At 44.1% G+C, this 72,089-nt stretch overlaps 1 protein-coding gene across 2 annotated transcripts; it reads right to left on the bottom strand.

Moving 5' to 3' along the window:
* Window positions 1–40,458: 40,458 nt before the first annotated feature.
* On the bottom strand, window positions 40,459–69,943 carry BNIP3L (BCL2 interacting protein 3 like). 2 transcript variants are annotated; one of them, XM_004619140.3, is made up of 6 exons: window positions 69,757–69,943; window positions 60,160–60,343; window positions 54,290–54,362; window positions 46,168–46,271; window positions 45,887–46,036; window positions 40,459–43,353 (listed from the first exon to the last, which is right to left on the bottom strand). In XM_004619140.3, exons 1-6 carry the CDS (start codon window positions 69,854–69,856, stop codon window positions 43,305–43,307), a joined length of 660 nt encoding a protein of 219 aa, XP_004619197.2. In that variant the 5' UTR covers window positions 69,857–69,943; the 3' UTR covers window positions 40,459–43,304. The 2 variants fall into 2 exon arrangements, with proteins under 2 accessions (XP_004619197.2, XP_004619198.2); XM_004619141.2 differs by lacking the exon at window positions 69,757–69,943 and adding an exon at window positions 61,536–61,656.
* Between the last annotated feature and the right edge of the window lie 2,146 nt (window positions 69,944–72,089).

Here is a 72,089-nt window from a genome sequence, read left to right as displayed (position 1 = left end):
AATAGTTAGGGCTAGAGAGATAGTACAGCAGATAGAGTGCTTGCCTTGCTTGTGGCTGATCCGGGTTTGATCCCCGGCAACCCATATGGTCCCCTGAGCACCACAAAGGTGCTAAGAGTGATCACTGAGCACAAAACCAGGAGTAAGCCCTGAGCACCACAAGGGAAGGAAGGAAGGAAGGAAGGAAGGAAGAAGGAAGGAAGGAAGGAAGGAAGGAAGGAAGGAAGGAAGGAAGGAAGGAAGGAAGGAAGGAAAGAAGGGAGGGAGGAATAAAGGGAGGGAGGGAGGGAGGGAGGGAGGGAGGGAGGGAGGGAAGGAGGGAGGGAGGGAGGGAATTGCCTGGATTCTATCCGCAGCAATGCTGGAGGTGTGATCCCTGAGCAAAGCAGCATGCGAAGCCTCTGAGCATCACTGGGTCTGGCTCCCAAATCAAATTTAAGACTTAATAAAATCAATTAAACATAAATAAATATAAAAGATCATTGGCACAGATAACTCTCAAGCTTCTAAATGGTAGACGGTATTGGTGTTCATTTCCTGGTCTGGATGGATATGTTCTGCATATGCAGAAGGCCCTAACTCATGTTTAAGCACTGGGCATGATATAACATGAAGCCAACAACTTCCTCTCAAAAGACTGGAGAGTGAGCAGAAGGCTCGTTTTATTTGCAACTTTGCTATCAGTTTTAAATGTATTTTTTTCTCTCAAGTTAGCTGAAGTAACACCAGAGCTCAGCTAATACACTAGACATAAGATTCAAACCCAGATGTAGAAATCAAGCTCTCTCTCTCTCTCTGTGCTCTGCATTGCTCACTTTGCAGTTAGACAGTTCCCGCTGGCACGGGGAGGCAAGCGCAGGGTGAAGACCTCTAAAACTGCCTTCTCTGTCTTTGAAATGTCACTATCCATCCTTGAGCACTTCCATTTTATTAGAAGAGACCATTCTAGACCCCCTTGTCTCTCCTAACCCCAACCACTTGCCCTGGGAGCACGGTGGCCTTTTCAGTCAACAGAGTACAATAGAAATGACAGACTGACTCCTTAGCCTGGGCAATCAAAGGCCTGGCAGCAAGAGGCTTTGCCCTCTCTGGACCCAGCTGTCACACTCAGCATCACTCTGGGTGCTGCAGGAATACAAAAATATATGGGGACGCATCTCTGCCACCAGGAAACCCACACTCAAGATGAGCTATTGGTCATGCACGTGACATAGAGGCTCGCCGTCATCCTCATTAAGCATGTGAAGTCATTGCAAAAGCTATCTGAGCTCCCAGCACAGGGGTGGCCTGGCAGGGAAGGGCTGGGACAGAGGTGGAGCCAGCTCTAGACCTGCAGTATGAGAAGGACCGACTCAAGTGGCAGGGGACATTCCCGGTGTGTATATGGGGGGAGGGGCGGGGCCGACTAGCCTGACTAGGTAAAGAGAAACAGAGCTTTCCCAGGAGGGCACAGGCAATGCTGAGGACTGGGGGACAGGAAAACAGCCTCGTCTGGATGAAGAGGGGGTTCACTCATTCGCTGATGCCTCTGGAGCTCATCAGGACATTTTAAGCACCAAAAGCCTGAAGTGCATCCCATTGTGTAAAAACTCTGCAAAAGGATCCGGTCCTCCAAAAAATGAGCTGGTCAGCAAAGCTGAGGGACACAGGCTGGGGGATTGCCCAGGGGAAGGAGGAGTGCTTGGCTGACCAGCTGGCATGCAAGGAAAGAAGGTGCATTACGGTCACACTTCGAGGTTCAGTCCTGGCTGTTCCATCTCTGACGCTACTCCAGGACTCACAACCTAGTGCTGGGCACAAAAGAAGCTTCATGTATCATCGTGGCCACATCTGGGCTGCTCAGAGACACAGGGCCCTGGGGCCATCCTGGTGTCCCCACTTCTCTCTGCCAAGCCTGACACATCTCTCCAGTCTTCTTCCTCTGCCTGCGTCTGGGTGGGAGCCTGCCTGGACCACCTCTCAGGATGCAGTCCCAGGGGCTCTGCGTTGCCATGGAGGAGCTATTTAAGGCTGAACCTGTCCCCTCAGGAGCTCCTGAGCCAGGATCCAGATCTTAGAGGTGCGGACACTGAGTCATGGAAGTGACTTCACGACCCAGGGAGGTAAATTCTCCTAACACCGAACCCTCAAACCCTGGGACTCACTCTATTCTGTTCAGTGTCACTTGGCGTCAAGCCCGCCTGCTGCGGCAAAACTGCCTAGGCCTCTGCTGATCTCTTCTAGGCCGTTAGAAGAATGTTTTCTCTCACCCATTAACACCACAATCCAGAGACCAACCAATGACATGGTACTGGGCTAACCCATATGGTCCCCTGAGCCTGGAATCATAATCCCTGAACATTGTAGGGTGTGGCCATAAAACAGACACACTACACACACACACACACACACACACACCTAGAATTTCACAAACAACACGAATCAAGCAATTTGGCAGACAGTGGTGTCCTTGGTTCTATTTAGCAGGAGAGAACAAACATCCAGGGAGTGTCTCTGCCATGTCTGCCCTTTCTAAAGGAGTCAGTAATCCTTCCGCTGTGAAATGCAGGGGGGTGGGGGGGTGGGAGTAGGGGTGCGCTGGTCCACAGACGCCACCCGCAAGGATGAGCATCCGAAACCGGCAGCTAGCAGCGGAGCCCGCAGCTGTCTCTTGGACACGTAGACGTCGTCTAGGTTTGATGTTCGCTAAGTGCCTAACAACGCTGAAGCTCCTCGGTGAACATCCTTCTTCCAGGAATGAACAAGAGTCTGCTCGGCAACGCACCCGACTTCCCTGCACCGTGAATCCTCCCGGGTGAGACGGTCCCATCTCCGCGGGATTCCCTCGGCGGCCCGACACGGGCTGCCAAGTGGAAGGCGCCTCCCTGGTGCCCGGAAGGATCAGCCGCACTCCGGGACTGCCAGGGGCCCCATCTCACCCTCCCATGCAGCAGTCCTTGACCTTGTCAGCCGGCGGCACCCCCACACCCCAATCTCTGCCAGTGGCATCCACTTTTCCACCCAACCCGCTCTCAGAAACACGACAGGTCCCTCTCCTGACCCCTCGTACTCCACTACCCATCACCCGGGCACCGCGGGCGCTGCTACTAGGACTCGGCGCGCCCCACCCGCCTCCCCGCCGGTGTCCGCGCCCGGGCCTGGGGTCTAGCCCCGAGCGAGCGCTCGGCTCCAGCCACCCCCGGGAGGAAAGGGCGGCGCCCGGCAGAACCGCGGGCTGGACTCGAACGCCCCCAAACGTGCAAGGAGCGGAAACGTCCTGGGCGCGGCAACGGCGGCGGGCCAAGGTCGGGGTGGGCTGCCTGGGAGGGGGAGAGGGGCTGTCAACCCTCCAGGGCTCGCCTCCCCGAATCCCCTTCCTCCCCGCAGGTTCCCCACCGAGGGAGCAGCAAGGATTCGTTAGGGTCTCGGTGCTCCGGGAAGGCGCTCCCTCCCCCCCGCCCCCCCCCCTCTTTGCGCCCCACCCTCCTCCCAGCCCCCCCGCGCCCCTCCCCTCCTTCCCCTTTGTATCCTTTGGCGCCCTTCCCGCCCCGCCCCTGCCGCGGCGCCAGCACCCCACGCTCCCGCAGCGTCACCGCTCGGTCCACCTCCCGGCCAGCCAATGGGCGCGCGGCCCCGCACCCCGCCTTTCCTCCCGGGGGAGCGCGTGGCGGGAGATGCGGGGCCGGGCGGTGCCCGGAGGCCGGAGCAGCCAGGCCAACCCAGTGGCCCGAGTGGCCAGCACTGTGTGACGGAAGGGTTTCCGTGAGGACGTCCCTCCGGACAACCCAGCGACAGCAGGTCTGGGTGCTCCTTGGAACGGAGCGGGACCTTGAAAGCGCTGGCGACGCGAAGTCGTTCCCACGGTCCCGCGCCCCGGGGCGGAGCCCGGCTGCAGCTCGCGGACACCGGGGCTCGACTCCACCGCGTGTTTCTCAGGATCCCGGCCCGGGGGAGGCTTGGCGGACGCTCCCAGTCGGTCGGAGATGCACCTGCTTGCACTGCGGGCCAGTGGGGCTGGAGCGGGCAGCGAAACAGGGCGAGCGGTGCGGTGCACGCCAGTTGGCCCTCGGGGTGTGATCCTGGGAGGATGAGCGGTGGGGGGAGAGTGGGTTGGAGTGGATTTGTAGGAAAGGAAAAAGAGGAAAAGAGAGGTAGAGAGGTCCACCTCCCGGCCAACTACCGGCCTCTCTGCCTGCAGAAGGCTGTTTGCATTACGATTTTCCTAAGAAAGGTGCGAGGGGGAGAGGTGGAGCAGAGAGGAGATCTAGGAGAAAGAAAAGCTCTGGTCCGCCCGGCTCGAATCCCAGGCCCGTGCAGCTTTTTCCCAGCGAGCTCCCCCAAAACGCGCATCTGCAGTGCCCGCCCCAGTGACTGCGTCAGAAATGGTGCTGCAAGGACACACCCGAATCGAAGGACAAAATGAAAAAACCAATTGAGCCCGAGTCCTCGGGAACGTTCGTCCTTCACCCGGCTGCACTGCGCCAGCGTTTCTTCCGGCGCTGTGCTGAGCTCCGGCCTCGACTCAAACAGGGCGGGTCCCTCCAGCCTCCCCGAACCCCTTCAGCCCTTCGTGGCTACTTTTTCTTAACTGATGCCCCTGTGATTGCTGTTCCCAGTCTCCCTCTTCTTAGCCCTATCAGAATCTAAGCAGCGGGACAAAACCTAAGGCCCCTGCGAATCATATGGGCTTCTTGCTGTTATACTGGGACACGCTCTATGTTGGCCCAGGGGAATTTCCGAATTTCTATGAAATCCTGCTGTCCTTTTGCCTGGAAATCTGTGGAAGAAAAATTTAACTAGGAAAAAGATTTCAAGTAGTTGCAGTTGAGGCTCTAGAGAGGTCTTAACAGTGCAGTGGGTAAGGCTCTTGCCTCTCACGTGGCTGACCCAGGTTTGATCCCGGGCACCCGTGAGCCTTGCCAGGAGTGATCCCTGAGCACAGAGCCAGGAGTAAACTCTGAGCAGCTCCAGGTGGGGTCCATAAACCAAAAGAAAACAAAACTGTTGCAATATATCGACAGGTATATATGGGGTTGAGCTACATCCTGCAGTTCTCAAGGCATACTCCTGGCTCTGAGCTCAGGAGACTGTATGTGGTGCCAGGGATCAAATGAGGGTCTGTCACATGCAAGGTCATCGCCTTAACCCCTGGGCTTTTTTCTCCAGCCCCTAGTGTTTATATTTACTTCACTTCACTTGATTTCTCCGTAAACTAGAATTTAAGTTCCAGGAGGGTCAAGATTTGGTCTCATGGATTTCCTATTACATCCTCAGCACCTAAAATATATCTGGCACAAAAAAAGGGGGGGTAATAATAGTACAGCAGGGAGGGCACTTGCCTTGCTTGTGGCCAACCTGGGTTCAATCTCCAGCATCCCATATAGGTCCCCTGAGCATCACCAGGAGTGATTCCTGACACAGAGACAGAAGTAACCCCTGAGCATTGCGGATTTGGTCAAAAACAAGCAAAAACCCGGGGCTGGAGCGATAGCACAGCGGGTAGGGCGTTTGCCTTGCACGCGGCCGACCCGGGTTCTAATCCCAGCATCCCATATGGTCCCCTGAGCACCGCCAGGGGTAATTCCTGAGTGAAGAACCAGGAGTAACCCCTGTGCATCGCCGGGTGTGACCCAAAAAAAAGATAAATAAATAAAGTACTTAAAATACAAAGTTTAAAAAAAAAAAAAAACAAGCAAAAACCAAAAAAACAAAGGAGGGACACATGCTTTTATAGTGAATGAGCACACACAAAAAGCAGAAGAAATGAATCTACAACGTACTATTCAAGGTGGAAACTGCAAATAAAAGATTGTTGGTTTTTTTTTTCTGCAGGAAAGCAAAGAAAATACTAATCATGCTAACACCTTATTGAGGCATTGCCGCCCCATCCCAGCTCAGGCTGCTGCCAGTTCTCTTCATTATGGTTCTCCTTCTCTTTTTTCTTTTTCTTCCTCTCTTTTTCCCCTCTGCCTCCCTCTGTCCCTTCGTCCTTATTTCCCATCCCCTCCATATTTTTGTTCACTAACAAATACGATAATAAATTTAAAAGTCTTAGAGTCCAGATGATGACTCCATAATTAAAGCATCTGCCTTGAAAACATGCAGTCAAGAAGTAATCCGTGGTCCCGTTGAGCGGGATCCTTGCCGCTCTGCCTTCTGTGATGCCCCATGGCAAAAGCAGTTTCTGGTCACGCTGCAGTCAGGTGTGTGCAGTCAAGCATCAAAGAAAAAAAAAGTGCAAGCCCCAGCAAGCACTGCACCCAGAAATATGCTCAAGCCCCATGGGTAAGAGCACTGAGTCGGGAAGGGGTGGGGTGGAGAACGTAAGTAGGCACCACAGCTGAAGAGCGGGAGCCCGGCTAGCAACTAAAGGAGAGTGACTCCCTGGGGGCTGAGACTGAGGCACAGCCAAGGTGTGAGCCCAATGAGTCAACTGGATCTGCAGGTGAATGTGAGGGTCCAAGGATGCACTGCTGCTCAGACCCTGGGACACCTACCCCGGTGATATTTTGGGATCTATATAGTGCCAGGGATGAAACTGGGATAGGATGTATATGAGTCATGTACCCTAATCTCTGTTTATTTTTTCCCAACCCCAAATATCCCATCTTTTTTAGAAACTTGAACTCCCTCTTGCTTACAGTTCATAGACAAAAGTGATGTAGAAAATTTGTAGAGGGGCTGGAATGATAGCACAGAAGGTAGGGTGTTTGCCTTGCATGTGGCTGACCCAGGTTTGATTCCCGGCATCCCATATGGTCCCCAAGCAAAGCCAGGAGTAATTCCTGAGTGCAGAGCCAGGAGTAACCCCTGAGCATCGCCAGGTTATAACCAAAAAAGCAAGAAAGCAAGGTAGCAAGAAAGCAAAAAAAGCAAGAAAAAAAAACTTGTAGAAAGAAGTGACTTGGGTCCAAGAGATAGAACAGTGAGAAAGGCATGTGGAAAAGACACTTGCCTTGCAAGGATGAGGAAGAGGAACAGGAAGAGGAGGTGGAGGAGAAGGAGAGGAGGAGGAGGAGGAGGAGGAGGAGAAGGAGGAGGAAGAGGAAATCACTCCTGGATGTACCCAGGGGATTATATTTGGTGCCAGGGATTGAACTGGGGTTTACCATGTGTATGAGAAGCACATTTACCTCTGAAATCTCTCTCTCTCTCTCTCTGGCTCTGTATTTACATTTTTACTCTATTAGTTATACATACCATAAACTCTGGGACACTGTTGGTGGAAATATAAATTGGCACAGCCTCTATAAAAAATAGCATGGGAGTTAGAGAGATAGTACGATAATAGGGCACTTGCCTTGCATGCAGCCAACCCATATTCAATTCCTGGCATCCCATATGGTTCCTGAGCCCTGCAAAAATGATCCCTGAGCACAAAGGTAGGAGTAAACCCTGAGCATTTCCTGGGGTTTGAAAAAGAAAACAGTATGGAGATACTGCTAAAAATTAAAAATGAGGGGCTGGAGCGATAGTACAGCGGGTAGAGCGTTTGCTTTGCACATGTCCGACCTGGGTTCAATTCCCAGCATCCAATATGGTCCCCTGAGTACCACCAGGAATAATTCCTGAGTGCAAAGCCAGGAGTGACCCCTGTGCATCGCTGGATGTGACCCGAAAGCCCCACCCAAAATAATTAAAAAGGAAATTCCATATGATTCCACAACACCACTCCTAAGCATTTCTGTGAAGGGTTTGAAAACACTAATTCAAAACAATATTTATCGGGGCTGGTGTGATAGCACAGCGGATAGGGCATTTGCCTTGCATGCAGCCGACTCAGGTTCGATTCCCAGCATCCCATATGGTTCCCTGAGCACTGCCAGGGGTAAATTCCTGAGTGCAGAGCCAGGAGTGACCCCTGAGCATCACTAGGTGTGACCCAAAAAGCAAAAAACAAAACAAAACAATATTTACCATTCTTTATCTCTACCAACATTATTCACAATAACCAAAACATATCATTAACTTAAATGCCCATCAACTTGACTACATAAAGAAGTTGTGGTATGTATACTCAATGGAGCTCTACTCTACCATTAAAATAGATGAACTCATGCCTTTTGGAGCTAAATTGATAGAACCTGAGATGATGATGATGTAAAGTGAAATAGTAAGAAAGTGAAAGACAATTATAGGATGGGCTACCTATAATGTAAAATATGGGGTTGGGGGGGCTGTAAGATGAGCTGGCTGGCAGGGGTTGTGGGGGGAGTGTAATATGAGCTGGCAGAAAACAACAAAATTATCTCCTATACTCAGTGAAAACTCTGGTGCTTACTAGAAGGGAAGGAGAGAGAGGGTGGTGGGAGAGATGATTAGACGTTGCTTTGGTGGTGGTGTGGTATTGAAAATTTTGTAGTGGGGAGAGTGACAAGAATTCTACACATATAGAGGCAGGAAATCCAGTCCCTGGAAATTCACAATGTTGTAAACCAATGATAAATCAATGACAATTTTTTTTCAAATTTTTTAAAGTGTGTTTGATCTGAGGGTGGAGCCCGAATAGCTGAGCAGGGAGACTCCTTGTGTGCATCTCCCTAGGATCACAGTCAAATCCACAGGACACAGAAACTACCTGAGCCCTGACAATCAAAGCTTTTGCAACAAGGGGAGTGCTCAGCTATAAGGATGAGGTGCCCCCAAGAAGACCCCAACTACAGAGCAGCAAGATACAATTTCAGGAGCTTTCTAAATTGTGGGACTTTAGTCCTGGAAACAGGAGATGGGAGAGTGGTGGGCAGTTACACCAAACACTAGCACCTTAACCCTATAATCCGATACTTGCAAACGAGAATAGGAGGCAAGGAACATCAGTGGCAAACAGGGGTCAGAGTCACCATCGCCATCTTAGTGACGTCAGGCAACCTGGCTGGCAGATGTATTTCTTATTTGCTTAGGTTTTGTTTTGGAGCCACAAGGCTGTGCTCAAGGCTATTCCTGGCTCTGCATTTAAGAGTCATTTCAGATGGGTCTGGGGGAACCACATGAGGCTCTGGGGTGGAAGCATGCAAGGAAAGCGCCCGACCCACTCTGACCCCAGCTGGTGGAGATAACGTTGGTTCTCGGTTGCTGCAGTCATAGACACTAGCAGGCTCATTGTGAGTAACTTTGCACATTACTAGCGGTGGACACCATTTTGGATCTCACTTCCAGGGTAACTGCTAGTCACTGGGAAAATTCCTGAGGTGAGCTCCACTGACTCCACCTGCTCCAAGCTAACAGCTAAGCTGAGAGCAGAAAGTCACCACCATGATTGCTTAAGTCTGGTGAACAGACTTAGCCTCTCCCACTCCATAGCTGACTGCTAGCAAGCAAGCATCAACCCCACAATCAGAATGAGCTCTGTGCATAGAAGGACTGCACTCATTTGTGGGATGTAAAATAACATACTATGAGACTGACACCCAAGGACAGTAGAAACATGGGCCAGGAAGATTGGTCCACAGTTGGAAGCCTGCCTCACGAGCTAGGGGAGAAGGCAGCTGGGATAAAGAAGGGATCACTAAGTCAAGGATGGCTGAAGGGATCGTTTGGGATGGGAGATGTGTGCTGAGAGTAGATAAAGGATCAAACATGATGGCCTCTCAGTATCTTTGTTGAAAACCATAATGCCCAAAAGGAGAGAGAGAGTAAGAAAGAATTTGTCTGCCATAGAGGCAGGGGGTAGGGTGGAGTGGGGGTGGCGGGAGGAATACTGCATACTGTAGTGGAAAATGTACACTGGGATGGGTGTTCTATCACTGTATGACTGAAACTCGATCATGAAAGCTTTGTAACTATACCTCATGGTGATTTATTTTTAAAAAATTTAAAGTAAGTGGCGAACCGATCTCCAGCACCACAGTGTTTTATCTTCTGGCCCAGGTGTGTGACATCCTCCAACCCTCCCTTCCCGTGTCCCAGACAGCCTCTCGGACTCAGCTATAGTGCTGCAAGGGGTGTGGACTAATCCCCAGTGGGCGTGGCCGCTTTGGGGGCCCTTGGCTGCTCAAGGTTATTTTCTTGACACCCAGCAATCTGTGTGTCATCTCAGCCTTCATTACCTATGTCCATGAGTAACATCCTAGCTATCCAAAAACCAGTAGGACACTATCCTAATTTCAACCAAATGCCAATGAATACAAGAACCTGTGCAAAAAAATTTTCAAGTAATAATAACAAAGAATGACAAAGAACAAGCTCTGTGGGCCTTCTAATGCATAGCTAGTGGCCAAGAGAGTGCCCACTGCCTGCTATGTTCTCAGCCAATTCTGCACTGCATGCTCTGTGACCCAGGCCTTAAGGTCCTTTAGATCCCACCCTCTCTACCCATTCCCAACCATGCCCAAGTTTTTATGACCATGGCAGCCTGGGGACTTCTAAGCTAGTGTCCTTGAATCCCTGGTTTCGATGACCCTTTCAATCATTGTGTACTGGTGCCTCCAGCCACTCGTGATTTTGAGCACCAGGTCACCATCCACACCTATCTGAATTTGCTACAGAGCCACTAAAGCACTTGTGACTGCATACCTCTGGGTGCCATTTGGACCTGCTCAAACCTGGTGCCACGGGCATTGCCAAATACTTGCCACCTCGCCTCACTTGCTCACATATCCCCAGTGTTGAGTCTAAGGTTGCTGCCAGGTGCTCATAATTGCAAACCCTCAAACAGCCGTGCAGGTCTGTTTGGAGCTACAGCTATCCCTGGGCACTTGAACATTAGTAGCTCCTCATCTTTGGCCTCCTTGAATTTGACCCCTTAGCTACTGGACACATGTAACTGTGAACCAGAAGTCATCATCCAGGCCATTCATCCTCAGTACTGTAGCTGTATGGGGCATTCATCGCCACGAACTCCCCCAGCCCATACAAACTCAAAGACACAAGCATTACCTGTGACTATTTGTGACCAGGATCCTAGGTGACCTGATTACCATGTGGCCTGCTGAACATAGATCCTCTCTCCTTGACCCCAGGAAGCATCATCTGTAATGAATAAAGGAATTTTGCTGAATTGATTGATGAAGACAAAAGCCAAGAAAGACCCAAGTACAATAGAACTTCTGCTCAAGCTCCCTGATGAAAACTAAAGCAATAATTTAATGATTCTCACTGAAGTGAGGAAATCTGTGGGAAAAGGTCTTTAATAAAGAAAACAATATAAGAAGAGTCCAAACAAACCACTGAGCTAGAAAATACAGTAGCTGAAGTAAAATATAAGTAACATCATCATCATCATCATCATCATCATCATCATCATCATCATCATCATCCCATTGATCATCAATTTTCTCAAGTAGTCTCAGTAATGTCTCCATTCATCCTAGCCCTGAGATTTTAGAAGCCTCTCTTTACTCATCCTTTCCAATGGTGCTGCATTGGAGGCTCTTTCAGGGTCAGGGGAATGAGATCCGTCATTGTTACTGGTTTTGGCATATGAATACAACATGGGGAGTTTGTGAGGCTCTCCCATATGGGTAGGAAACTCTTGGTAGCTTGCCAGGTTCTCCCAGAGGGAGGAGTAGGCTATAAGATGTCGCTTCCAGGAGCTTGGTTTTATATTCTCTGGATGTTGGCCGTTGGTGGGATTACACAGTGCCAGGGACAGTCCCTGGGTGTGACCGCCTACCTACTGGAAAATGGGGGATCTGGGCAGAAGAGGCCCAGTCCTGATCCAAGCAGGCTTGGATATCTCAGCCCCAGGTCCCACACACCTGGGTTCCTCTGCCAGTTCCTTTATGCGTGAGGCTCATCCAAACGTGTGGAGAGGGGCCTTGAGCCTGGCTGTGGCTGGGCTCTGAAGGTCTTCGACTGCAGGGAGTCAGCTCAGGGTAGGGAGGGAAACTGAAACCCACCCTCTCCAAGGAGCCCTGGTGAAGACAGCCAGGTGCGGGGGCAAAGGACTCTCAATATAGAGGGACTCAATTACAGAATAACAGAAACAAGGGGAAAAAATCAGTAAGCTCAAGGATAAATTATAAGAAAGCATTAAGAAGAAAAAAGACAAAGAACTGTTTAATCAAGAGAACAAAAATGTATCAGATAACATCAAGAGAAACCATGGTCATATCAGTGGGGTTCCAGGAAAAGAAGAGAGAAAGGGGAAGAATTTGCGTTTTGGAGAAATGTGAGTGGAAAACTTACCCAGTTTAGAAAGGACATCTATGTGTAAGTCCAGGGCCAGGAAATTCAGAGGTTTCCAAACAAAATAAACGCAAAAAGACATAAGCTAAAATACATTTCAATTAAAATGGAAAGAAAAATAAGATAGAGAATTCTAAAAGCATCAAGAGAAAAGCAAAATGTCACGCACAAGAGAATCCCCATGAGACTCAGCAGATTTCTCAACTAAAGTTCTACAGGAAACTCTCCATAATGGTATAAGATATTAAAAGTGTTGAACAGAAAAGACCTCCAGCCAAGAACACACTATCAGATAAGGTATCACTCAGATTCCAAAGAGTGAGAAAAAAGTTTTCAAAGAAACAGCCAAAGGAATTCCTGACCAATGTTCCATCTCTACAAGAACTAAAGGGAATCTTAGAATGATATAGAACTGGAAGGAGTTCTGGACTGTCAGGACTGTCATCCTGTTGCTCATCGATTTGCTTGAGCGGGGACCAGTAACGTCTCCATTGTGAGACTTGTTACTGTTTTTTGGCATATCAAATATGGCATGGGTAGCTTTCGAGGCTCTGCGGTGTGGGCGAGATACTCTAGGTAGCTTGCTGGGATCTCCAAGAGGGAGAGGAGTTCTAGAAAAGGGAAAAAACTTAATCGGAAATAGTAATATACCTAAGAATGATAAAAATGTGGAAAAGAAAGTAACATTGAGCTGTCTTAGAATGAACTAGAGATTTAGTTAAAATTTAATGAAATGTAAGTTCAAACATTAGAGGTAAATTTTGTGTTAACATCAAAACAAAAACATTTAAACAAGAAGAGGCAATGTGGGAAAGAGCCATAGTATAGCAGTTGCGCATTTTCCTTAAATGTAACCTACCAGGATTCGATTCCTAGCATCCCATATGGTCCCCTGAACTTGTCAGAAGTAATTTCTGAGTACAAAGCCAGAAGTATTCCCTGAGAACCACCTGGTATGATCCCCCGCCCCCAAAAGAGGCTATATAACCTGTTCACTACACAAAAGACATATATATATCAAAGTACAAGGAGAGAAAATATGAGAAAAACAAATACATAATGACAAACTGCAAAAACATCCAGAATCCACATATGAATATGGAAATAAGTTCTTTCAGACCAGTAAAATCAGACTTCAGTGGCCTGAACTCATGAAGCAAAAGGCAGAGAATGACTGGGTGTTCAGGAAACAAAATACAACCTTCTGCTTATAGAGAGACCCTCTTGAACTTCAAAGTAAAGGGTAGAAAAACAATTATACAGGCCAGTGATGGAGTAGAGACAGACATTTACATCAGACAAAACAGACTTCAAACTAAAAAATGAGACAGGGATAGACATTTTGTAAACATTTAAGTATTGGGCCAGAGCGATAGTACAGCAAGTAGGGTGTTTGCCTTGTATGCAGTTGACCCAGGCTCAATCCCCGGCATCCTATATGGTCCCCCAAGCACCACCAGTAGTAATTCCTGAGTGCAGAGCCAGGAGAAACTCCTGAGCATCACTGGCTGTGACCCCCCACAAAAAAAAATTAAGTATTAATCAAGAGGACTTAACACTCATTAATATACTCATCATACACCAAATGAAGAAACACCAAAATACATAAAGCAACAACTAATAGGAATGAAGAGTTAGTAACAGCAAGCAGTAGTTGTAAGGAACTCTTATACTACATTCTCACCAAAGGATTTATCAAGCAGGTGAAAATCAAGAAAAACAATAGCCATAAATGAGGCATTCGAAGAACCAAGCCTAATAAACATTTATCGGGCTTTCTATGTCAAATAAGAGGGAGACATATTCTTACATAGCATACAGGGAACGTTTTCAAGGATAGATCGTATGTTGGGGCACAAAACAAGAATTTATACTGAAATCATATAAAGTACATTTTCAAATCACAAAGGGATAATCTGGAAATTAAACATAAAAATAAATCTGGAAAAGTATAAAACATTGGAGATAAAACAAGATGATATTAAATAATTATTGAGTCCAGGGGAATTTTTTTTTAATTTCTAGAAACACAGAACAATGAAAACATGAACTATCAGAAAACATGGGACACAGCAAAAGCAGCACAAAGTGGGAAGTTCATAGTAATGGAGACGGACATCAGGAAATAAGAAAAGCACAAACAAACTGTGTAAGCTCAGGAGCGGTGAGAGGGCTATAAGGAGAAGGGTATAGGATGCAGGAGCTCCAATCCGATTCCCTGCACTGCATGGCTCCCAAGCACCATGGAAGTGACACCTGAGCACCTAGTCAGCCTCTGAGTACTTTCAGGAGTGGCACCAAAATAAAAAACACAAAACAATGAGCTGCAATACTTCAAGAAACTAGAAAAAAATAATGAGTTGGAAGAGAGTACAAGGGTTTAGGTTGAGAACTTTGTATGCCACCAATCCCAGCTAGGTCCCCAATAACACATAGTCTCAGAAGCGCTGCCAGGGTGGCTCAGCTACGGTGGCACCTCTGGATCCAAGAAACACCCTCAGGCTCTTGCACTGAAACACTTGCCAGACTGGTTGAGAATCACCAGGAATGAAGACATCCCAGGCCACCTGAGTCCCACTTAGGAACTCCCACCCCACCAAAACAAACAAACATCAAAGTCAATAAAAGAAAGCAGAAACAGAATAAATAAAATAAAACTCAGAAGGATAATGTAATAGGTGAATAAAACCAAGTTTCGGCTCTTTAAAAGAATAAACAAAATTAACATATCCTTAACTAGGACTGGGAAAAGAAACAAAAACCTAATAAATCAGATCAGAAATGAAACTGGGAGAGCTGCAAAATTATACAGATACTATAAGAGCATTAGAAGCTACTAGGAATATCTTTGTGACTCAGAGTAGGAGGCATAAAGTAAAGGATTAATTTTTAGACTTCTACAATCTCTCACTACTGAATCAAAAAAAAAAAACTGGCACACCTGAGAGTGCCAGTTACAAAAAATGAAATGGAAACAGTAATTAAAAGTTTCCCTAAAAGCAGGAGAGGACAGAGAAGAAAAGAAAAAAATGGGGGAGTAAAAAAATGTGGACCAAAAGAGATGGGGGACTACCACAAATATATATATATATACATATATATACATATATATATCACCTGTATCACCTGTCATCCCGTTGCTCATTAATTTGCTCAAGCGGGTGTCAGTAAAGTCTCCATTTGTCCCTGTTGCATGATAGTATAGCCCAATAGTGTCTGCTCGCTCGAGTAACACGAAGAGCACCAAACCATCTTAGCAACCTCTCCTTATTTGTCCTTCCCAACGCTGACCTCTTTCAGGGTCAGGGGAATGAGTCCTGTTATTGTTACTGTTTTTTGGCATATCGAATACGCTACGGGTAACTTGCCAGGCTCTGCTGTATGGGCAGGATACTCTCGGTAGCTTGCCGGGCTCTCTGAGAGGGACAGAGGCTCCAGGAGATTCTAATATTAGAGATATTAGATATATTAGAGGACTAATATATCTCCAGGAGATTCTAATATTAGAGATATTAGATATATTAGAGGACTAATACTCATGGCCAGGGAAAAAAGGGGCTAGGAGGACTGGTCAATGGTTGGAATCAACCACAAGTACATGTGGGGCGGAGGGTAGGTAAGATAGAGAAGGAATCAGTATGACAATAATATCTGGAAATGATCACACTGGACAATTAACTGAGTGTTAAACGTAGGCAAAGGGATATACCTGATAAGCTTTTAGTATCTGTACTGAAAACCAAAATGCTCAAAAGGAGAGAGAGAGAGAGAAGAGAGAAGAGAAGAGAAGAGAAGAGAAGAGAAGAGAAGAGAAGAGAAGAGAAGAGAAGAGAAGAGAAGAGAAGAGAAGAGAAGAGAAGAGAAGAGAAGAGAAGAGAAGAGAAGAGAAGAGAAGAGAAGAGAAGAGAAGAGAAGAGAAGAGAGGAGAGGAGAAGAGAGGAGAGGAGAAGAGAGGAGAAGAGAGGAGAAGAGAGGAGAAGAGAGGAGAAGAGAAGAGAGGAGAAGAGAAGAGAGAGAAGAAAAGTGCCTGTCAAATGATGGGAGGGAAACTGGGGTCACTGGTGCTGGGAAAAGTATGTACACTGGTGGAGGGATGGGTGTTGGAACACTATCTGACTGAAACCTAATCATGAACAGCTTTGTAAGGGTCTATATCACAGTGATTCAATTTAAAAAATCTTAAAAATAAAAATTTAAGGGAGGTATACTGTGATTCTTGGTGGTGGGATATGTGCACTGGTGAAGGGATGGGTGTTCGAGCATTGTATGACTGAGACTTAAACCTGAAAGCTTTGTAACTTTCCACATGGTGATTCAATAAAAGAATAAATTAATTTAAAAAATAAAATAAAATAAAAAATAAATAAATAGGCATAACCAGAAACACACAAAAAAATAAAATTAAAAAAATAAAAATTTTAAAAATACCTGTCAAAGAAACAGGTTGTTGGGTGGGGTGGAGGGGTGGGGTGGGAGGTAACTAACCTGGGAACACTGGTGGAAGGAAGTTGACACTGGTGGTGGAGCTGGTGCTAGAACATAGTATGCCTAGAACTCAGCTATGAATATCTTTGTAAATCATGGTGTCTTGATAAAAAAATTAAAATGTGAGAAGAAAAGAAGAAAAAAAGTGCCCTTAAAGCAAAAGACCATGTAAACTGATTCAGTTATGGAGGACTGTACTAAAAATAGAACTATTAGAGGATCTAATTTCATTCTAGGTGTTTATCTAAAAAAGTACAAAAACACTAATCTAAAAAAGATGTGTGCAAGCCTATGTTCATGCAGGATTATTTGTAATAGCAAAGGCTCGAAATGATCTACTTCAGGAAATAAAAGAGGACACGAGGAAATGGAAAGACATCCCCTGCTCATGGATTGGAAGAATTAATATTGTCAAAATGGCAATACTTCCCAAAGCATTGTACAAACTCAATGCGATCCCTATAAGGATACCCTTGACATTCTTCAAAGAAATGGAGCAAGCGCTCCTGAAATTCATATGGAACAATAAGCCCCCACGAATAGCTAAAGCAATTCTTGGGGAAAAGGAAATGGGAGGAATCAACCTCCCCAGCTTCAAACTCTACTACATAGCAGTAGTAATTAAAATAGCATGGTACTGGAACAAAGGCAGAGCTGCGGACCAATGGAACAGGATTGAATACTCTGACACACACCCCCAAATATATGATCATCTAATCTTTGATAAGGGAGCAAGAAATGTGAAGTGGAGCAAGGAAAGCATGTTTAACAAATTGTGCTGGCAAAACTGGACAGCTACATGCAAAAAATGGGCTTAGATCTCCACCTCTCACCATGTACAAAAGTCAGATCAAAATGGACTAAAGACCTTAACATCAGACCAGAATCCATAATGTACATGGAAGACAAGTTTGGCAAAACCCTCCAAGACATTGAATCCAACGGTATCTTCAAAGATGACACACCACTGGCCAAGCTAGTGAAAACAAAGATAAATAAAAGGGACTATCTCAAACTAAGAAGCTTCTGCACCTCAAAAGAAACAGTAACCAAAATACAAAGACAATCTACAGAATGGGAGAGGATATTTACGCAGTACCCATCTGATAAAGGGTTGATATCAAGGATATACAATGCACTGGTTGAACTCCACAAGAAGAAAACTGCCGACCTGATCAAAAAATGGGGTGATGAAGTGAACAGAAACTTTCCCAAAGAAGAAATCTGAATGGCTGAGAGGCACGTGAGAAAATGTTCAACATCACTAATCATCAGGGAGATGCAGATCAAAACAACGAGATATCATCTCACACCACAGGACTGGCCCACATCCCAAAAAACAAAAGCAACAGGTGTTGGCGTGGATGTGGGGAGAAAGGGACTCTCCTTCAATGCTGGTGGGAATGCCAACTGGTCCAGCCCTTTTGGAAAATAATATGGACGACTCTCAAAGAATTAGAAATTGAGCTTCCATTTGATCCAGCAATACCACTCCTGGGAATATATCCCGGAGAAGCAAAAAGGTATAGTAGAAATGACATCTGCATTTCTATGTTCATTTCAGCACTGTGTATAATAGCTACAATCTGGAAAAAAAAAAACCAGAGTACCCAAGACAGATGACTGGTTAAAGAAATGCTGGTACATCTACACAATGAAATACTACGTAGCTGTCAGAAAACATGAAGTCATGAAATTTGCATATAAGTGGATCAACATGGGAAGTATCATGTTGAGTGAAATGAGTCAGAAAGAAAGAGATAGACATAGAAAGATTGCACTCATATGTGGAATATAGAGTAGCAGAGATGTACAAGCTTGCAATGATGCAATATCTGGCAGAAATTTCTCTGGACTTAGTTACTAAAATACTAAAATGCAGAAATCCAAAACCGCGCAGCTGCTAATGTGGCCGCTCAACCTCATATCTCTTCATTCTCAGCAATGGAAAACAAATTATCAAATGCTTCCTTTTCAGCAGGTCTGACTTTGGGGGGAGAAACTCCAAACAATAATAGTGAGTTTTTTTTTTGAAATATTGAATGTAATCAAAGTAAAGTGAAATTTATCAGTTACACAGGTGGGGTGGGGGACTGGGGAGGTGGGGGGGAGGTATACTGTAATTCTTGGTGGTGGAATATGGGCACTGGTGAAGAGGTGGGTGTTCGAGCATTGTATAACTGAGACTTAAACCTGAAAGCTTTGTAACTGTCCACATGGTGATTCAATAAATGAAAAAAAAAAAAGACTGGGAATGAGCAAACAGTGACAGATATACACAATAATATACGACCATCTATGATAAAATATGAAATCTTGTCTTAGCTACAACATAGGTAAACAGGAAAGGGTTATGCTAAGCAAATAAATCAGAAAAGGGTTATGCTGAGCAAATAAATCAGAAGAGAAAGACAATTACCAGATGATCTCAATAATGTGGCATATAAAGAAAAAGCAAAGAAACAAAACTTGTTTAATAAAATTATACACCCTTAGATTTTGACCAAGGAAAGCGAGGATGGATTGAATGGGTCCAGTAAAATATGGTGGTGTGATATTGGGACACAGGTGGTGGGTGTGGTAACACTGTACTTCTACAATATATAAATATTTAATATTCTTGAAAATCAATATCACTCAATAAAGTGTGGGGAATTTCCCCCACAGGATCAATAACTTCAGACCTCACTCGAAGGATTAGTGGCAAAGAATGAGACAGATACAGCAATTGTCCAGGCAGTGAGATCATCTAAACAGTCTTGAAAAATAAAATCAGTTTATTTCGTGAGGGCCCTGCCACACATTTCCCACCACGTATACTAGTCTCCCTAGAACAAAGGATTTACATAGCCAGGAGAATATGCATAAATGGTAAGTGACCAGCCAGTCCGCACATTTAATGCATAATCTTAAAGATAGAGGATTATCTTATTTTTCCAGGCAGACTATTCCCTGCCAGGTCACATGGTTTACAGTTTCTATAAACCTGCTTAAGCTTAACTATCCTTAGCAGGATGCTTCCTGCTTCGCCAACTCTGATGCACACTTGCATCTTAATGATTTAAGAGTCTTAAATGTCTCTTACTAAACTTGCTTCACTCACAAGACCATCCAAATCTTGGGGCCTTTTTAAGCAGGGTGATTTCCCACAATAAAGAATACATTTTGGGGGCTGGTGGGGGCCAAGAGATAGTACAGCAGGTAGGGCACTTGTCTTGCCTGGTCCAATCTCCAACATCCCACGATACTCTGAGCCCACCAGTATAGTGATCCCTCAGTGCAGAACCAGGACTAAGCCCTGAGCACCACCAAAAGAAGAACTTCTGAAAAACAATACGTGTCTGAGGAGACAACTTAACAGGCTGGAGGACAAACTTGCATGCATGAGCCGAGCCTCCATTCTATGCACTTCACAGTTCCCTGAGAATCACAGGGAGCAAGTCCTGTGTTTTGAGCCAAGAGAAGTCCCCAAGTACCACCGGGTGTGGTCCCAAAATAACCATACTTTACAAGCCATAAAAATTACCATTTTATACTGCAAACCACAATTCCCAAAAGGAGAGAGGGGGAGGGGGGAAGAAAAGCACCTGACATAGAGGCAGGCAGGGGGTGGGGGGTGGGGGTGATGGAGGGAACCTGGGAACATCGGAGAATGTACACTGGTGGAAGGATGGGTATTGGAACACTGTATGACTGAAACCTAAAACCCAATCATGAACAGCTTTGTAAGGGTCTATCTCATAATGATTCAATTAAAAAGTTTTTTAAAATTACCATTTTAGATATTTTTAACTAACAGTGCTACAGTGCAATGCTAAAGTGAGATGAGCTATGTTCACATTGTTGAATCATACCATCCGTAACCAGAATTTATTAATCTTTTTTTGAAACTGTACCCTCTACCCTCACTGGGCATCTAACTCTGGGCTTATTGTACTATACATATAATATTTACTAACTTCGGTTGAACCTCCAAGTGGTACTCAGGAGAACACAGGAGACTCGGGTGCCCCTCCTGGAGTACTGAGTCATGCTGTGTGGGTCTGACGGTTCAGCGCCGATATGGTTCTGCTCAAACTTGGGGTTCAGAGCATTCAAGGCATATATTTCTAATTCTTTGAGTTATCTTGCTGGTCCCATTATGTTTTTTAAATCATTGTAAATCAAGTTATTTATTTATTTATTTATTTGCTTTTTTGGGTCACACCTGGTGATGCACAGGGGTTACTCCTGGCTCTGCACTCAGGAATCACTCCTGGTGGTGCTCAGAGGACCATATGGGATGCTGGGAATCGAACCCAGGTCAGCCACGTGCAAGGCAAATGCCCAACCCACTGTGCTATCGCTCCAGCCCCCAAGTTTTCCATTATTTTCAATCAGACACATTTCTAACCAATTCAGTGCTAAGCTGTTCAACTTTCTCTATCTTCAGTTACATTGTTATCTCCTATGAGAAGTATCCCAAAGTTCTGGGTAGACTGCTACTTCCTTCTAATAGGCATTCCTAACCTTGGGCATTTATTTACTTTGGTGGTAAGTCCAATAGTCATCCATAGTTATGTTATAGTTGCTGAGATACTGCAATTAACTATGAGTCCTGATCTTAATCTCTCACAGGTCTCTGCAAGGCCTGCTGAGATCCACAAAACAGAAACTCCAAAAACACACATCAAGTTGGGAATTTCATTCCCAGCTCATATCACTGTAGTGTGTATTCCACCGTTTGAAATCTGCAATACAACAGTTGACTCAACTCATGAAGCTATCTCTATAGGCAGGAAGTACTCTACAATTTCTACTATCAACTCACCCAGCAGTAGATACTAGGGTCTCAAGAATAAGATGTTATAAGACAGAGATCAATATTCGAGGACTTGTCTGAGCCGGTATTATCAAGATTTCCCTTTCTACTGCTTTCATACCAACATCGGAGTCTCCTAGGGCCTGCAGAGCCACAGAAGTTCATTGGAGGGTTGAGCTTTGAAATGACCAATGAAGGTCTGAGAAGTCATTCTGAACAACGGACATGCTCGAAGGCTGGGTGGCAGTGAGAAAACCAAACATCAAACACTCCCAAGGTTTGTCACATATGCCACAGCGGAGGAAATAGATGCGATGCAGCCATGAGAGTACAGCCTCACAAGGAGGATAGAAGAGTTGTGGGACCAAAGAGGGCTGTCTCGAGAGAAGATTCTCAAAGGCCTGGTGCCCATAACTGTGAAAAGTTTCCCTTCACCCCCACCACCCTTACTTTTGCTGGGTGGGACAATCCCCAGAGCTGCTCAGGGCTTACTACTGACTCTATGTTCAGGGCTCACACCTGCCAAGCTGGGGGGGACCATGTGGAATGCCAGAAATTGGATCCAGGTCAGCTGCTACACACTGGACTATTTCTCCACCCCCTAAATAAATGTCCCTTAAATTTTTTTTTTTTTATTAGAGAACCCTCAGAGACCTGGGCCCTATGCAAACAGGATGAGAATACTATTTGGGTACACCAAAGAGGAATCAAAAGAGCTATGCTAAGAGTATCACATCTCACTCGAGTGAGAGAAGGAATCCGGAATTCTGACCTCCATCAATGGTCAAGAATCAGGGACGATGTCTCATTTGCCAAGGCATCAAAAATCAGATGGGCTGGTCATGTAATGCAATTCAGAGATGACTGCTGGACTAGAGCTGTTACCGACTGGATTCCACAGGACATCAGAAGACCGCGTGGCCGCCCACCAACTAGATGGTCAGTTTTTTTTGTCAAATCCCTGAATGAACAATTTGAGGCTCTTTCTGTTCCTGGAGCAAGCAGATATCATTGGGCTGCACTAGCACGCGACAGGGACAAATGGCGACGTTACTGGTGCCCCCTCGAGCAAATTGAAGATCAATGGGACGACAAATGAAACAAGTGATACAAGTGATTAGAGAATCCCTTGATGTACAGTTACAAAGCATTTCACTCATATAGTGATCATTTACCCATCCCTCCATCAGTGCCCATTCACCTCCACCAATGATCCCAGTATCCCTCTCACCACCCCCACCCCATCCCCCACCACCCCACCCTGCCTCTGCAGCAGGGCATTCCCTTTTGTTCTCTCTCCTTTTGGGTGTTGTAATGTGCAATAGAGGTATTGAGTGGCCTTCATGTTCGGTCTATAGTCTACTTTCAGCTCGAATCTTCCAACCCTAATGGGTCCTCCCAACATCCTCTACTCGGTGTTCCCTTTTCTATCTGAGCTGCCTTTTCCCCTAGCATGTGAGGCCAGTTTCCATGCTGTGGGGCAGACCTCCTTGTCCTTATCTCTACTACTCTTGGGTGTTAGTCTCTCACTCTGTTATTTTATATTCCACAGATGTGTGCGATCTTTCTATGTCTGTCTCTCTCTTTCTGACTCATTTCACTTAACATGATACTTTCCATTTTGATCCACTTATATGCAAATAATAAATGTCTCTTTCATTTAAGGATGAGGAGAAAGGTGCTATAAGGGAAAAATTTTAATATGGAAACTAAGTTTCCTTTGTATATGTATTAAGTAAAAATACAGCCAAAGCGGTGGGAGTAACTCACATCAGTTCAGAACAGAAGCTGTCAAATTTGATGCCATGTCAGAATGTCCTGGGAATTTTAAAATAAGTAAAATATCCAAACTCTATTCTTGATGAGTAGGATTAAATTAGTCTATGCTATATCCATTCTCTCTCCACTCTAATTCTTTTTTTATACTTAAAAAACATTTTTAATTGAATCACCGTGAGATACAGTTAAAAAGCTTTCATGTTTGAGTTTCAGTCATATGATAATTGAACACCCATCCCTCCACCCATGCACATTTTCTACCAGCAGTGTTCCCAGATTTCCCACCCCCCTTCCCACCCCTCCCCCTGCCTCTATGATAGACAATTTCCCCCCATACTCTCTCTCTTTACTTTGGGCATTTGGTTTGCAATACAGATGCTTAAAGGCTATCACATTTGGTCCTTTATCTGCTTTCAGCACACATCCCGAACTATCCCTCCAACCATCATTGACTTAATGATCCCTTCTCTATTGCAACTGCCTTCTTCCCCAGCTCATGAGGCAGGCTTCCATGCATGGAGCAATATTCCTGGCCCTGTCTCTACTGTCCTTGGGTGTCAGTCTCACATTATATTATTTGTATTCCACAAATGTCCACTCTAATTCTTAAAATTTTCCTAAGTGATTCTGACATTCAACCGATGATGAGAACCACTTCATGGGAGGAAAGGTGTGGACTGGGTAGGCTTCTGGGAGGACGTGATCTATAGACCAAGCCTAGGAGTACAGGGAAAATTTGGAGTCATGGGTTGGGGCGCTAGATGTTGAGGGAAGCTGAGCTCAGTGGCAGGAAGGAAACCAGTTACCGATCAGTCAGACTAGCTGGAGATGAGTATTCCAGTTGGTAAGTACTGGTAAATGCAGCTAGAAATAGAAGTGGTTCTGTCTGGGAAGAGCCTTGAACAGCAAGTCAGGAAGTTTCGACCATCCTGAGATCAAGGATAAGCCCCAGGTGATCTTTATGTCAAGTAGCATGAGCAAAGAGAAATTTGAGATCAGTTCATATGTTGGACTGGAGCGATAGCACAGCAGTAGGGCGTTCGCCTTTCACGCGGCTGACCCATGTTTGATTTCTCCGCCCCTCTCGGAGAGCCCGGCAAGCTACCCAGAGTATTGTGCCTGCATAGCAAAACCTAGCAAGCTACCCGTGGCGTGTTGGATATGCCAAAAACAGTAGCAATAAGTCTCACGATGAGAGACATTACTGGTGCCCGCTTGAACAAATCGATGAGCAACGGGATGACAGTGACAGTGACAGTTCACATGTTGGAGAAGACTGTAAATAACAAGATTTCATCTTTCTATGGCCGAGTAGCACTTCATTGTGGGTCTATGCCATGTCTTTACCCACTCCTTGGCGTGGGTTACCTCCATCTCCAGACTGATATAAATCACTACAGTGACCAGAGAGGTGCACATATCTTTTAGAATCAGTGTTCTAATATTTTGGGGTTGCCCGCTCCAGCAAATCGATAAGCAATGGGATGACAGTGATACAGTGATATTTTTGGGTAAGTATCCAAAAGTAGGATTACTGAATTATTTAGTTTTATTTTTAACTTTAATGAAAGTTTCATACTGTTTCCCATGGTGCCTACACCAATTTATATTTCCACCAACAGTATAGAAGGGTTCCTTTCTCTCTATATCCTCACCAATCTATAGTTTCTCGACTTGGTAGTATCCATTCTGATCACTGTAAGAGGAAGTTTCATGGCGGCTTTTATTTGCTCTTCCCTCATGAGAGCTGACATAGAATATCTTTTCATATGTTTGCTAACCATCTGATATGTGCTCTTTGGTAAAATGTCCACTTAGATCCTTTGCTTATTTTCTAATTGGGTTGTGTGGTTTTTTTGTTGTCATGTAAATTGTACTTTTTTTTTTATTTTAACCCCTTTTCTGATATGGTAGTGTAAATAACTTCTATTCAGGCTTTTTGTTTTAACTTGGCTTCATTTCTCTGTACACAAGCTATTTAGTTTGATGCAATTCTCTTTTGTATCTCTTGCTATTGGAGATGTGTGTACAATAGCTATTTTTTATTTTTTCTTGTATATTTTGTGATTTCAAGTCTTTAGGCTTTTAAATTAATTTTAATATATGATGTACAATAGTGATCTAGCTTGCATGTGCAAACTAGCCACATCTTTTGCATGTGGCTGCTCACCTCTTGGAGAGCCCAGCAAGCTACCAAGAGTATCTCACCTGCATGGTAGAGCCTGGCAAGGTCCCTGTGGCGTATTCAATATGCCAAACACAGTAACAATAACAGGTCTCATTCCCTTGACCCTGAAAGAGCCTCCAATCGTTGGGAAAGACGAGTAAGGGGAGGCTACTAAAATCTCAGGGCTGGGATGAATAGAGATGTTACTGGTGCCTGATCGAGCAAATCAATGAACAATGGGATGACAGTGATACAGTGATACAGTTGGAGAAGTTTAGATCACAATATCTGAGTTATTAAATGACAATGCAGCCTATTAAGAAAATTAGCCAGTGAAAGTAGACTAGACTACAGACCGTACTCATGGCCACTTAATACCTCTATTGAAAACCACAATACCCATAAGGAGAGAGAGAACAAAAGGGAATGCCCTGCCACAGAGGTGGGGTGTGTGTATGTGGGAGGGGGGAGTGGTGGGAGGAATGCTGGGATCATTGGTGGTCTGCACCATGGGCACTGGTGGAGGGATGAGTACTTGATCATTGTATGATTAAAACACAAACACAGAAGTTTGTAAGTCTGTAACTGTACCTCATGGTGATATTAATAATTTTAATAAAAATTATTTAAGAAAAAGAAAAGAAAATTAGCCAGGAGTTCAAGCAGTCACTAGTGAGGTTGTCTGTGAATCCGAGGCTCTCCCGGGCTAGCCTACCTTCCCGCCACGTCAGCCCACCCCATAGCCAGTCAGACCTGAGTGATATTCCTAACGGATCCCACTTTTCCTGAGTTTCCTCCGTATGAGCCATCATGCTTCTCTCTTCCTTTGCTCTGTCATAGAACATCCTCGTGTCTGGTACTTTTCAGTTCTCAGGAAAGAAAAGAAGGAAGGCCAGAAGAGATCTGTCACAGGAAGGTCAGCACAGGACTCAGGAAGGCTCGGGAGCGCGGGGCGGGAGGAGCGGAGAGAGCCAGCGGGATCAGTGACCCGGGTGTGGGGGAAAGCGGTGCAGCGTGCAGTGTTTGCAACAGCTTTGACTGACTGGTAGAAACTGAGTCAGATTACATGAGGGCGCAGCCCTTGCAAAGTTTCTGAGAGTAGGTAGATGACGGGGATGCCATTCTAGCTGCTTGGTTGAGCAGGAGGGTCTGGGCAGGGGGTGGAGATGGGAGTGGACTCAAAGGGAAGCTGGGGAGAATTTGACAGACTGTCAGTTCCCAGAAGACTTGTCGGGACAGACATAATCTGGCACCAGAACTCAGGGCGATGACAGAGACACTGTAGCAAGTAGCACCAGGATGGCTCTGAGGACACCCGGGCCTGGAGCCTGAACTTCAGGCTCTCACTCAGCAGCTGGGATCAGTTTGGACCCTGCTGACAGTGGTGTGATGCAGCCACTGCTCCCTCCGGCACAGATTCAAGAGCAGCGGGAAGTTGGGGAGAAGGGAGAGGTGAGCTGGGGTGCAGACCACTTGCTCGGGCTCCAACTGTCAGAATGGAGAAATGGAGAGGTAGGTCCAGGCAGTGTTGGCTGAAGATGCCCAATGCCCAGATGAGTGAGAGACAGACAGACAGAAAGACAGACAGACAGACGAAGACAGAGAGACTGAAAGAGACAGAGACAGAGAGACAGAGAAACAGAGACAGAGACAAACAGACAGAACAGGAGTATTTGATTTATTTTCAAATTTAGCATGGATTCCAAGCCAATGAAAGAAAAATTTTTTTTCTGACTATAACTTCCGAGTTATATATATACATATGTATATATATAATATATGCATACATGTCTCGGAAAGCCCGGCAAGCTACCGAGAGTATCCCGCCCACACGGGCAGAGCCTGGCAAGCTACCCAGCGTATTCGATATGCCAAAAACAGTAATGATAGGTCTCATTTGCCTGAACCTGAAAAAGCCTCCATCGTTGGGAAAGACAAGTATGGAGAAGCTGCTAAAATCTCAGGGCTGGGAGGAATAGAGATGTTATTGGTGCCCACTCAAGTAAATAGACAAACAACGGGATGACAGTGATACAGTGATATCTTCCGAGAGAAATGACATGATCAGTCACATTTCCCTGTGCATCCTCACTGCAGAGAAAATAGATGTCCCATGTTTTCCTTCTTCATCCCAACCTCAAGGAACCTGCTCCCTCCAGGGTTATCCAGCAAACAATGAGTTCGAGGAGGCAGCTCACAAGATATCTTCTAAGCAGACAGGGTTCTGCTGAAGAAACAGCCCTGACCCAGAGTCAGAGCCAAGTTCCCGTCCTGGCTTTATCCCAGACCCACTCACGCCTGCCCTGAGCAAGTGGGGCTCTCATTCTGTCCACCTACTGGCCAGATGGCTTCCAAGTCCCCTTCCTGCTCTCCCACTCTGTCTCACGGGACCAGGGAAATAGTTCATGGGTTAGAATGATGCCTTGTATGAGCCTGACCTAGATTTAATCCCCGGCACCATATGGTCCCCCGAACACCACGAGAGTAGCCCTTAAGGGCTCCTAAAGCCAGAAGTGGCCCTAGTGGTCCCTGACACCCCGGGGTCTGAGTAGCACCCTAGCCTCAGATCCTGGCATTGAACATTCCAGCTGGTTTGCCAAAGATCTCCAGAAGCAGCCCTTGAGCCCCCTGAGAATGACTTGGGAGACCCCCTCCCTCCCACATCCCTGCCCCCCAAGTCTCTCTCAGGTATTGTTTCTAAGGATTTGATCAGAAATAGTGCATATATTTTAATTTTTTTTAAACTTGTTCACATTGATTTATTATTCAATATTCCAACACCAATCCCACCACCATTGCACCTTCCCACCACCATTCTTTCCTATTTTCCCAGCCACCACCCTGGCCTGACCCAATAGCAGGCCCTAAATGATTTATTTTATACTCCTTGTTATGATTAATTCACTAAAAATGATCAAAACAGATTTCCTTGAAAGAAAGTGTGAAGATTGTTGCATCTCAACCCGGAGCCATTAAATTCTTGTATAAAAGGTTACTAAAGTGTTGCTTACAGGTTAAGTGTTGTGGTTGCCTTCTACTCTACATCCCATTGAATGTGGTGTGTGATTCCTGCTATGTCAGTGATGCAGGGTGTGAGATGTCACTCCAGGAATTCTAAATTTGGATAGGGTAATACAACTGGGGTTGAATCATTGACTGGATGGTGACTTTGGACTCTGGAAGCATCTCTGCAGCTCGCTCACCTCTTTCAGGATTTATTTATGAGTTTCTGGATCATGGTTGGTTAACGAGCTTATTCATTGCATGCCAGAGGCAGTTCATGGGCATGACTGCCAGGCTCCTGGGAGAACTGAGCAATGCAGGGAGGTCATCCACCCCCGACTCCATGGAAACAAACCTACATGGAGATTTTGGTCACCAAACCTGCATACCTGAGTTTCCAACCGATGCGTCCAGACAAGAGGCTCACCTGAGTCTGTGTGCGTGTGTGTGTGTGTGGGGGGGGGGGGGGTCTGGTCGTAAGCATAACGGTGATTGGGTTCTGGAGGTTTTAGGCTGCCAAGGCCCTGCTGGGGCAGGTGAGGGGGTTCACTTGCCCCCCTCCAAGGTGCCTGGATCTGAAATTCGGCCTGGTGTGGGGTCTGGAGGGATCTCTCCAAAACAGTGCATTTAAAAGAATAGTAAAACTAAAACATCACTAACAAGTAAAATATGAATGAGAGCAAAATAAGTATAAAAGTCAGGGAAGCAAAGGGGCTAACTGCATTGAAAAAGAAAAGTGATTTCTTTCAAGATTTATTTATGAGTTTCTGGATCACAGACTGTAGTGAAAGATAGCAGAGAAAAACCAACTTCCTGTTTGTCCCTAGAGGGCAGTACAATAATTAGTTCCCTGAAGCCCCATTTTGCCAGATTTATTTCTTAAGCATCACAGTGTCTTCCAAAATAAGAATCTACTGCATTTCCCTAGGTAGCATCCACCACTGTCTTGCCCAACTACTTACTTACAGAGTGTTAATGAAACTCTGACAGCAAATACGGTCGGTCCTTTCCCGTTTAGAGTTCAGATCCATCTGTTGAATTCAATTCAGAAAGGCTCAGAGGTGACACTCTCCCAGCTTTGAGAGGGGACTCAAAGCTGTGCCTAATAAGGGCTTGGAGCAAGCTCAATGGCTGAGCACGCGCTTTGCATGCAGACTAGGGTTTGGTCCCCATTACCACATGGTCCCTGAGAACTGCCAATAGTGAACACATTGCCAAGAGCAGCCCCATTGGATGTGGTCCAAAATTTTAAAAAAAAAATTAAAAAAAAAACTGTGCCTAATGAAAAAGCTCTGTGGGGTGCTGGAGAGATAGCACAGTGGGCAAAGATGCTTGCCTTGTATGCGACTGACCTGGGTTCCATCCCCAGGACCTTAGGTCCCCTCAGTCCTTCAGGAGTGATCCCTGAGCACAGAGCCAGGAATAAGCCCTGAGTATCACTGGGTGTGGCCCAAAAAAGGAAACAAAAAAAAAAAGATAAAATAAAGGAAGAGAGAAGAAGGGGAGGGGAGGAGAGGGGAGGAGAAGGAAGGGGAGGGAGGAGATGGAGGGAGTGGAGGGGGCAGGAGGAGAGGGGAGGGGAGGGCAGAAGCTCTCAGGGCCACTGTTCTGGGGTACACCCGTCAGGCTTTTCAGCATGATGGCTGACAACACAGGCTTGGTGCCACCACACTTGCTTTTGATCCTTGGCTCTGCTCCTTGGTGACTGACCTAGCCTCAGTGTCCTCATGTGTTATTAATACATTAATGCAAAGAATGAGCTACGGCTGTTTTTGGCACGTAGCGAGGTTCAGTATGTGCTTACTGTGACAATGAGTAACTGCTCGTTTATTTGCAGACATTTAGTCTCAGCTGCTAAGCAGCCATGCGAGTTTGAACACTCCAAACTCTTAAACACAAGACGGGCTAAGATACCCTCTGAAGTCCTTTCTGCCTCTCAAGTTGATTGAGTTGGGCTGGACCCACAGTACTGTGGACAGTACTTTCATGCAGCCAACCTGGATTCGATCCCCAGTATTCCATACGGTCCCCGAGCCCACCAGGCGTGACCCCTCAGCACATAGCCAGAGTTAACCCTGAGTACTTCCAGGTGTGACCCAAAACCAAGAACAAATTTTTTCTTAATTAAAAAAAAAAATTAAATGAGTTGACAACCTACTAAATATTGACTTTGAACCCAGGAGGATTTTGGATCTTAAACTGTACTTGTAACCAGGATATTTTTTTCTCGTGTACCTAATGAGATTTGTGATAGGTCACTGTATGTGTCAACTTAATGAGCTAGCAACACCTACTTTTCAGGGGTGGGGTGAGGCCTAAGTGAGAGAATGTGTGCTCATGTCCTAGAGATGTGGTAACAAACCGATTTAGCAACTTACAATAACGCAGCCATGTTTTACAGTCCTTGGGTTCAGCAGCCTGAAGGGAGCTGGCAGAGCCTCCTCCCCACCCCACCCCCGGGGCTTCCTCGTCCCAAAGACTCCCATTTCCCTGGCTGTGGCCTCACAACACTTGGGCTGCCCCGAACAGACTCCAACTCCTTCTTCTTCTTGTCAGGACCCTGGTGATCCTGGTGATTACATTGCACCCATAGAGAGAATCCGGAATCATTTCTCAAGATCCTTAATTATACCTGCCAAGTTCCTCTTACCACATAATAATCCACTAACAGGTTCCAGAAATTAGGATGTGGACATCTCTGAAGAGCTGTGATTCCGCATGCAGCAGCATGTTACAGGACCAGGGCAATAATTCCAAACACTGAATATGTGTTTCATAAATGGCATTTATTTGGTAAGAAAAAAAGAGAAAAACAACAGGTTTATGGGAATATATCCTGGAGAGGCGAAAAGGTATAGTAGAAATGACATCTGCATTTCCATGTTCATTGCAGCACTGTTTACAATAGCCACAATCTGGAAAAAAACAGAGTGCCCAAAAACAGATGACTGGTTAAAGAAACTCTGATATATCCACACAATGGAATACTATGCAGCTGTCAGAAAACATGACGTCATGAAATTTGCATATAAGTGGATCAACATGGAAAGTATCATGTTGAGTGAAATGAGTCAGAAAGAAAGAGACATAGAAAGATTGCATTCATATGTGGAATATAAAGTAGCAGAGAGGTACAAGCTTGCAATGATGCAATTTCTGGCAGATATTTCTCTGGACTTAGTTACTAAAATACTAAAATGCAGAAATCCAAAACCTTGTGGCTGCTAGTGCGGCCGCTTGACCTCATATCTCTTTATTCTCAGCAATGGAAAACAAATTATCAAATGCTTCCTTTTCAGCAGGTCCGACTTTAGGGGGAAGAAACTCCAAATAACAGTAGTGAGTTTTTTGTTGAAATATTGAATGTAATCAAAGTAAAGTGAAATTTATCAGTTACACAAGCTGGGGAGGTGGGGGGGTGGGGGGAAGGTATACTGTGACTCTTGGTGGTAGAATATGGGCACTGGTGAAGGGATGGGTATTCGAGCATTGTATAACTGAGACTTAAACCTGAAAGCTTTGTAACTTTCCACATGGTGATTCAATAAAGGAATAAATTAAAACAAAACAAAACAAACAAACAAAAAAACAGGTTTATGACAACTAGTTAATGTGATATGGAATTCCATGGTTAACTACCAACTGCCACTTACAGACTCCAGCTTCAGGGTGGCTGCTCCACTGTCGAGGATGATGTAGACTCTAAGCGGAGCAAGTGATGGATAGCTCCACCTGGATCTGGCAGTCTGGAGGAGGGGTGCCACACTGACCCGGGTACCTTGAAGTTGGCACCAGCACTGCAACTGGAATCACTGTCTGAGACTGGCATGTGCGCCCTGATGGGACCCTGACACCAGCCCATCCTTGGGCTGAACGATGAATAATGAGCTGAGGCACTTCTATGAACTGTTGGCAGTTGCTTGGCTCAACAAAACTCACCTGTGACACTGTAACTAAGAATGCCTCAAAAAACTGTTAAGAGGGACTGGAGCGATAGTACAGCAGGTAGGGCGTTTGCCTTCCACACGGCCGACCCGGGTTCGATCCCCGGCATCCCATATGGTCCCCCAAGCACTGCCAGGAGTAATTCCTGAATGCAAAGCCAGGAGTAACCCCTGAGCATCGCTGGGTGTGACCCAAAAAGAAAAAAAAAAACTGTTAAGACTGGAGCCAGACAGAACAGCGGGTAGAGGACTTGACCTGCACACAGCTGACCCAGGTTCAATCCTCAGCACCCCACGTGGTTCTCCAAGCCCACCTGGAGTGATCCCTGAGCACAGAGCTAGGAGTAAGCACTGAGCATCATCACTGGGTAGAAATCCAAGTAAGGGGAGGGAGAAATGAATTATTTGATTCCAGCAATCCCGTATCTGGGTATATTCCCCCAGGCAACTGAAGCAAAGTCTTGAAGAGCTGTTTGAACACCCACATTCACTGCAGCGTTATTTGCAATGGCCAAGCGCAGGTCATCGGACCGAGCCCAACACCTCTTAATCTTGCTCTCCTCCTCAGTGCTGGAGAAGGGGGCCCACGAGGAGCAGGGGAAGCCACCAACAGAGCATGACCCCTCCCCTGTGGTGGGGGAGGGGAACGTGGAAACTAGAAACTGGGGGGTGAGAGTGCCAGACTCACACAACCAAAGGCAACGGGAGATCAAGGAAGCCGCCCCAGGCGGAGGAGAGGAAAGTGGAGATGAATAGTGCTCAGTGCAAGTGTTTAAATTAGGAGATAAAAGAAAATGGCTTTTTTTCATGTCAAAAGAGACTAATATTTCTTGCTCCGGGGGCGGGGGCCACATTCTTCTGCAGCCACATTCGTCATGTGGGAAACATCGGAAGTAGTGACGTTCATCCTGTCCCTGCTCCTAAAGGACAGGAAACCCTGGAGGGAGCCCCTCTCCTGTCCACGGCCTCTCCTCTCCCCGCCCCCTCACGCTCCCTGTCACCGGGCCACAGTGAGTGGTGACAGCTCCTTCCTTGTGCGTTCCCCCCATCTGGTTCCCATCTCAGCTCCTCGTAGCCTCCACACGTCCTGGTCCCGGTGCCCTCGGTAGCTCTGCTCAGCCGTCCCCCTCCCAAGGCCCACCCCACTGAGGGCTGATCTGACTTGGCGTTTCTCTGACTTCTGCTTGTTTTCACTTCAGCCACACTCCGCCAGAATCTTTCGACCACGGCATCCTAGGGAGGCCTCAGACATGTCTCCGCAAAGGTGGGAGGGAGCAAGAAATGATTCAGGAGGCCAGTGCCTGGTCTCAGTCAGAGCCACAGCTGGGAGTCCTCTGAGATCAGAAGCCATGAAATGGCAGGGGTGATGATGATGAGATAGGGACAGAGAGAAACAGAGATAGGCAGAGACAGAGAGACACAGAAACAGAGAGAGAGAGAGAGAGACAGACAGACAGACAGAGAAACAGAGAGAGAGAAACAGAGAGAGACAGAGAAACAGAGACAGACAGAGACAGAGAGAGGCAGAAAGAGAGAAAGACGGAGAGAGAAAATGCACATAGTGGGTAGGGTACTTGTCCTGAGTGAGGCCAACCAGGTTTGACTGGTTCCTGGCACTGCCAGGAGTGATCCCTGAGCACAGAGTCAGGAGTAAGCTCTGAGCACTGACGGGTATGGCTGAAACAACTAACCAACCAAAATAAGACGACAGAGACAAGAAGAGAGGGCTCAGGAGGGAAGCCTGAGGACTAGTACCCTCAGGAAGAATAGGGGGGTGAATCCCGAAAGCCCAATGAAGAAGACATGGAGTGTGATGCTGAGTATGAGCTATAGAATCAAAAGCTGACTGGAGCCAGGGCGCTCGCTCCAATGGGAAATACCCCATTCTTTGCCCACCTGATGCCCAGGTTAACCCAGCCACTGCATGGTCTGTGAGCGCCTCCAGCAGCGGAGAAGCAACCCCCCTCCCCCCCCCCCCCGCCCCCCCCACACACGGCCAGCCCAGAATGAGCCTGGAACAGCCCGTGAGCACCTGTGGTTTCAGGCCCAAGAGAAAAACATTTTTCTAAACGTGGATTGGAGGTTACAGAGAGAGGACGAGGCCTTCAAAGGGACTCCTGGCCTTGGCACTGTGGAACAGGGCACTCAACAAAAGAGGTTTTGTTGTAGTAATGAGAAGCAGCCTAACAGGAGTGAGTTCAATACCGAAACAGAGTGGGCAGAGAATTGTTGGACTTTTTAAAGGATTGCTCCTGTAAAAAAAAGAAGAAAAAAGCGGCTGGAAGGAGATGGGAAAGCCTCTGCTTTTTGAATAAGGGATATTTGAGCACTCAAGGAAAAGTTATCTTACTTGTGGCTCTGCACTGTGGTAAATGGTTAAACATCATTTTCCAATGAGTTAATTCTCTTTCATTCTAGTTCATTTATACCCCTTCCTGCCGCCCCACCCCCTTCTTTCAGTTTCTGGGCCACACCTAGAGGTGCTCAGGAATTACTCCTGGTGCTGCCTGCACCCAGGGACTGCTTCTGGCAGGGCTCAGGGGACCGTAAGAGGTGCTGGGAATTGAACCTAGGTTGGTCATGAGCAAAGGAATCCCCCTATTCCCTGTATTACCTCAGTCCCACCATTTATCCTTTTATATTTCAATGATTATATAATTCATTCCAAGAAAAGAAATTGCTGTAATAATGGTTTCTTTGGCTGGGAGTTGGGGGTAGGTGAGGGGGCCTCCAAGTGGTTAGTGGTCTGGTGGCCCCTCTCCTGATTCTCGGCCAATTGGACTGGCAGTTCAATGCACCCTGCTGTGGCAGGGATTACCCAGGCCACCCCAGCCAGTATTTGGGGGCCTCCAGGGCCACACTCAGGGTGGGGGGAGGGCGCCAGGACTTCATTATGCAATGCTGGGGGACAATGCATGTGAGGCCAGGAATGGAACCTGCGTCAAACGCATGCCAGTCATAATCTTTTTTTGGCTTTTTGGATCATATCTGGCGATACTCAAGGGTTCCTCCTGGCCCTGCACTCAGGAATTACTCCTGGTGGTGCTTGGGGGATCCTATGGGATACCAGGGATTGAATCCAGGTCAGCCACGTGCAAGGCAAACGCCCTCCCCACAGTCCTATTGCTCCTGCCCCTAAGCCTTAATGGGCGTACTACCTCCTGGTCCTGTAACACTGGGATTTAACATTGTAGGTATCAGGTGTTCAGACGTGTATCAATATCTGTTTACACTACATCAAGACCAGGAGTTCATTTGCCATCCATCAACTTGGAACTCGTGTACAAATGTGTCAATATGCTTTTTTTTATAACTACTTTTCTGTTTCACTCTTGCATACTGTTTTGTAAGATTTTGCTTTTGTGAACTCACCTGTTGGTGCTCAGGAATTACTCCTGACAGGGCTCAGGGGACCATATTCAGTGCTAGGGATTTGAAACAGGGCCAGCTCTAAGTTTTTTAAAAATAATGTTATTCCTTCATTTAGCTACTTGGGGATCCTTAAGCATACATAGAGAAATAGATGCAATTCCTATAGTAATAAATACTGATCTGACCTTTAAGTTTTAGGCATAATTATAAGCACTTTGTATGTATATCTCATTCAATTACAATAACTTTTTTTGGGGGGGGGTGGGAGGGCATGCCCAGTGGTGCTACAGGCTTACTCTTGGCTCTGCACTTAAAAGTCACTCCTGGTGGGGCTCAGAGGACCAAACGGGGTGCTGGGGATTGAACCCTGGTCGGTCACATGTGAGGCAAGCACCCTACCCGCTGTACTATCTTTCCAGCACCCTACAATAACCTAAGTTATTTTATTACCCAATTTTACTGGTGAGGGAACTAAAGTACAGGAAGAGTTTAGTAAGTGGACTAAAGTCTTGCAACTAAACTTACCGATTCACACAGTTCTGCTTGATGTCTTCAACATTATACTATGTTGTCTATATATTTTTTTTTCTTTTTGGGTCACACTGGTGGTGCTCATGGGTTACTCCTGGCTCTGCACTCACGAATTACTCCTGGCGGTGCTCGGGGGACCATATGGGATGCTGGGGATTGAACCCGAGTCGGCTGTGTGCAAGGCAAACTCCCTTCCTGCTGTACTACAGCTCCAGCCCCCATCTTGTTTTTTTTAAGACTGCCTTTACAGATACTTGTCCACTCATATTCAAGGGCTACACAGTAGGAGGAGTCCATCCCCCATCAACTTACAACACACAAGTATTATTTGGCCTTAAAAAGGGAGGATATTCTGACATACCCTGAAGGTATTTCACTACGTGCATTAAGACAAGGGCAAGGGCTGTAGCTCCAATACTTTCTCACCTAGGAGGCCCTGGACCCATTACCAAAATGAATAAGCTAGCAAGTGTATTGAGACAGCTATCAATTTTGACAGAGCTAGAAGGCAGGAGAGTAGCTGCCAGGTGGTGGGGGAGGGAAGCAAGAATGGGGAGAGACTAATGGGCCGAGTCTGGGGAAGGTCTACAGATGGATGATGGCTTTAGTACATACGTTCAAATCTGTTCAGTTCCTTAGGAAGACTCCACGCTCAGGCCTCTATTCTTCCCCAGTATCCCTCAATATCTTTTTTTCTTTTATGGCCATATTACCAGCAAGGGCTGTTCCTGTTACTTCCTCCTTTCATTGTGCAAAATCCTCTACTTTAGTTCTATAAAAACATAAAACACCATAGCTCTGTAGAAACATTCTTCTCTTCCATGTCCCACCTGTTTTTTCTCCTTGCTCTGACTGTTCCTTTCCGAGCATTTAGATTTTTCTCTGCCGAAATCTTTTTTTTGTTTTTAACACTTTTTGGGTCACACCTGATGATCCTCAAGGGTTAGTTACTTCTGGCTCTGCACTGAGGAATTACTCCTGGTGGTGCTTGGAGGGCCATAAAGGGTGCCGGGGATCAAACCTGGGTTGGCTGCAAGCAAGGCAAATGCCCTACCTGCTGTACTATTGCTCTGGCCCCATCCCCACATCTGTGTTAGGAGTCCCCTGGGGCTCTTCCTAAACATTTTCTTCTCAATTTGCGCAATTACTTTTCCTACTAGACAGAAAATACTATGTAATTTTTATTGTTATACACACCAGTTGTTTTTCCTTTTAGTGGCTGGGCGCCTGAACTTCCTCATATACGGGCAGAATCCATCACTTTACGAACCTTGTGGAGGGATCAGGAAAGGGAGAGAATATCTCCACAATCTCTGATGTACTCGCACCCCCAGGCTCTCCTGGAAGTATGAACCATGCTCCCCTTCCATCAGGCGCATCCTCGGAAGATTCTGCCTTAAGAACTGGCAGCAGGAGCAAAGGGCTGTGAAGCCCCGTCTTTGGGTGGAAGCAGTGGTGAGGGGCCCCAAGGGCCAGCTCCTGGGACAGAAGCAGCCTTGAGGCTGCCAGTGAGGTCCTAAGAGAACTGAAAACTGCAGAGCCTCGGGTCTGGCAGGTGTGGAGTGGCGCTCTGGCTTCCTCACTAATTCACCTGTGATCAATGTTAAGTGCCTCAAGATCTGATATACCAGAAGCTACTAGTCAGAACCTACGACCACCATAAATCTGATGTCCCAAAGAATGAATACACACACACACACACACACACACAATTTTCTAGCTAAAAGAATGCATGAGACAGGGGCTGAAGCAACTCTAGGGTGGGTAGGGTGTTCGAACATGGCCGACCTGGTAATTTCTGAGTGCAGAGCTACGAGTAGCCCCTGAGCATCGCTAGGTGTGACCCCCCCCAAAAAAATGCATGAAACAAGATTATACATGGCATTGTGGACGAGGATCCCTTATTTTTAAACACTAATTTTTAAGCATGTGACCCAAACCATAGCAATGGTGGGGTGAGGAAGGGAACTGTGGAGTGCTGTTGACACTGGTGGTGAGTTTGGAGCTGCAACAATGAACGTCTGAAACTCTTTATCAACAACTTTGTAAACTGAATAAAAAAATAAAACATCATCTTACCTATGAAAGGTAACAATAAAAAGTGCTAAGCAAAGGTTTGAAAACACTGATGACTGAACAATAAACTGTCTACTGCTTTAATACGCGATTATTTTACCATGCGGGGGGGGGGGAATTTTACATCCACCAAAAAGGTTGGCCCAGGGGCTAGGAAGTTCAAAGCGGTAGAGCACATGCCTTGTGTGTTGTGTGAGCCCCTGGGCTGGATCCCTGCACCCCTCGTGCTACCCAACTCCTGCCCCCATGCACACAGCCCTGGAGCTGCCACTCTGGTGGGCCCCAGCACTGCCTGGGGTGGTCGGGTTCCCAAGTACCACACGATATGACCCCCACACAGCCAACTCTAAACTGGCCCTGCAGGCAGGGAATGTGACAGTTCCCTTGGTGGTGTGAACACCGAAACAGGACTCAAAGGGGCAAGCTGCTCTGTGAGAAAGAACCCAGAAGTGCCCAGATTTTAGCAAAGAATACGAGAGTTCAAAGTTCACTGGCCAGCCTATGCTAACTGCTCCCTGTTTCTGTATTTTCTTCCTTTCCTTATTTTTTTGCATCATGCCTGGTGATGCTCAGGGGTTTACTCCTGCATCTGCACTCAGGAACTACTCCTGCTGGTGCCTGAAGGGCCCTAACAGGGGATCAAACCTGGGTTGGCTGCATGCTGTACTATCGCTCTGGCCCTAAGGTAGGGCTTCTTAGGACAGGACTGTCGCCCGCTCCTTTTCGGGAAGGTGCTCACTTTCCCCACACTGAGGCCAGGTATGCCTGCATAGCACCCACTCACTCGGCTGCTGAGCCATACAGGCAGCCTCTTTGGCAGGTTTGATCACTCACCTTCCTGGCACTGCTCAGGAATTACTTGTCGTGCTTTGGGGACCATATGGGACGCCAGAGATTGTACCTGTGTTGGCCACTTGCAAGGCAAGCACCCTGCCCTGTTCTCTCCCGGGCCCCGCCGAGTCTGTCTTCTAGCGTGGAAAGTGGGACTTCACTGTGTTTTGGAAGGGGCTCAGGTGCTCAGGGAGCCACTCCCAGAGTAACTCCATCATCCAGGCCAGCGGTTCAGGGCTAGGGCTGAAGATGCAGTGTGAGGGACCACCAGGGTCACCCTGAAAATGCCTGGGGGGCCTCCAGGGCCACAGACAGTGATGTTTAGGGGCACTTGGGAGACTTGTGGTGCTGGGAATCAATGCCAGGTCAGGTGCATGCATGTAAGTGCATGAGGCCCCTGCACTATCTCCCCTCGCGCCAGTGCTACTTTAACACCTTTCCCATTGTCCAATCTGTAAATATACACACTTCTAAGAGTGCTTTGCTCCATTTCCACTCTAGAACTTTCTCCTAGGTACTAGCTCTGTAAGAAAAGTTATATGCTGGTTATGTTCAATATATTTAAGGGTTGGCAGCCAGAATGGGTTCTTACTCTTTATGCAGAGAATCAACATATCTCCTAGCCTCTGCTATTCTTTTTTTGTCACTCTTTCATGCCATCCACAACTTAAGTTTTCAATCATTTCCCTCTAAATAAACTCTGCAAGGTGTTCTATTGACGACCAAACCTCAGAAGAGCATAGAAATCTTCAACAGATGTAGGTTCAATACTAAAGTACATTTTCAGCTTCCTCTACTCGTGTTTTGGCTACACTGAACTTCCTATTTCTGAAACACATTTTCACTTGTTAGTTCCTTCCATCCCTGCCCCCACCCCACCCCACTTTTTTATGGGGATGCACAATAGTGGTGCTCAGGGCGTACTCTTGATTCTGTGCTCAGAGATCACTCCTGGCGGGCTTGAGGAACCATATGGAGTGATGGGATGGAACTCGGGTCACCCGTGTGCAAGGAAAACACCCTCCTCACTGGACTATTGCTCTGCCCCTCCCTTTTTCATAGAACTCTTAATTGTCTTTCATTTATCACCCCTTCAGTGAGTAATTATTCAGATGGCATTGTTATTTTGATGTTTCTGGTACAAGAAATGCTTTGACTGTCTTGCCCCCTTAAATACGTCATACATCCTTCTCTAATAAATAGCTGCCTGATGTGGCTTTCTCCCTGACAGCAGGAAACTCCTGAGCACAGGAACTCTAATAGTTGAGAATTTCAAACATTAAGAATTTTGTGTAGACAGATGAGACCTCATCTCCTCTGAACTCTGAGGAAACACACAACATACAATGATGAACTGACAGGAAAAGTTTTGTGAGAGCTTTAATGGCACAAAATGTTTATAGCTACAAGTTATACATGTATTGTAAACTGTATATGATGATACAAAGTGCTAACTAAATAAATGAAGAATGCATAATCACTTTGGCTCAGTTAATTTCAACAACTGATTCACCTAAAAAGTTCATCCAACTGGCTGAGACTTCAATTTTCATTTTTTAAACTAGTACTTTTTTTTTAACTGCAAAATAATTTGCTGCACTTTTCAATGTGCAAGCTTATGCAGTTTTGGTACTGATCCTACTTGCAAATAATTTAAGCCAGTTTTCATTAAGCGTAAGAAAAATTAAGCCTGCCTTTTCATCCCCAAATTGTAAACAGGTATAAAGCTTTTTAAACATAAATCATAAAATGTCAACTGTTAATTTTTGAACTCTCCATCCCAATCACACGATTTGTTGCCATTCAACACCAATCTGAATAGGAACATTAACATTTATTTTATATATGTTACGGCTATCAATAAATACTGTGTGAGTTCATCTTATAAGTTCTATTGTGATCATGTATTCATGTCTTAAGTAATGGTCCAAAATTTCACAGCTATTTTAAGAAAAAAGGCAAAACTAAATTTTCAATATTGAAAAAAAAAATAACATACCCAAGCTCAATCACACTAAGGTTCGAATTACTACTGAATCAAGAGGTCAATGCGTCCCCATAGAAGGTTTCTCTTAATTAAAGACTAATTTTACTTTCATTGCGAAAACACCAATTGCAGTACAAACTCTACATTGGAGCAGTTTAATTCTTTAGTGCTCTTAAACTTTATCAACTTTCCAATTTTATTTATGTCTTTCAAAATCAGTGGGCATCAGATTTTTCTTCCCAAATAAATTCAAAGGACACTCGAAATAAATATAAAAGGCAAATCAAGTATTTACTTGATTTGTTTAAGAAAACAGAAACGAGAAATAGGATGCTCAAAATTATTTATACAGATGTTAGAACAAAAAAACCAAGGTACAATAACTGAGAACAGTTTCGAATATAATATCTTTCTTTAAGATAGCCAGTTAAATTTTTGAAAGTAATCAGAAATTAATGTTTTTGTTTAATCTGTGTCATTATCCACTATAACACTTCAATTTTATAAATCCTGATTAAAGTAATGAGTTAGTTTCTACAATACGGCAAACCGGGTTGTCATAGTGTTTCCAATCAAGTAAACCTGATCCACTTTATTTAATGAATAGCGGTAGTTTTAAAATTAACAAGGGTTTTTCTAAATATTCTATAGTAATGTTTATATCATAAACAGCAATTATATATATTAAAACATACAATAGTATCCTTCAACAACATGCTATGTTTTCTGAAATCCAATAAAATCATTACTTGGGACAAACAATATTCCTGATGCATTCTAATGATTTGGTCCTAAAGCTTCACATTTCAGAAACAAAAAAGGTTTATTATTAAAGAAAATTGAATCCTGGAACGTTCAAAGTTTTATATAACTGAAAAATGGCTACATGAGAAAACAGTGACAAGTGCCTGCAAAATCACAGGACCACCCTTAGTAAAACAATACAGTAAACACTTGAAAGTGGGCGATTAAAAGAAAACAAATGGCATCTCTTCAGAATTTTGTCTACTCTTCCCACAACCCAGGCATGTTTTTTTAAAGTTGCCCATGTGCATGGAATAACTACGAAACAATTATCTCCAGGGTTTAAAGGCTTTAGAGTATAGTGATGCTTCCTAAAACCAGAAGCATATATTGATTATTGAATTCATTCCAAAGCCTCTTCTTAGAATAAAAAAAAAGAAAAAAACTTAGAAGAAAAATTCACATGCAGCTAATAAACATAAAAATACCAAACGTACACATACAAAATTCCCAAAAGCAATTACATGTATTTCCAGGCCTGAGACATTCCTTATCAGAAATAAAGATTCCACACCATAGAGAAGACAGCATCACAACATACTAATATTAAAATATGCTGATGGTTTTTAGTTTAGTTTTTTTTTTTAACTTGTGTTTGGGCCATACGTGGTGGTGCTCAGAGTTTACTCCTGGCTCTGTGCTCAGGGATCACTCCTGAAGAGCTCTGCGGACCATATGGAGTGCCGGAGATGGAACTCGGGTCGGCTATGTGCAAGGTAAATGCCCTACCTGCTGGACTATGGCTCCGGCCCTGTTTTTAAGTTCTTACTCTATTTTATACCTATCATGTACACAGTCTGCCTCTTACAGGCTGAAAGGCGCCAACAGGAGGCGAGATAGAAAGAAGTTCCAAAGCTGGTTGAAAATAACTCTTTTTTATTGCCCACGATATATGTTTTCTTGGTCATTTTCCCCCCACTTGTTTTCCTTTGTAATAACTATAAATTCAAGCTTAGGAAAGCTTGTCTTTGTCTTCAGAAACAAAACAAAGCTTTTTTGTCATTTGTTAACCCGATCTCATTTAAGAGAAAAATGGTAGATACTTAGCAAGAGTTAAATTTATACCATGAATGATACAGATCTAAATCTGGTGGCACTAAAAGAAGGTAACAGCATTGTTGACAAAATTATAATCTGCTGGTGGCGTTTGCGGAAAAGAAGCCCTTGCAAATTTCTAAACAACAGTAAACTCTGTTAGGAAAAGTCTAAAGTGTCTTACAGGCCAAAAAGGGAGTTAGGTTAGTAAAACGTCTCAACAGAGTTTGAGTAAAATACTGGATTTGAGAGTTACTGAAACTTGGATATGTAAAAATAGGGTGATAGTTGGGTCATGCTTACAATGGTCTCAAGTTCAAATAAACTACTGTGACAATACACCACTTCACAGGTCACACGCCTTTCCAGGGGCTCTTCTTTCCCTCAGTAGGTGCTGGCAGAGGGTGAGCTCAGTCGTTTTCCAATATAGATGCTGAAAGGAAACAAAGCATGTCACGGTTGATCTGATTCAACAGCTCTAGGCCACCTTACTGAGTTCTATTTTAAAACTTAAATTATCAGCTCCTGTAATAGGCTTTTGAGGTAAATGTGCAGTTTCCTAACACCCTGAAACCATCGCTGACTTAAAAGCAGTTACCAGCCAGTCAAACAGGTTTTATCCAGTTGTTTACTCATTAAGCAGGACTGGACAGCACAGCGGCAATGATTAGACAAAGTCAAATCAGAGATTCCGCCAAAGAGTAAAGCAAAGCTAACTTCCTTCCAGCTGTTTCTCTGTGGTAGGAAAAAAGGCATCTACTGGTATCTTAGATACAAAATAATAAACAAACATAAAGCAGTCACTGCTTTAAAAGAGGTTCTCATAAATGATTTAACTTCCCCTTTTTTTGAGGGAGGGGGTGCACACACTGCTGGCTCGTAATTTAGGAGTCACTCCTGGTGGTGCTCAGGGAACCATATAGGATGCAGGGGATTGAACCTGGGTCAGTCGCATGCCTACCCACTGTACTACTGCGCCCGGCTTTAATGTTCTAACTCTTAAGGATTAAGGGCCCAATATTACTTTTCCAAGTCAAGCAAGTATTTACATCAATAACATAAACCAACTCAAACTCCAAATCTCGGAGCAATCTAAGAAACTTAAAAAAAAAAAAATCCTGGGGCTGGAGATATAGCACAGAGGGTAAGCCGTTTGCCTTGCACGCGGCCGACCCGGGTTCAAATCCCAGCATCCCATATGGTCCCCTGAGCACGGCCAGGGGTAATTCCTGAGTGCAGAGCCAGGAGTAACCCCTGTGCATTGCCAGGTGTGACCCAAAAAGAAAAAAAAAAAAAATCCTTTCTTTCCCTTCCGACATCTGACATCCACCTATAGCAATAAGAAACGTCATCAAGAGAGTCTGAGAATTCTTAAGGAAAAAAAGATACTGCAAGACATATTAAAAGAAACAAACATGGGGCTGGAGCGATAGCACAGTGGGTAGGGCATTTGCCTTGCACGCAGATGACCAGGTTCGATGCCCAGCATTCCATATGGTCCCCTGAGCACCACCAGGAGTAATTCCTGAGAGCAATGCCAGGAATAACCCCTGTGCATCGCTGGGCTTCACCCAAAAAGGAAAAAAAGAAAACATAGTCCATCAAAACCACTGCAAATGGCCGCTGAGCAGTACAGGAAGTGACACTGCTATTCCTTTCCTCACACCAATTCCCTACAACAGTCATATACTCCTTTCCTCCACAAACAGCTTCCACTGTCTTCCCTTGATCACTGTTCTCATTTATCATGGAAGCATCCCAAAAGGCAAAGAGACAAATGGGAAACTTTGCAGATGTACTTCCATGACTATGATAATCCCTTCCATAGCACTGAGTCCTTTGCAGGGAATAATGTATCTTTTGCAAAACATATATGCAGAAAATAACATACTGGATTTGCCTGCCGTGTTGATGCCAAGGCTGCAATTAATGATAATTAAACAATAATCAAATCTAATGCTACTGGTGTTATGGGCCTAAATCAATGTGTTAAAGAAAGTAACATGTATTAAGAAAACTTAACTAGCGCTAAATTCCTAACATTTTTCAAAAACATATGTCAACTGATCAAAACAAGAATATGTTCTTAAATATATACCCCCAAAAGTTAATGAAGTATATTACAGTAAACATGGTATCGATTTTTAAAAGGAGGGTAAAAGTACCCTAAAAATAAGCTACCTGTTTTGCTTAGAGAGCATTCACCAAGTTAATTATTTTCCCATTTGCAGGGAGAAAAAAATAAGACATTGATCTTAAATTTATGAATTAAATATTCTGAACTTACTGAATGTATCTAAATGTATCTAATTTTGAGTAACTTATAAAAAGCAAAACTAAAAGAAGGAAATCAAACAAAAAGACCCACTTAGAAGTCTCACTTTGGAAGGCGGAGAGAGAATACAGTGCTTGCCTTGAGCACGGCTAACCCCAGGTTTGATCCCTAGCACTCCAAATGGTCCCCTCAGCACTGCCAGGAGTGAGTCCTGAGTATAGAGCAAGGTCTAAGTCCTGGGCACTACCAGGTGTAGCCCCCACCCTCCAAAAATATACATCATTGATGGGGGAAAAGAAAGATAGTCCAGCAGTGAAGGTACTTGCCACAAGCTGGGTTCACTCCCCCATGCACCTCTTTGAGTGAAGCAGGAGCACAGAGCCAGAAGAAAGCTCTGAACACTGCTGGGTAGGAGCCAAATACCAAAAAAAAAAAAAAGAAAAGAAAAGAAAAAAACAACTAAATTCATTTGGGGGTATTAATATTAATGAGAGCAACTTCTTTTCCAATAAGAAAATCCAAGAAAAAAACTATCAACATTTTTTCATTATCACAATAATGTAACAACCTGAACAATTTTTAAGCTCACATTATTTGCACTGAAACATTAAAAATAAAACAATACAAACTTTTTCACATACATTTCTAAATAAAGCAAGTGAAATAACTTAGGATGTTCACCAGTACTTACCCTAGACCCAAAGCCAAAACGTGAGAAAGGAAGAGAGATGGAATGAACACCTTAAGGAATTCGGCCGAGAAAATACCCCCTTTCTTCATGGCTCCACTTTTCCGCATGCTCAGTGAAACAGAACGCTTAGGGTGTCTAAAGTGGAACTCCCTGGAGAGATAAATCCAGAAGTAGGTGTCAAAAATGCATGAAAATATTCTGGGAATGACCAGGTACACCGCACATGATAAGGAGTGTGAACTGGATCAATGATGTCTGCCCGAAGAGAAGCACAAACTTACTTGGGTGGAATGTTCTCAGGTCTACTGGACCAGTCGGACACCCAGTCTGCACTTTTCTTCAGAGCCTCAACTTCTTTCTCGCCTTCTACAGTTTCTTCTTCTGACTATAAAAACAGAATTAAACTTTTTTAAAAAAAGATCAATTTCTCCTATACAAAGACATCTGACAAAAAAAAAATATGAGATTCATAAGGCTTCTCATCAGTAATTTTAGTACAAAAGGCATGCCATTGCTTTTTTTAAAAGCTGATAAAATTTCATAAGACCGTAATATTTAGTACCTAAAAAGCTCATTTGACAAAATGATCCTTAAGATCACACTAGTATTTAAAAAAAAAAAAATCCTTGAGTTTCATTGCTGTTATATCTAAATTCAGATATAAATCTGAAAGGAAGTCTTCTTCAGGAAACAAGGCTAATTAAGTATGAAATTCCTAAGCAAGCCCCCCGTACTGAGCCCCCAGGCACCATCCAGTATGTCCCCTAAACCAACCAGCCAATCCACCTTTAACATAATTTTTTATCCAATTAGATACTACTGAAATTTACATTTTGAGTGCTGAATAAAATTTATTTAAGATTAGTTTAAATATTGGCAAAACTTTGCCTCAATTTCTAGAGCAGGGATTCAACAGGGATTCAACATCTTAAATATAGATACTGTAAAGTAAAATACTTCATTTGGGAGAATTATAGGCCATTATAATTTGTGAAATGTTGGCGATTCATTGGAAAGGAAATTACTGGGAATAACGACTAACACACTGAAGCCGGCATGATAGTACAGCAAGTGTGGCATTTGTCTGGTGTGCAGCTGACCTGGGTTCGATCCCCGGGATCTCATATGGTTCCCTGAGTACCGCCAGAAGTGATTCTTGAGGGCAGAGCCAAGAGTAAACCCTGAGCATCACCAGGAGCGGCCCCAAAACAAAAACAAGCCAAATAAAGGACTAACACTGGACACCAAGCAAAGAAACTCTTACTTGGGAAAATCTTTTGTAACTAATGACCCTTGGATGGGGCTGAGATCTGGTTAGGCCAGGAAGAAGCAGGCTAAAGAAAAAAATTTTTCCTTTGCCGTAGTCTGCAAAATATAAAACACACCCCCCCCCCCTGTTAATTAAATAACACCAAGTCTCCAAGGGCTCAAGTTTTAGGTAGCAAAGTGCATCAACAATGAAGAACTACTTAGGAGAATCCCTCAGGACGGATCCAGAGGGCAGAGTCTCCAGCCACAGAGGACTGACCCTGAAACCTAACGCTGTCTGCTCTGCTGCAGCTGAACATCGGAAGTCTCTCTGCTACCTTGAGGGTTAACAAAATGCGTGTAGCCACAACCCGGTCCTCCCGGGGACATACTTTCTAAGAGTGATTCGCCTCATCGGGAGCATTTCTGCAATGTGAATTGGGCAAGGACCTGGCAAATAACTGAATCCTGCTTACAGCCTGCTTAACTCTCCACTCAATTTTTTTCTTTTCTTTTCAGGTTTTTGGGCCACTCCTGGCAGTGCTCAGGGCTTACTTCTGGCTCTGTGCTCAAGGGCCACTCCTGGTTGGGCACAGGGAACCACGTGTTGCCTGGGATTGAACCTAGTTTGGCGAAGTGCAAGGCAAGTGCCCCATCTGCTGTACTATCTCTCTGGCCCTCAGTTTTTTCTTTATGCCCACATTTTTCTATAAACTGCAGTAGTAAACCAGATTGCATCCTCAACACTCGACTTGAAAGCATGAACTCATCACATATAAATTGTTTTCCACACAGCTGTTACGACAATTCAATTATGCCTTTCCCCATCATATAAAAGAAATCTCCACTCCTCAAAGATGGACTCTTAAACTAAAGGAACAGAATTCAGAGCTCTACTATAAAGCCTCAGATTTATGAACTGTTAATCTATGATAAAGAAGTTGTGTACATGAAGTAGAGCCAGGGATGTCTTTTTAACAAATGATGCTGGAAAAACTAAATAACCACATGCGGAAAATGAAGCTGGATCAGTATCTCACACCATTCAGAAAAGTTAAACCAAAGCACATTAAATACCTTGAGATTTAGACCAGAATCCACAAAACACACTGAGGAAAACATAGCAAAACTCTTCAGGGTACAGACCTCAGAGGGGTCTTCAATGATTTGACTCCAGAAGCAAAGATAACAAAAACAAAAATTAACAAATGAAACTTGTCAAATGAGAAAATGTCTGAAGGACAAAAGAAACTTGGACTAAAAGGTAAATATGCCCTAATTAGTGGCAGAAAAATATCCGCATAAAATGTATTGAAAAAAGGCCTAACATCCAAGATATACTTAAAAGCACTCAGAAAGCTCAACAACTAACACACAACAAATCCACCATTCACTGGAAAAGACATGCAAAAGGCCTGAAGGCACGTAGAATATTGTTCATTATCACTTATCATTAGGGAAACAAAAAACAATATCAAAAGAACAATGGATATCATTTCACATCGGTGAAAATAGCATGAGTCAGAGAGGAACAACCAGTGTTGACAGGGATGTGGTAGAAAGACCACATCCCCCTTTCACTGTTAGTGGCAATGCTGTCTGATCAGCCCCTAGGGAAACAGTACAGACAGTACCACTGAAGCTGGGTGATGCAAAGATGGAGGCCCATCATGGCAGATTCTATTTTCTTCTGCATAGATTTAAAGGTTTTCACAAATAGGGGCTGGAGCAATAGCACAGCGGGTAGGGCGTTTGCCTTGCACGCGGCTGACCCGGGTTCAATTCCCAGCAGCCCCTATGGTCCCCTGAGCACCGCCAGGGGCAATTCCTGAGTGCAGAGCCAGGAGTGACCCCTGTGCATCGCCCGGTGTGAACCAAAAAGCAAAAAAATAAAAAAAATAAAAAATAAAAATTTAAGAAAAAAAAGGTTTTCACAAATAAAAATAAAATTTAACATACCAAAAAGTAGATGGTAACAAAGCAATGAGAAAACAACCGGGAGATAGGATGAATAACCATACTTATTGAGCATTTATAAAGATAAATATCCTTTTAACCAATTTATAGGCATTAACTTTTTTCTTGCCACAATGCTATGAAAAAGAAACTTCACTTTCCACTTAAGAGTTTTTTTGGGGTTGTTTGCTTCATTTAATTTTGCAATGTTGGGGATGGAACCCAGAGCATTAAACATGCAAGACAAATTCTCTACAACTGAGCAATATTCCTGGGTCCTTAATTTTCCATGTTACATGAGCAAACTGACATATAAGTAACAGGCTAACAGGCTATGGTTTCATAAGCAGTAATAGCAGGGCTAGTACTCAAACCCTGACAAACTGTCTCTAGAGACTCCATTCTTAAGCTTGACATTTTACACCTTGAACGGCAATTGCATTTATCTATTATACATTTATATAAGACCTAATTACATATATTACATATGTGTATAATATAAACACACATATTTTAATTTGGGAGTCACACCTAACAATGCTGGGTGTGGGTGTGGGGACTAATACCTGGTGGGGGAGAGGGGTCACTCCCTGAAGTGCTCAGAGGACCATACTGATGCACTGCCTAATCTCAAAAGGAAAGTCAAATCCCCTCGAATGTTTTGCTACTGTAGGCATTGTTATATGCAACTGTATTAAATCTGGCTAATTCCACTGAAAAGACACAATGTGGAACCCTTTGGGGTTCAGCACTTTCCTTCAGGTACCAGAACTGTTCAGAATGGTGAGCTGGTTCTTTAGATTACGAAAATATAAAAAAAAACCCTGTCGAATTTATAGATCAGCCTGTGTACACACAACACAGTGTCTGCAGTCAACAAACTGCAGACCACTTTTTTTAGTTTCCAACTTAGCTCACACGTCTCTCAAATTGCTCAAGAACTTAGGTTTAAATTTGTGAACAAATTATATTTTCCAAGAGAACAAAATGTATTACGATTTTTGCACTCACTTTTATTTAATATACTATTTGCATGCAGCAAAGTTAACTTTGTACTATTTTTCAGTCTTGACATGCCAGCAAAGCTACAGCCAGCAGAGCTGGGGAGGCCCTGGGGTGTTGGGGACCAAACCCAGGCATATGCTCCAGCCCTTTGTACTTTGTACTTGAGCTTTTTCATTTAAGCCCACGGACGAGTTTAGGGAGTGTATCAGAGGAAACAGATTTATAGGTGCCAGGGAGAAAAAGCACAGGAATCAGGTCAGAGGCACACACATCGCATACGCAAAATGCACAGCCATCCGACCCCTTTCCCAAACAACACTCAAACCATCCCGCCCAGTTGGAAGAGTAGAGCCAGGAAAGTGGTTCCTGAGAACTGACTGGGCATCTCCACCTGACCCACACTACAACTACAACCTCACTCTGGGTGTGGGGGGAGGAAGATTGTTAATTCTCTTCAAAAAAAAATTATTTTTTGAAGATTGTACACTCTTTATTTGCCACTATTTCATGCTTCCTTTTATTCATCTTAAATTTGCCAGTTTCAGGCTTAAAATTACTTTGATAGTTGGGAAATTCCAGAATATGATAACAATACTTTGTCTTATTAAATGTGATTCATGTCTTTAGCTAAATCAATAACCCCTCATTATATTTACACTTATTCAGAAAGAAGACTTTGATGTTCTTAAGATTATTCTCATGTGGGTTTCTCTCTCTCCCTCTCCCTCTCTCTCCCTCTCTCTCTCTCCCCCTCTGCCCCTTCATCTCCCCCTCACCTCCCTTCCTCTCGCTCTGCACCACATCCAGTGGTACTCAGGGCTTGTTCTTGGCTCTGGGCTCAGGGATCACTCCTGGAGGGTTTTGGGGATCATATGGGTGCCAGTAATCAAAGTGGGGTTGGCCAAGTACAAGGCCAACAGTACTACCTACTAAAATATCTCTCCAGACCCTACATTTTCTTTTCTTGCTTACATCAAGTTCTCTTAGTAAATACGGATCTTAAAATGCATAGTAGGGTCTATGACTAGATAAACTGCAGCTCAGCAAGATGAAAACATTTTCAGTTTCTATGACACTCAAATAATATTGTGCTGATTCCACAATCATAATGCAAAAATGCTATTAAGAGGCAACATATAGTCACCCATTTCTGTTATAAAATTGGGACTTTTAAAACCCTAAAAGCATTGTTTTAATGGTGTGTTTCCTAAAAGCATCACTTTGTTTCCCTCATACCTTAAACAGTTAGTCAAGTTTTAATTCAGTCTCACAATCTGTGAGTTCTCCTCACATTCACACACTTCTTTTAGTAAAAGGACCAAAGGCCACAGGCTCAGACAATCCTGGTCAATCCTGACTCTACCTGGGCCGGAGTAACAGAACAGAAGGTTGGGTGTTTGACTTCACGCAGCCACTTGGGTTCTATCCCTGGCATCTCATACAGAGTGATTCCTGAGAGCACAGCCAAGAATAACCCCAGAGCATTGACAGTTGTGGCCCAAAAAACAAACAAAAATCCCCCACAATCCTATCAATTGGGATACTTCATAAGTAACAGCACTGTAGCACTGTCATCCCATTGTTCATTGATTTGCTTGAGCGGGCACCAGTAACGCCTCCATTCTGAGACTTGACTTGTTACTGTTTTTGGCATATCGAATATGCCACGGATAGCTTGCCAGGCTCTGCCATGCAGGCAGGATACTCTCGTAGCTTGCCGGGCTCTCCGAGAGGGACAGAGGAATCAAACCCAGGTCAGCCGCATGTAAAGCAAATGCCCTACCCGCTGTGCTATCGCTCCATAAGTAAGAATTAGGATAAAACCTTAACTTTTCTATTTGATCATGGAGATAATAATAACTTTCACTGAGTCAAAAAAAATTGAATAAACTTTTAAACTAGTTTAACACCTCGAATATATCCAAGAAATATTAGTGCCTTTCCTTCTTCCTACTAGAAAAGCCTGAAAATGATACCTAATCCTAGCACAGATGCATGTAGATATATTCAACCAGAGCAAGTACATTTGCTTCTCATTTGTAGATAAATTCCATCCTCCCAGATTCCGTGGTAATCTTTAAATTGTTCCTTCAATGAAATAAGCCACGAAAGGGGCCAGGGAAAGCATAGTGCAGCCAGCTGGTGTGCATGCGGGCACACGGAATGCTCACTCCCTGGACCACAGTCCTGGGTCTCTCCGGGAAACCCCTTGAACAACATGCCAGGAGCTGCCCAGGGTCCCGGGGTACTGCTGAGTATGGCCCCAAAACCAGAAAGAGCAATACATGAAGTTCTTCTTAAGATAAAGTAAATTATACCTGTTTCTCCTGCATTAAAAATCCCAGCATAAATAATATGAAGCATTTCTTAAGGAATTAGAGCACTTCCTCCAAAGTGCAACCTTGTGGCAGGAAAATTCAAAATAATGGTGGTGGGAAGGTGTAATGGTGGTGGAACTGATGTCAAAATATTGAATGTAATCCATTATTGTGAACAACTTTATGAAAATAAATTTAAAAAAAAAAGAAAAAAGTGCAACCTTATTGAATTGGACTGACCTGATTCTTAATATTGTTTATCCAATGCCGGATGACAACCAATGTTCTTTAACCAACGTATTATTTCTTAATAGGGGTACCGTTAGTAATCCTACTATTATCTGACACCGAGCCCTTACATTTTCTCTCCTGCATGTCACAAGTTTAAGCTCTAGAGTTTCGCTTAAATTTCAGTTAGGCCTAATTGTATCTCTGCCACTTCACAAATCAAGACCATGTTTATCAAAGGGTTCCATCGGGTTGTCAGGTATATTATTAGAGGGATAAAAAGCAGTGTGCGGAGGAGGAAGGAGGCCTAAGGTCAAATTCACCAAGGAAATATTGGGTCTAAATCTTCCTCTGCCACATGACTGTTGGTCTGTAAAATACTAGCATGTCCTGAGGCTTCCTGACGGGAAGGGGAGGAAGCCAAGGAACTGCACCATTTCCCACTGCAGAACTGGATTACGGAGCCTCCCACTGAGCAAACATTCCTCAGACCCTATTTTGAAAAATGTGCCTAACAGGAGAAAACAACAATGGTTCCATCCTTAACAATTTATGCACTGAACCTTCTAGGTGGCCCCACAATACATCAAAGCTAAGAGATGGACAAAACCTCAGGATGTCACTGTTCAAAGGCTGATTTGTCTGCATAGCTCATAATAAATATGGGAGAATTGTTTAATAAAGATGAATTGTGGGACTGGAGCAATAGCACAGCGGGTAGGACATTTGCCTTGCATGTGGCCGACCTGGGTTCAATTCCTCCATCCCTCTTGGGAGAGCCTGGCAGGCTACCGAGAATATCCCGCCCGCATGGCAGAGCCTGACAAGGTACTCGTGGCATATTCGATATGCCAACAACAGTAACAAGTCTCACATGGAAACGTTACTAGTGCCCACTCGAGCAAATCAATGAACAACTGGACGACAGTGTTACAGTGCTACTGCAAATCATAATGCCCAAAAGGGGTGGGGGAGAAGAAAAGTGTCTGCCATAGAGGCAGGGTGGAGGGGTGTGGTGGGAGGGAAACTGGGGACATTGGTGGTGGGAAATCTACAATGGTGAAGGGATGGGTGTTGGAACATTATATGACTGAAACCCACTCATGAACAACTTTACTGTGTATCTCATGGAGAATCAATAAAAAAAATTATAGAAAAGAATGTTTCAACTCTGGTACACCACAACCAGGTATGTGAGAGCACAATTAAAGAGTGAGACCACAGGGGCTGGAGCTGGTGGGCAGGGCATTTGCCTTGCATGTGGCTGACTCGGGTTTGATTCCCAGCATCCCCTACGGTCCCCTGAGCACTGCCAGGAGTAATTCCTGAGTGCACGAGCCAGGAGTAACCCCTATGTATTTATTGCCAGGTGTGACTCAAAAAGCAAAAATAAATAAAAATAAAAATAAAGAGTGAGACCCCTAGAGAACACTGTAACCAGACGTGTGAGTGCACATAGAACCCCAATCATTGTAACAACAAAGGAAACGGCAGTAAGTAAAAATAAAACAGCAAGATTAAAGATAAACTGAACAACTTCAAATAGCTTCAATTTGTTGGAGTCTTATTCTTTAATATATTTATCAAAACGGAGAGATTTACATTTTTTCCTATTTACTAGAAATCAGAAATATTAACACACACTCACTTGAGAGCTATGGTCCCTGCTGGTATGCATTTCCACATCAAACATAATCTGCCCATCGTCTTGTGGGGAGGGGCTGGAAAAGAAATAATTTAGTCATTAGTTCTTTTAATGAGTATGCCTTTAAAGTAGAAAATTAAGTTACACCAGCATGGTTCTGCCCAAGGAGCAAATCAGAAACAACACCATAATCCCACATAAGGAAAAATGAAAATGAGCACTCCTACTCCAATATGTTATGGCATTTTTCAGTGGCAATGGAATCTTTGCAAAACAAATCTAAAAGCAAGTATTAGCTAAAGACACATGTCTGTTACCTTTTCTTATTTTTCTCTTTTTTCTAATAAAGATGAAAGAAGGTTCAAATGAAGAAACTTGGTTTAGTGTTCTTAAAAGTTTTTCATTATAAAGTAACTCTTCAACAGTAGATCTAAAAGTGTAAAAGCAGTTTTCCAAGTCTCTTTCTAAAGGTCTTCATGGCTAGCACTGTTTTCGTAATACTATTAGGATTCACTTGCTTTTTTCATTCTCATTTTCCCATGAATATAAAGTGAGTATTTTTTAAGGCTGTATGCTGTCTTAGGTTTTTGTCTTCAAAGGTCACACCTTGCAGTGCTCAGGGGACTATACAAGAGCGGACTGAACCCAGGCTTCTGCACACAAAGTATGTACTTTAGTTCACTGTGCTAACTTGCCGAAGTCAACGTGACCTGTGCTAACACAATGGATCAAAAGCCAAAAAAAATGAGAATCTAGTTGTTTCATATTAAGCCAAATATTACAGATTTCAAAGATGTAAAACAATGCCACTGAGTAATTCTGATTATAGGAAAACAGTCATTTCATTTTCTTAAAGTTACTCATACTAATAATGCAATTAGTTTTATTGTTTTGCTCACAAAGTTTTTGCTTTAACTTCTTAATATTGTAAATATCAAAATATGCAATCACAAGATCTTTGGGGACATACTACTCTGAATACACCACTTTCACCTGATCTCAAAGCTAAGCAGAATCGGGCCTGCTGGTATGCATTTCCACATCAAACATAATCTGCCAGTACTTGGGTGAGTACTATCTCTGGGTGGGAGACTCCTGGAAATAGTGGGTGCTGTAGGCTTTGGCATGGAGTGATAGCAGGTGAGGTGCTTGCCTTGCATGTGGCTGACCGGGGATTGGTCCCTGGCATCTCCTATAGCCCACTGAGCCCACTGGGAGTAAGCCCTGAGCACTGCTGGGTGGGGCCCACAAACCAGGAAACAGCAACAAGAAGAACATCTTCTGAGTTCCTAATAATTTTAAAGGTGTAAATGAATACTAAGAACAAAAAATTTGAAAACCACTACTTATGTTAGAAACATATTTCTTTGAGATATTAAAGAGTAAATTATTTAAGTTTATATAACTCTTAATAAAAAGTAAAAAAAAAAAAATGCCCAGAGCTACAAGAACATGGTCTATGTGTGGGGACGAGGGAGATAGAAAAAACCATGATCATGAACTGCACCTGACTACTTGGCTACTTGAACATGCCTCCAACAGGGCTGTGCTTCCCACCTGCAACAATAGTCCCTAGATTCTTCACCACACTCCACCCTCTAGCCCAACTCTAAAGTCAAGTAGGGATGAAAAATGCTACAGGCTAAAGAGCGGAGCTAACAAACGCATGTGTCTAATGCTAATGTGACGTTGGCGAGACTGAAAAAAAATCACCAAAAATTTGTCAGACTGATTAGTTCTAAGAATTTAAGAATCTTATGCTACTGAAGTGATTGTTAAAAGAGATTCTTAAAAGTGGGAGGAAAAAAAGAGAAATTGCTTCTCTATCAAATATTCCATATAAAACAGTTCATTCTATATGCCCCGAACTCTGTCAGAGTTGAAGGATAGGTTTACATAGGTAGCACTGTAGCACTGTCGACCCGTTGTTCAATTTGCTCAAGCGGGCACTAGTGACGTCTTCTCTGTGAGACTTGTTGTTACTGTTTTTGGCATATAGATAAGGCAAAGAATCCTCAGCGCAGGAGAGCTAGTCCAAAGGTTAAGGCACTGGCCTAGCATGTGGCTGCGGCCCAGCCATGATACTAGCTCAAATCCTTCAGGCATGGCTCATGACTAAGCAGAGCCAGGAGTGGCAACCGAACCAAGTGTATCCCTTACTCCCTCACCAAAAACAGCAGTACTCCTCCACCTGGGGCCCCACTACTAAATGGGGGGATCATGGCACAGGACTAGGAGACCAACAAGCAGAGTGGTCACCAGAAGAAAACAAGGTTGGAAGGTGGCCGGGGCGGGGGGGGGGGGGGGGGGGGGGGAGAGAGCAAGGGGTTGAGAGGCACTGCTATCGAGTACGGCACGACTTCGGGACTCTGTTTACCACTGACAGCGGTCTCACTTAGACAAAGGTCAAACATTTCACTGGTGAGCTGCTCCCTACTCTGAAAAACCTGGCATGCTCTGGCGCTTCAATTCGCCAATGGCACATATTATGACCAGTTAGGCAACTTTTAAATTACTGCATATCTCTACCCAAGCCTGAAAACAGAATGAGAATCTCTAGGCATAGGGTCTGGGAACGGGATCTGCACACTGGAATTTTTCAAAGCTCCCTCCATGATTCTTGTGATTGTAGTGTGTAACCTAAAAATTCCTACAGTAGGGGCTGGAGTGATAGTACAGTGGGTAGGATGTTTGCCTTGCACACGGATGACCGGGGTTCAATTCGGTATGGTCCCCCGAGCACCGCCAGGAGTAATTCCTGAGTGCAGAGCCAGAAGTAACCCCTGTGCATCGCCGGGTGTGACCCAAAAAGCAAAAAAAAAACCAAAATTCCTACAATAGGATAAAATAGAGGCTATTTCTAACAAACATGATAGTGACCAAAAAAAAAAAATCTGTGGAATAATTTTTAAATAGAAAATATACTTGATTAATTTCGGAATTAATAATCAACAATCCTAAAAACTTTTAAAACCTCTAAACAATTTCAAATACAGAAATTCTTTGCAAATCAAATGACGTGAATTATAAAGATATTTTTACATTTTTATTCTTAAAAGTGTTAGAAATTGCAGTAGAATCAAAAATCGACAACAGAAAAACCAAAAATACTAACAAAAAAACAAAAATACTCTCAAAAAGTGAACTTCTCTGAAGAAGACAGACAAATGGTCAATAGGAACATGAAAAACTACTCATCCTCACTTATTTTCAGGGAAATCCGAATCAAGATGAGTATGAGGAATGGCACATATCAAAAAAACTGGGAACAATCTGGCAGGGATGTGGAGAAACCGGAACTCTCATCCACTGCTTATAAGAATGTTGTCTGAATCAACCCCTGTGGAAAACTGTATGAGGATTTCTCAGAAAAGTGACAACAGAGTTACCATATAACCCAGCAATTCAACTTCTTGGTATCGAACTCAAGGACACAAAAACATTAATCCAAAGAGACATATGCACATCATTATTTACTGCAGCACAGAGCAAAACATCGAGGATATGGAATCAACTAGAGGGTCCAACAAAAGATGAGTGGGTAGTGGAGGTGAGGTATATATACACAATGGAATACTACTCAGCTGCAAGGAAGGATGAAACCATACAATTCACTGCAACATGGATGGAACAGGAGAATATCGGGTTAAGTAAGTCAGCAGTAGAAAACAAGTACTGTGTGTTCTCACTTATCTGTGTGTACAGAATAACAGGATAAGGGACTGCAAGGTGGGGAGGACATCTAGGTTTACTCTGGCCCCTAGAAAATAGAACTGAGAAGGATGGGGAAGGAAGGAAAGAAACCATGGTGGGTAGGAAGGGGAATAAGAGGCAGATAGGAAGTAACCGGGCAGGTGGCAGGGCCTTGTCACATTAGTGGTGTAGAAATGTGGTATGTTTGTATATCTGAACCACAGAAGCACTAATACCAAAACCATGCGATCCCAACTACAACAACCAAACTTAAAAAATGCATTGTCGGGGCCGGAGCGATAGCACAGCGGGTAGGGCGTTTGCCTTGCACGCGGCCGACCCGGGTTCGATCCCCGGCATCCCATATGGTCCCCCAAGCACTGCCAGGAGTAATTTCTGAGTGCAAAGCCAGGAGTAACCCCTGAGCATCGCTGGGTGTGACCCAAAAAAGCAAAAAAAAAAAAAAAAAATGCATTGTCAAGGAGGCAGGCTGGAGGGCTGAGGGGCAACTGGGGACATTAGTGGAGGTCAGCTGATACTGGTTTGGGGATTGATATTGGAAAATCGTGTGCCTGAAACTCAACTATGAATAACTTTCTGAGTCACAGTGTCTCAATTGAAAAAAAGAAAGAAAAAGAAATCCCGGTAGGAAGCTGCTGAACTTTAAGATGGACAGTACCCAGGAGTCACACCGGTAACAGTGATCAAGGTCATGTACTTGAATACATAAGAAGTCATCAATGGGTGGATAAAGCAGCAGAAACTTCAGCTCCACCAGCGAGTCCCCTATTATAACTGCAATATTTGTCTTCACTCTGAAAGACATTCTAATACTGGACTCCTGAGCAAGCGGCTGGGAAAAGAACCATCTGTTCAGCTTCTGCTCATGACAAGAGCCATCCCAGGCTCCAGGAGGCAGAGACAAGTCAGAGATGAGACAGGGTTGTGGAGGTGTGCAACATGCCACAGGGCCAGCCAACTAGTCCCCCAGGGTCTTGGCAAAATAGAGCAGCAGAGGCATGCGGGAACTTCTAATATGATTCAACCCTTACGTCACCTTTTACACATTCTATGAGAGCAAAAATATATGCTACATACACAATTTTTTAAGCAATTTTTAAAATATTTTTGGGTCACACCCAGTGATACTCAGGGGTTACTCCTGGCTCTGCACTCAGGAATTACTCCTGGCGGTGCTCAGGGAACCATATGGGATGCCGGGGATCGAACCTGGGTTGGCAGCATGAAAGGCAAATGCCCCACCCGCTGTACTATTGCTTCGGCCCCTCACAATACAAAAATATTCAGAAGAAAAATATCCAAGATTTCAACCCTACCCATAATCACTGTTTATATATTTTTAATGTTTCCTTAATCTCCACTTATTTTTATTTTCCACAAAATAAATATTTGGTTAACTCTTAATTAACCAGAAAATCATCCAATGCTAACAGGATTGCTATAACTGGTCTAAGAACTGTTAGGTATATCACTGTGTCATAAAACTCTGGATTCCTCTGAGGAAAAAAAAGAGGAAAAACTTGATTTTGCTACTACATATCTCAGTGTTCTTACTCTTTCAATCTAAGAAGCCCCTATTCTATGGTCTAATTTGTCTTAAAAATCTTTAAAGTTAACTCTTTGCAGACCTGGTTGGTTGCTCCCATTGCAAAAATACTGCTATAACTTGAATTAACCTGCAGTTTCTTTGATGCAAACATGTATTAAGTCTTTACTATGTGCCCAAACCCTTGTTGCAAAGGGCAACAAAGGAGATGAAACATACCCATGTCTTTTGGAGTTTCATGGTCTTAAAAGAAAATACATACAGAAATAAACCGAAGGCAACTAATACACATACATACGCATTCTCAAGGCAAAACAGGATCTTTGAAACATACAGAAAAAGTGAGAATTAATTCTACACGTAAAGATTTATGCCACAGAGTTCTTAACCAATAAGCACCTAAAAACGACAGAATATGAGTAGGCAACTGATCCAATCCGGCCAAGCATGGTGGGTACTTGAGCACTTGCCAACTAGCTGTCTGAGGTAAACATATATGCTGCAGTAAAGGAAGAGTCACCATTCTGTTAAATCGAAAGTAAATTTTTGTCCAGTGGAAATTTACCTTTCACCCTTGTTTCCTGAATTCTCCCGAAATAAGAAACCCACTTACCTGTCACAGTGAGAACTGCCTCTGGAACTGCTCTGTCCTGATTCATGTTGCGCATCCAAGAGAATCTTCTCCATGTCCCCATTGTGGATTGAGGATGAGGAAGGTACATGTTCTAGCCCCCCATTTTTCCCATTGCCATTATCATTGCCATTGCTGCTGTTCATGGGGAGCTCCACCCAGGAACCTGTTGGGTAAGGCAGATAGCTGAAGTCAACCACAGCAGCACCAGAATCTGTCATGTGCACACACATGTGAACACGGAAAACTCAGATAAGAGTTCTACCATGTCTCAGACCAAATGCAAAAGTCTTCTGGAGAAAATAAACAAGCAATGAAAGTCTCAAAATCTATAGAGCTCTAAATCGATTGCGTGGGATTCCAATTTAGAAGTTAAAACTCTAAAACAAGTGTGTCTTCGAAATTATATCCTCAGCCAATTATCTTTCTGGTTAAAGATTAGCTTGTGCACACACAGAAGAACTGTACTGAGAACTTCGTGAGGTCACTTTTCAAAAAATACCTGTAGGAAGACTATTTAACTTTAATATTTTCATATTATAGTTAATTACGCATTTTATATTTTCCCATAACCCACAGCCTAGAACTGTATCCTTCCCACAAATAAACATGGAAATTTTATAAAGATTATCTAGTAAATGAAATATTTCCTTATTAATACAATTGAAGAGCTCCTAACAGGAAACTTAAGGGGTCAGAGAAATAGTACAGTGGTTAGGTTGCTGGCCTAGCATGTGGAGAACCAGGAGACCCAGCACCTCATATGTTCCCCCTGTCCCTCCAGTAGTGATCCTTGAGCTGAATGCAGAGCCAATAGTAAGCCCTGAGTACCACCAAGTGTGGCCCCAAAATTAAAGAAATAGTTTAAATCAGAATATAAAAGGCTGAATTTGGGCCAGGAATGAAGCTCAGGAGTAGAGCACTTGCCTTGTTTCAGTCTCTACATTTAATCCCTGGTACCGTAAGGTTAAAAAAAAAAAAAAGTACAAATCTGGAGTATAGCACTAGTTAACACAGTTCTTAGAGAAAATCAGGTGATAATGTTAGAAATTGTAAAATTAGGGCCTACAAGGATAGTACAGTGGGTAAAGTACTGCCTTGCACCTGAATGACCCAGGTTCGATCCCTGGCACCTGATACGGTACCCAAAGCACTGCCAGGATTGATCCCTGAGCACAGAGCCAGGAATAAGCCCTGAGCACTGTTGACTGTGGCCCAAAAACAAAATTAAAACTCGATGATCATGCTAAAAGTTCTAAAATACTGCCTTACCTCTACCCTAGCTTTAGAGGTAGAAACTGAATTCACCTATCCTCATACCTTCTATTCTTTCTCTTTTTTCTACACACTAGACATACCTTGTAAACTGGTCTTTCCTCTCTTCTCTCCCACAAGTTCCTATTTTTGAGAGTTTTCATTAAGCCTTGCTTGTCTGGTGCAGAGACAACTGCACATCTTCTACAGGCCAGACCGGAGATTCCTCAGGCAAATACCCACGGGGGTGGAGCCAAGGAGAGGGGACGGACTGGCATGGGTAGTTTGGGGACATCTTAAAAATACTCACTGGCTGAAGGAGTTTGCTGAGAACACTGAGGTGCTTTAATTATAGTAAGAATTTTAATAAGAATTGTTAACAGTAACCAATAAATGAATTTTACATGAGAAATTTTACATTGGGTTTTTCCCCCTACAATTTCTACTCCTGATATTAACTTTTGTTTCGGAAATGTAACCAGGCAGGTAATTTGGCTGAAGTTCAAGCAGAAGCACTGTAAATTCTCTGGTCAAGCAGTGTTTTGTTTTGGTTTTTTTCCCCACATAATCAGGGATTTTCCCACTCACTATCTTTCTAAGCATCAAGTTCCTTATTGAAAAAGCAGTGGTAATAGTGAAGTGCCTACCTCTCAGGGCTGATGTGAGGACTAACGGTAGTAATAGAGTTAAAGTGTCTAGTAAACAGGAGACGGTTAGTAATATACTAAAGGAACTTATATTTATAATAGGACTGAAGCGATAGTACAGCGGGTAGGGTGTTTGCCTTTGACCAACCTGGGTTCAATTCCTCTGTCCCTCTCAGAGAGCCTGGCAAGCTACTGAGAGTATCCCGCCCACACGGCAGAGCCTGGCAAGCTCCCCGTGGCATATTCAATATGCCAAAAACTGTAAGAACAAGTCTCACAATGGAGACGTTACTGGTGCCCACTCAAACAAATTGATGAACAACGGGACAACAGTGCGATAACGCAGATATTTATAAAAAACTTAGGACAGTGTTTGATTAAAAAAAAAAAGCTACTCTTTGCTTCCTTCCTTCTAAAACTGTCCCAGAAGTCGTAGTTCCTACTAATTCTGTGAGACTGTTCTGCAAAACAACAATTTTATGACACTTCCGTAGTTGCATTCCATATACACACACAAAATGGAAAGAATCTAGATCGCCTTTAAAACGGATTAATATACTCCACTAGCAAAGCCTCGATAGATCTAAGATAGAAGGTAATTTAAATACTTGGAGTATCTCTGGAGCATTGAAGACAGATGCCAAAGCATCCTTAAATTTAGAGCTCTGTACAATATTTTAACTGGGCAGAAAAAGAGAAAAAGACGATAAACTTTTTTCTTTCTCTCTGTTTTGGCTCTAGGATTTTCAAATTTATTTTAAAACCAATGGAACCAGTTCTTGTACTTGCCCAGTGTATAAAATAGACAAAAAACAAAATGAAGACTGAAACTTTGGAGGCAGAAGGAGAACTAAGGAACCGGAATTCCAGTTGGGTCTCTTGGGAAGCCAGTCTTCCTTAAAATACAATTAAAATTCACTTCGACCTGCTAATCAAAGGAAAACACTTTGAAAATTGTTTAATAATATCAAGCGTTCTGGACTTTATTATTTTTTAAAGGACTTCCATATCAGCACCTAAATTCTAGCTGCTACATTAAAAATACGCAACTGGAGGCACACTTGCTGTAAGGCTGAGCAAAGCGATCTCTAGAGCGGCAGGCGGCCTGCTGCTCTGCCACGGCTGCTGCTGACCTGAGGGGGAGACCGAACCTCTCGGTTTCCTCATCTGCAGACAGGGACAGAACTGTCTACGCTTCACGGGGTGATTAGAAGAACGAAATGAAAAACAGAAAAGGGCTTCACATATGTGACAGCTGTTTGGTAGTCACTAGATTCATACTCTTTATCTTTCACCAGACACTGAAGCCGGAGGGTATAGGAGTAAGGTACTTGCATGCAGCTGCCCATCTTGCATGAGCACTGCCGGGAGCGGGGAAGGAGGGAGGGCACCTTCCATCCCCTGCAAAAGTCAAAACTATTTCTTTCTTTTTTCTTTTTTTTTTCCCCGCTTTCTGGGTGACACCCAGCAATGCTCAGAGGTTACTCCTGGCGGTGCTTGGGGGACATATGGGATGCCGAGGATCGAACCCAGGTCAGCCACATGCAAGGCAAACGCCCTACCCGCTGTGCTATCACTCCGGCCCCTCAAAACAATTTCTTACTGCAGAAAAGAGTTTTGGGGACCCGAGGAAGAGTTCAGCTGGTCGGGCTTTTACCACGCTCATGCCCACCTGGATTCGATCCCCAGCACCGAGCAGGGTCTCCGGGGCTCCACTGTGAGTGACCCTTGAGAGCATCAGGACTATGCCAGGAATACTTGTTTGGGTGTGGCCCCCAAACAAAAGCAAATCACAAGAGTTTCTTGAAAATATGAACACAGGGACTGGAGTGATAGTACAGCGGGTAGGGCGTTTGCCTCGCACACACGGATGACACGGGTTCAATCCCTGGCATTGTCCCCCAAGCACGCCCAGGAGTAATTCCTGAGTGCAGAGCCAGGAGTAACCCCTGAGCATCGCTGGGTGTGACCCAAAAAGCAAAAAAAAAAAAGAAAGAAAAGAAAAGAAAAGAAAGAAAGAAAACGAAAATGTGAACACAGTCACACACATATGTGATATAAAAATATCCCTCTCCCAACTTCCCATTCCTATCCAAAGGGAAAACACCACTTTCCACTCCTACACAGAATTAGGAATGTAGTTCAGCCACAGAGCCCTGGGTTAGATACCCAGTACCCAGTACCCAGTACCCGTGGCTCCCCCACAGACACCCCTCACCAGGTTTCATGTGTAAATTGTCAGAGGTTTTTCCAATGAAATATAAATTTTGCTATTTTATTTGAAGGAACTACACTATAAATATATCTTTATATTTCTAGCCTCACTTGTATATGGCATTCAGTGTCAATATATATTGCCTAACTTTATTCCTTTGAACTGCCTTACTTCCCATCATGAATATACATACACACACATATATACAGGGCCAGAGTGACAGAAGAGCAGGTAAGATGCTTGCCAAGCCAAACCAGGTTCAGTCCCTGGCACCACACATAGTCCCCAGAGCACACAGCCGGAATTAAGCCTCGAGCACTGCTGGACGTGGCCCAACCTCCCCACCAACACCATCAACCCCACACACCCCCTAGGGAAAAAATAAATAAAACCTTAGAGAGACAGACAGATAGCTCAAAGGTCTGAGCACTTGCTTTGCAAACAGGAAGCTGAGTCTTATGTCTGGCTCCACAGGGTCCCCTGAGCACCACCAGGAGTGACTTTGGGACACTAAGTCAAGAGTAACACCGCCACTAATGGCAATGGTTGACCATTATCAAAATTACTGTTTTAAATGTTTTGTTATTATAATAGGACTTCAATAAACACAGGCAGGGGAAGGGATTGGGCAATATTAAAAAACAGATTTTCAGGGCTGGAGCGATAGTATAGCGGGTAGGGTGTTTGTCTTGCACACGGCCGACCCGGGTTCGATTCCCAGCATCCCATATGGTCCCCCAAGCACCACCGAGTAATTCCTGAGTGCAAGAACCAGGAGTAACCCCTGAGCATTGCTGGGTGTGACCCAAAAAGAAAAAAAATTAAAATAAAATAAAAAATAAGATTTTCTTTAACTCAGTCATGTACTATACACTTCCATAAATCGCTTGATGCTCTAATTCTACCATTCCTCATGGCTCTAGAAAGTAAGGCAAGATGTGAAGGCTGTCCTGTCCAAGCAAAAACAAGGTAGAAATAAATCTTAAGTGAATTCTATTAATAATCAACTTTCAAAATTAAGAATTGCTGGCACTATATTAACATCCTATAAACTGTCCAAAGAAATAATACAGAGATCAAGACACTTGCCTTGCATGCAGCTGACCCGGGTTTAATCCCCAGCATTACATATGGTCCCCTGAGCATCTCCAGGAGTGGTCCCTGAGCTCAGATCCCTGAGCAGGATTAAGCCCTGAGCGTAACCAGGTATGGTCCCAAAACAAAAAGCATCGATTTGCTCAAGCGGGCACCAGTAACGTCTCCATTGTGAGACTTGTTATTACTGTTTTTGGCACATCAAATACAACACGGGGAGCTTGCCAGGCTCTGCCATGCGGGCGGGCTCTCTGAGAGAGAGAGAGGAATCAAACCCAGGTCAGCCACATCCAAGGCAAATGCCCTACCCGCTGTGCTTTCACTCCAGCCCAAAACAAAAAGATTGAAGGTAAAAACTGCCCTCGGGACTGGAGCGATAGCACAGCGGGTAGGGCATTTGCCTTGCATGCGGCCAACCTGGATTCGATTCCCAGCATCCCATATGGTCCCCTGAGCACAGTAATTCCTGAGTGCAGAGCCAGGAGTAACCCCTGTGCATTGCTGGGTGTGACCCAAAAAGAAAAGAAAAAAAAAAAAAACTTGCCCTCTACTGCCAGACTGTATATATGATTATATGACATATATGAACAATATATATAAACAAGACAGGAGAACTATTCTCAAACAATATTAATATTCTTTAAGAACTGCTAAGGGTTTCAGAGAAACAGGATTCTAACATTATCCAACATAAATATGTTTCAAAGGCTGGTCCGATCATTTTGATTATATTCATGAATGTAAGCTGTATGAATTATAGGTTTTTTCAACCCACCACTTAAACATTAGATTGAGGGTTGGGGGCATCCACGCAGCGCTCAGGCGGCCTGGAGGGCCCTCTCTGTGATTCTCTACCAAGGGGCCCTGGCCCGGTGCTGCTACTCGGGGGTCGGCAGCAGAGAGGAGAGGTGTATACACCTTTACCCCTGCATTCCCTCCTGGGTGCTATTCCTCAGAGTTTTGGAATCATCTTGCAAGGAGGAGATTAACAGAAGAGCAGGGCTTGGGGAGATGAGAGAGAAGAGTAATTCTCATGTCTCTAAACTTCTCAAGGCCCACTGTGTATCTCTTATCCTAACTAAGGGTGATACATTTCATCATGCCTTATCTGTCCTCAAACTTCTCATTTGATCTCAAGTATCTGTTGCTGTCATAGAGACCAAGAATAATCAGACTTTCTACTTTGGGGGAGGGGGACAGGGGGAGGAGGAGTCAGCCTTAGCACACGTGTAGGAATTCACACATCAGCTGCTTAAGTAATCCAAACTAGTATTTATGAAGCAATTAAGTTTCATATTTTAATTAAAAACTGCTGCCAACCCTGAGAAGTAAGCCATAATATGGCTGAAGAAATATTAATAAAAAGAAGACAAGGTTGTAGCCCCCATATTAAACTACCAAGAATTATACATTAGGGGCTGGAGTGATAGCACAGCGGGTAGGGCGTTTGCCTTGCACGCTGCCGACCCGGGTTCAAATCCCAGCATCCCATATGGTCCCCTGAGCGCCGCCAGGAGTAATTCCTGAGTGCAGAGCCAGGAGTAACCCCTGTGCATCGCCGGGTGTGACCCAAAAAAGCAAAAAAAAAAAAAAAAGAATCATACATTAGTTTGATTTTCCTTATTACCTACTGAAGTTTAATGAGTTTCCTACTCTAATATTCTTAACTTGATTTTAAAAATTTTTTTCTTAAAAACAAAATGAGTGGGGGAGGGGGCACATCTGGTCATGCTCAGAGGTTACTCCTGGCTCTGAGCGCAGGAATTACTCCTAGCAGGTATCATATGGGATACAGGGATCAAACCCTGGTGGGCCGCATGCAAGGCAAGCCCCCTACCTGCTGTATTATCTCTCTAGCCCCAGAAAAGACAATTTGAAACTAGAAAAGATTTTACAAATTTTGGATATAGTTCTTGTAGTTGTCCGCTAATTTGTGATAAAAAGCAAACAGTTCCCCTACAATGGTAAGCTTTAAAAAAAAAATCACAGAAAGCTTCATTATTACACATATTTCAGGAAGTTGCTATTAAAACTGTGCTTTGACCCCTGAACTAAAGATAAAATCCCAAGCCAGAGATAATCTGTACGAGTTCACCTCCTGTTTTTAGAGTTGTGCAACTTTACCCAACAAAGAAATTCAACTTATTATCAGCAATTTGGATAGTATTAGATGCTTGAATAAGTTGTTTTGACCAGTGCCCCGCCCCACCAAAACACTTGAATAAAATAAGGCGTGTTTTGTTCAGTTCACCATTGTCCAGTGAGCTAAGGGAGAGTAAAGAGCAAGAGAGGAGCGATTAAACATGGGATTATCTAAAAGCTTTTCAGTAACTTTTTAGAAACTGACCTATTCCAGATAAAATACTTTCTATCTAGCAGATTTCCCTGTGCTACCACACACAGGCTGTTCTTCACTTCAGTAAGAGCAAACAGAAACGTAGCGGCAGCTGATTGGCTGAGGACATAAATAACTCTGAGCTTGTGTGATGCAAAGACCAACAGTGACAGAGAGCTCAACTCCTTAACTCCTTTTTTCTTTTTTTTTTTTTGGCTAAATGGACAAATGGGGGGGAGGGGGTGTAATTTGCTTTCCCTGAATCCGGGTGCACATACGAACAACACAGCTAACTTCTATCACATGAAAACAGAGTACAATTAAGAAACAACATACTGAACAGTGCACATACGAACACCATAGCTAACTTCTATCACATGAAAACAGAGTACAATTAAGAAGCAACATACTGAACAGAGACAGACAGGGAGGCCACATTCTGCATTGAAGGCAGAGTAACACACCAAGAAAATAAACACAAAATCAGGGAATTCTAGGCCACTGGAGAGAAGTGTCTGGTACAGAGCAGTGAACTGGGTGAGCTCAGAACACACACTTGACTTGTGACTGTTTCTTCACTGCTAGTTACAGGAGTCAGTTATCTAAAGTCTGTCCGTTTTAAAGAACCACACTTCTAAGAGCAAAGAGTAAGTAGGTTAATAATTTTTAATGTTTTTACTGCTGAAAAACTCCAAAGATAAAAGCTAATCCCAGCTTACCAAGGGAAACAATATATATCTCTTATGTTCTAGAACATGAGACTTAAGAGTTGTTAAAAAGTCGGCCCCTAAGAATTTCATCCATCCAAAGATAAAGTCCCAAGAGTGAAGCTCTGACGATGTCTCAAAATAATGAACTTCTGCCTCCATTTTGGACAACAAGAACCCGTCCTCTCAAAAAAATAAATCTGGATCACCACCCCGCTTATGAAAGATATTGCAACGCCTCGAAGTGACCTTTAAGCACGCAAAAAAGTGATTTACTTCATCAGGCCATATGCTAACTGCCCCAACTACCTCTTTCACATTAAGCTAACTGAACTGACAAGATTAGGCAAGAACCTTTCCAAGAAGGCTCTAAACTCCACAGAGCACTGGGAATAATCTCAGGCCAGGACGCTGGAGCACTGGCACGTTAGGAAAAGCAACTGCAAACGGTCTTAACTCCCCACTGCCCAGGAACTTGCAATGGCCCATGTGTCGGGTTTGTTTCCAAGCCCGTTTCTGAGAAAGCATTGCCCCAGACACCCCGATTTGTGCAATCCCCTATGATTCAAGAGGCTGTTCATAAACAGGTTTACCAAGCACACAAACCCTGTCGCGGACGAGAAAAAAAAAATCTAAAGAATAACTCCAGGAAAGAATAAAAAAAAGAAGAAGAAAAAAAGGATACAAGATACAAGTAAGTAACCACTAAATTAACAAGTAATTTTTCCAGACTACCCAGTGATAACAAAGGAACAACAACAAGCAGGCTCAAGGCTGCTAGCCCGGGCAAGGGAAGGCTGACCCCGAGGAGTGGGGTCAGCAGAGCCAGGCCATCAATCCCCGCCGCACACCGGACCTCCGGGCCGCCCCCTCCCCTCCGACCGCCGCCCGCGTCCATCCCCAGGCGTCCCCGCCGCACGTCCCCATCCCGGCCCACGTCCCCTCCGCCGCCCGCTCCGCCCACCCACACTCCCCGCGCCCCAAAGCCCGCCCCTCCACGCCCAACTGGCCCCGCGTCGGGGCCCACCACAGGTGGGACCCCCCTGCCCCCCTTCCTTTCCCACCCAGCTGCCTTCCCCCGCGAAATGCGGCCGGGAGCCCCCCACTCCGCCCGAGAGCCCCGGGAGGAGAGGAAAGCGGCCGGGAGGAAGACAGGAGCATCTCCTCCTGACAGGTGACGGGAGCTGCCAATCACGCGCACATCGCAGGCATTGGCCAATGAGCTCCCTTCTCCTCCCGCCTCCCGCGCGGAGCTGGCGGCGGCGGCGGCCCGAGCAGCTCCTCCTCCCCCATCCCCTTCGCCGAGCCCGCCGGCCCAGCACTCACTGTTGAGGCCGGCTGGCGGGGGCAAAGGCTGTTCACCTTCCTCGCAATTGTTGTTGTTGTTGTGTAGGGGTGGCGGCTGCTCTACTAAATGAGACGACATCGTCGGGCGGCAAGAAACTGCGGCCACAGCGAAGACGGGCTCGGGTTCTGGGGCAGCAACACAACAAGCCGAGTCCCCCGCCCCCTTTTCTGCGCCTGCGCAATCCCGCCCCTGCCCCTGACGTCAGGGCCCGCCCCGGCCACGTGATGACAACACAGGCAGCGAGGGGGCGGGGCGAGGGCGTTCCCGGGCCGGCCGGGACGTGGAGCCGCGGGAGGCACGCTGACGCGCACACCTGGAATGAATTCTTGCATCGCCTTTGTACGTGGCCAGGTGGAGTGAGTTAGACTGGAACTGGGCTAGGGGCTAGGGAGAAGTGTGTAATGAGGAAGTTTGGGAGCCACTGTGTTTGCGCCATGTCTCCCACACCTACGCAAGCAACAATATTTTTTCCAATCCGTGAGCATTTTTTTTAATTTTCGGACATCTGTAAGAAGTCACCCGGGTCATAAGTGCTATGGTCACACAAAGGAAGCGAAAACCCCAGTGCCTCCCGCCAATCAACTAATGCTGGTGGAGTAGTAACTTCGCAAACGGGGTGATTTACCAGGGTGGATCATCATGATAGAAAGGCCAGACTTTATAGCTGCTAAAGTATTTTAAACGCTTTTCATTAGAACATAACACGCGGGACCGAAGAGATGGTACAGCGGGTAGGACACTTGCCTTGAACCGGGTTCGTCCCTGGAGCCCCATATGGTCCCGGGAGCCTCGCCAGGGGTGATCCCTGAGTGCAGAGCTAGGAGTTCTGAGCACCACCAGATGTGGCCCCAAAACAAAAACCCAACTTGATTACTGCAAAAATTAGTTGGAAAATCTTAAGATACCAGAGAGATAATTCCCTTATTCTGTCCTTTAATTTATTTTTGAATGAAAAAGACATGGGCAGACACGTTTTTGTTCTGTGGGTGGTACTAAAATAGTTTATTCCTGAGAACTTTACCTAGTTCATACCTCCAATTTGTGTGTGGCATATATTTCTGAGTGTATCACACGTCTTTTAACTTTCAGAACTGTAGAACTTCAAACATTTCATGTCACTAAATCTGTTATTTATGTGGGTTAGGAATAACTCACACCGAGAATATGAATCCATTTTTATAACTTTTTTCTAATTCTGTTATAGGTATAATTTCATATTAAGTGATTAATTTATTTGAAAATTTTGATATGGCATAAATTATTTAGTTTTGCCTTTTTCTAATTGTATAGTCAGTTTCTCCGACAATATTTAATTTTTAAACTATCCTGTGCTAGTTTAAATTAGTTCAAATTAACTAATATGAAATTATACCATAAGTTCTAAATTTTCCCCAAATCTGAGTCCTTTTGAGTTTGATAATTAAAGAAAAAATACCAGAAAAAGTATTTCCTCATTTGTCTTTACTCTGAATTAAATTTTTTACTTGTTCCAAGGTTGACTGTATGTTAGCAGTTATTGATTCTAGGTGATGGATCAACCGAGTTATTCTATTTTTAATAATTTGGAAAAGTCCTTATCAAAAAGTTTAAGGATCAGTATGCTAAATCTTACCACAGTTGGGCCAGTGTGATAGTACAGTCCAGTAGGGCACTTGCCTTGCATGTTGCCAAACCTGGTTGTATTCCCAGCACCCCGTATGTCCCCTCCAGCGTCATAAGAAGTAAGCCCCTAAGCATATTCTGTGTAACCTCCAAACCAACACATGCACACACACATACACAATCTTACCGTTACACTTTAAAAAAAAAAATTATCAAGTAGAAATGAGGCAACCTAACTTCCCTAATTCTTACTTTTCCCCACACACAGCCTGCTTTTGTTATTTATTCATGTTAATACTAAGGTATTAATAATATTAACAGGATGATAATCATGTTAATATTTAATAATATTTAATAATAATATTTAATAATATTAACATGATTATCATCCTGTTAATATTATTAAGTTATCAAAGCTTCTAAAATCTTGGGGCTAGGATGAATAGAGGCATTACTGAGACCGCTCGAGAAATTTGACGATCAATGGGATGATGATGATGATGATGATAATGATGATGAATATTATTAAATATTCCACAAGGACTGGGGATTTAGTACCGGCTAGGGTACATGGTATGTCCTCAGCATTGAGCTATATATTTGGGTCTTATCACTGAACCTGAAGTGGCCCCTGGGCCTCCTGAACACTGGCTGCAAGACACCAACCCCCCCCCATGTTTATATATGATAATATATTATCACATTGCTG

Source organism: Sorex araneus, chromosome 7 (genome assembly GCF_027595985.1).
Source record: "Sorex araneus isolate mSorAra2 chromosome 7, mSorAra2.pri, whole genome shotgun sequence".
In the NCBI taxonomy this organism is placed as follows: Eukaryota; Metazoa; Chordata; class Mammalia; order Eulipotyphla; family Soricidae; genus Sorex; species Sorex araneus.
Note: the sequence above shows the minus strand (reverse complement) of the source record. Positions and strands in the feature narration are given on the sequence as shown.

Bases quoted from the DNA above. Each gene is read 5' to 3' on its own strand.
- BNIP3L (XM_004619140.3), bottom strand. From the start codon at position 69,856: ATGTCGTCTCATTTAGTAGAGCAGCCGCCACCCCTACACAACAACAAC. The intron at 54,363-60,159 runs GTAAGTGGGTTT...TTTCTTTTCCAG, and splicing joins GGCAGTTCTCACTGTGACAG to CCCCTCCCCACAAGACGATG. The intron at 46,272-54,289 runs GTGAGTGTGTGT...CTGTTTTTATAG, and splicing joins GCAGGGACCATAGCTCTCAA to TCAGAAGAAGAAACTGTAGA.